At 39.1% G+C, this 67,149-nt stretch overlaps 1 protein-coding gene across 4 annotated transcripts; it reads left to right on the plus strand.

Moving 5' to 3' along the window:
* The first annotated feature begins 8,581 nt into the window (after nt 1-8,581).
* On the plus strand, nt 8,582-58,733 carry EYA4 (EYA transcriptional coactivator and phosphatase 4). 4 transcript variants are annotated; one of them, XM_072857913.1, is made up of 17 exons: nt 8,582-8,702; nt 9,886-9,954; nt 15,262-15,354; nt 21,309-21,375; nt 23,297-23,439; nt 23,577-23,720; nt 24,720-24,799; nt 25,173-25,350; nt 32,787-32,923; nt 34,509-34,592; nt 43,455-43,544; nt 49,823-49,881; nt 49,988-50,148; nt 52,589-52,703; nt 54,484-54,605; nt 56,772-56,872; nt 58,653-58,733. In XM_072857913.1, exons 1-17 carry the CDS (start codon nt 8,582-8,584, stop codon nt 58,731-58,733), a joined length of 1,845 nt encoding a protein of 614 aa, XP_072714014.1. The 4 variants fall into 4 exon arrangements, with proteins under 4 accessions (XP_072714014.1, XP_072714015.1, XP_072714018.1 ...); XM_072857914.1 differs by lacking the exons at nt 9,886-9,954; nt 56,772-56,872 and adding an exon at nt 56,912-57,012 and having other exon boundaries at nt 15,277-15,354; nt 23,294-23,439; XM_072857917.1 differs by lacking the exons at nt 9,886-9,954; nt 56,772-56,872 and adding an exon at nt 56,912-57,012 and having other exon boundaries at nt 15,277-15,354; nt 23,598-23,720.
* Nucleotides 58,734-67,149: the final 8,416 nt, after the last annotated feature.

Genomic DNA, 67,149 nt, shown 5'->3' on the forward strand with positions numbered 1-67,149 from the left:
ACCTCCTGTGTACCTTTACGTATTTTCTGTTCACACCAGGACTAGGAACCGCGTAGTGCAGCCTGCGGGCTGCGTGGCCGAGCGTGTGAAACGTGCCCCTGCCTGAGCCCAAGCTGTGCCGTGGGATCACGGCTGCTCTTGGGGCTGTGCTAGGCATGGGTTTGGTGCGTGCCAGCTGGCACTCAGGCACGCTCTGGTACAGCCCAGGTTCAGGATGGGCCAGCCTCTACGTGGACTAAGAAAATTGAGCTCCTACCATGCTCTCTGCTATTCCATCAGTCACTAGTCCTCACCACTTATTAGTTTAGATGTTCTTTGTTTGGCTCCTGGAGTGGTTTTCTCCAACCAGCTGCCTTTTAATTCGAGAAGACGGGAAATATCTGTTCAGACACCACATTACCTCTTTCCAGATACTTTCTCCAGTGCCTGGAGCATAGACGCTGAGCTAAAATTGTATCACATCAAACCCATGGCTGTCACATTCGGATAGCACAAAGAGATCTCAAAGGCTGGGATCCAGCTGGCCAGAGGTATCACTTTGCGTAGCTTTGGTTTTTCTGTGAGCATCAGTTTATTACATCAGAATATAATAGTTTCCTGTATAAAACCATCATTTGCCTTCGTCAAATCAAACCAATCCCAAACTGCAGGGTGGGGAGGTGGGGAGATGAGGTGGAAGGGGAGCCATACAGAAAAAAAGGCTTCCTGTTATCTACCTTTTCAGTGACAGCCTGCCCGTTTTGCTAGTGTAGACCTGTGTTTTGTAACTGAAGAAATCTCCTGAGCATAGAGAGGGTGAGCTGGAAGTTTATGTTGAGGTAATAATTTAATAAGTTCCCCCCACCCCACCCCTGACTTGTCTTGATTTTTATCTATTCATTTTAATACTTGTTGGCTTTGGACAAATGGACTACACATCCAACAGGAGAATACAGAAATGGTTCCTATAAATTATTCTATGTTTTATCCACAAGTGTGGAAATCCAAATCAATTTTACATTGTCTTTCAATTGTGTCAGGGAAATGACATTCATTCCCAATAAAAGTCAGAAAGCAGTGAGAAAATAACTTAATGTGAATTTGTGGCCAACTGAACTGCACTAGAATAGACAGTTTTCTGTGGTTTTCTGGAAACCACATTAAATGACATTAAACTGAAATAAAATGTCTCAGTCAATCGGAAACGAGGAAAACCGTACAGTTACTGACTTTTAAGCAAATAATAGTTTTCAGCAATTATACAGCACGACAATCCAAGCCTTCTAAATTTATTGCTGTGTTTAGTCATCACCAGAGCAAACCTAACCTTTTCACCTTCATTTTATTCCTCAGGCAGGAAAAGAAAATGTCAGTTTTTCTTTTCCAACAAAAATAAACTTGAATTTGTAAGCAATTATTTTTCACAGTATTTAGTCATACTTTCTCACTAGACCCACAAAGAAGAAAGCCATACATCCCTTTCAGGAAAGCAATATCTGCTTATTACTATAGCAATAGTTGTATGCTAGGTTAACAAAAGCTATGGCCTTTGGTGTTTGCTCATGCGGTGAGAAAAGAGAGAAGCATAGATTTAATGAAGACAAAAAATATCTTGACATCTAGTTGTCAGGAGCACAAAGAATCTCAAGGTGGCACAGGGTCAAAGAGAGAGGGTGACAGCAAAAGTTTAACTGAGGAAGTGGGAAAAGCGGGGCTGGGGAAGAAGCTGAGGTGCTGTTAAAAGAAACATCCTTTTTCTCTAGCTGTGAATGGCAAAAGGAGGCACGCTGCAATGCTGGCCTTTGTCACCGAACCTGCTTGCCCACGTTCTCAGCCAAGCCCTCTGCGCCAAGTGCATCCCGAGCACTGACGCTGGCTGCCTGTCAGACAGCTCCTGTAAAGTAATACTGTCTGCATGAGGGTTTTTTCTCCTGGAATTAGAGCTTGAATAGCCAAGAGAAAGACAATAGGCATGAAAGCAAAACTGAGATACAATCACAACCAGTGCCACTTTATGTCCCAAAGGATCGCCTAAGGAGTCCCGTCCTCTGCAGGATAAGCAGTACTGGTGAGCTCTAAAAAGCTATTAAACAAAAGCGAGCAGTTTTCAGTTTTTCCTCAAATTATTCTTGCTTTGTACTGGAAGGATCCTCTCCACAGTGCAGTTATTGCAATCCCTGGGTAGAGGCTATTTCCCTGTGAGCTTGAACTCATGCACTGGGAAGCTGCATGATGATATTCAGGCTTGTGATTAATCATCCATCTTCATAAGGAGTCTACCGCAGTCCTTGCTGTACAGTTCTACAAAGGTGAACTTCATGATATTGTTACTATTTATCAACTCTGGTATTTATAAACATGGCAGAAATCTCTAATGTTGCAGTTTTTCGTTTCACTAAGGTTTCCTCCCCGTGATACCCTCTATCTGACGTTGGTTGTAGATAGACAGAGCAGAAGTTTTTTTTTTGAATATCAATGTGGCATTAGTTTTGCTTCTTCCTCTTACTTTTTTAATGAAAGTTGACACCCTACTTACAAAACCATGCAAAATAATAGAAATTATGTAGCCAGAATCCACCTTCTCATAAATGGTTGCAAAAAGTTTAGCACTTGTTTTCTAGATGATGGTTAAAAAAAAGGTAATAAAATAAAACTCTGAAGAGCATTTGCTGGTTTTATCCCTATAACATGACATTTTTTACTGCTTCTTAGCACTGTATCAGATCACTTTACAAGTTAAGAAATGAGGCCTCAAGGAGAGCGGAAAGGAGGTCTTGCTAGTGTCCAGCAGTATTATTTGTTTTTAACTCTCTGGCAGGATCCCAGAATTTGCATGATGGAGGGGCATGCTTTTGTGAGATTGTGCCTAGAATAGCAAAAGATTTGCTATTTTGACCATCTATTAAGCTTGAGAAGATACACAGCAGGGGTTGATGAGCCTGGGAAAACAAGAGAGGCAGTCATCTCAATGAAGCAAATTTATCTCATTGGTTTAGCTGTTTCTTCCACCTTTTATAGTGGCAAAAAAATGACAAAGGCTGCCATACACAGCGTAAAAGCACCTGAAAAAGAAAACATTATTAACCTGTATTTTAGGATTAGTGTAATGACTGGAAATGTTACTCATTTGAGGAGTGTTCTTAGGCTGCACGTTGTGTTACACTATTTGTGGAAGTCATTGGTGGAAAGATGTTGGAAAGTTTTTTAATGTGTATTTATACACTTATACACATGCGTGTGTGGCTATTTAGCACCAAAGAATTATTAAAAGTTTGCATGTAGCTGTGGGTTAGTGTACATGTATTTGTATGCGTGTGTGTATTCCCTTGAAACCTGTCCATCATCCACAATCTCTCTCTCTCCACCTTCTTTCTTACTGCCCACTGTGGTCTTTGAGGACTGTTAAAGGGTTGGTGTAACTTCTTTTTAATTGCATTATTTACAGTTTGTGTAGGTGCAAGTAAACATGAAAAATCCCTGGCCTAACTGTGTATGTAACGTATAAAATACAGTTTTCTAAAAAAAAGAAAAAGAAAAAACCTCTATAAATATGGTGTGTCTATTGTTATTGATTGTTTTAAACTTTGTTGCAGATTTTATGTAGATTTTATTGGACTAATGACATTTGTGTATGTGCATCCATTCTAATTTTTTTGTCGGAGTGAAAGGCTTGTATGAGCTAGTTCAGACTGCATACAGAAGAGAGGTGGGTTCAATAGTCATGTCCAGAACATGGCTGAAAGATCTGGCTACAAAAAATTTCTGTGGGAAATGGAAAAAAAACCCACCCCACTTTTCTTCAGAACTGTGTAGTCGCTCAGAGAGCTGAGCTGACAGCAGTAGGAAACAACTTTAGCTGAGTGTGAACAGATCTGTTACCCAACTTTCATATTGCTCTAAAAGTTAATTTGAAATAAAGGGAAATTCCCTGTTTGTTTAATTTCAGAAGCTCCAAGGTAGCTGACATCTTAATTGGACAAGGCTCCAGGTTTCTGTGAGAAAATTTGGGATATGTAAGAACTGGGGTTACAACAAGAGGGATGTAAGAAAAGCAGGGGAAAACTAACCAAAACCACACCCCAGATAATGTGGATTTTTGCCACAGTGAAGTTTAGTAAAGATTCTGCTAAAGAAAATTATGTAGAGAATTTCCTTTTAAAGAATTTTAAAAAGAAAAATCCTTTTAAATACTTGTAAAGAATCTTGTTCTGATTAATTTATAAACTAAATTAAATTACTCAATTGTAAATAGCCTTTAGCTAATCCTTCTTTCAGTTCTCTTTTGTTTGGGATTTGCTGCAAATGCTGCACAGTGAGGAATCAGTATTTGTAAAATGTTCTTTCTAGACTAGGATTTAAAGAATATTTATTCTTCTATAAATCTTCAATGAATGATTTCATATTTTCAAACTTGTTAGTAAAAAAGTTTGAAATAAAGTAAAAGTAGATTATGTAGCAAAAAGTTTACATTTTAAAACATGATCTCTTTAAAGAAGAAAATTATCTGAATATGATCTACTTGTAGAATCCATTAATAATCAATGGAGTTTTGAGTTGTGGAAGGACCCAGCTCTTAGTCCACATTCATAGTAGTTTAATTGGAAATGCAAATAGATAACAGAGTTATAACAACTCAGATTTTCTGGAAATAGATTTTAATTCTGCTGAAGAGAAGCAGCGCACAAATGGATATGTGATCATAATGAGAGAAAAAAAGTACCGGAATTTTAAAAACGCAACCCTAGAAGCAAGGCTTGGACTTTTTACCTTTAAAATAATACAAATGAAAGCTATACAAAAATACAGTGATGCAGTTGTCAAACTGGGCATCCATAATTAGCCATACTTAAACCTTTCTATGCAAGGTTGGGTTATGATGCTGGGCTGTGCGCTCCAGTGGTCTGGGATGCATCACAAGTTCTGTTGGGCTGCCATTGTAAAGACAGGGTGGGGGGGAATTTCTCTCTTTGGATGCTGTTCCATAACCTGTTTCTGAACGTAGGCTGACCTTTGAAAAGATGTCACTCGGAGCCAGGGAACAAAATGTGGAAGGCCCAGGATTCACGCACAGCCATCTTTTTGATACAAACCTGCTTCAATTCGTTGGGGTTGTCCACGTCCAGGTTGGAGTTGAAGCCTATGGGGATCTGGGAGGCTGTTCTGTGCAAATGGGATGTTTTAGAGGCTTTTCCAGTAAGCCTCTAAAACGATCCACTAAGCATGTGCAAATACCAATTTTCAAAGACTTAAAGCGTAGCCAAAGCAGAATAAAAGGCAAATCCATCTTGCCAGTTTTCAGGTTTTTGCTCAGGAGCTTGGAATCACCCTAACGTTCTTCAAACAAACAGTTAAGAGAAAATTAAAACAACTTCTTACCAAGTAATCTGTTTCCTCTCAAAATTTATCATTTGATACAATTTAGCATTTTACTTAATTACTTTGAAAAGTAGTCTGAGACAATGCAAGAGGGGGAAAAGTAAAGCTCAAACAGTTACGTGCCTGGCAGAAAAACAAAAAAATGGAAAATAAAGTTGTACGATGTAGTTTTTTAAGCAGCTTTAACAATAGATTTCATTCTGTCTAAATTGAAACACACTGCATTTACTAGAAAACAGTCTTTAATAAATAACTGCATAAACTTAGAAGTATTAATTGGTCCTTCGGAGATCACTCTTTTTGACTTTTTTTAGTGCAGGAAAACACATACTGAACCTGAACCTGCTTCTGATTAAGTCAGTGAAAGCAGGACTCTGATAAACATTTAGTTTGACAAAATGAATTCAAGATGTTGGAATTATTTCGTCCATTTTTTAAGCATTTTTCCTGAATCCTCCATTCACTGAAACTGTAAGATTCTAGTAGGTCTGTTACATCTTCCTGAGAATTTTTTAGGCTAAAGGTAAACTAAAAGCATCCAGAAAGGTGAACTGAATGACATCTGTTACACAGAAGGTAACGTGCACTTGAATAAATAAATTACATAAGGAGATATTAAAATAATCCCCTTACTTGTTCACACAGGATAGAGCACCCAGGATAAGTATAATGTATACACATGGTTTTGTGAAACTTTTTATTGGTTTGGATATCCTTTTTATCCTTAATAGGCTACCAATAAGTGCAAGATGTCTTTTACTCATGCAGAGAAAATGTCTATTTGTAAACGTACTACTTTTAAAATAGTATTAGTTCATTAACTTGCCATGTCTGTGGCCTGGGATGCCATTTGCTATAGAAAACAAATATAAGGTGAATAAAATACTTTTCTGCACAAAAGGTTTCATACTGGTATGGAAGAAAAACTATTCCTTTTATGAAGTCCGATTGTTTATATTCTTTGCCAAGCAAATGAAAATCAGTGGTCTTGGTTTTCTGATTAAGAAAATCTGATTCATTTGAGTGTGAAAAGTGCTTAAGATGGATACTTCTTAAATAAACTAGCTAGGTAAAGCAATGATTTTGCTTATGAAATATTGCTGAAGCATTTGCCTCTGTGGTGATGATATATGCCTGTCTGAAAAGAAATTATTGTAATTTTCATGCTAAACAAGAAAAAAAGCACGCGTGAACTTTCGAAGCCAGAACTGCCTATTAGGTATCTCTGGGCTGATCATACTGGAACAGGAAATCATGACACTTAAACTGCTAAGTGAACACGTGGAGAGTATTACACTGTATATGCAATGAAACACACATTGTTTATTTTGTGTAGCATTCTCCTGCTCCCTTAAATACATACAAGATGGAAACTCACAGACTTTTTTTAACCTTTAGCTGCTATCCTTGTACAGAAACTACTAAACAAGAACCGACGAACTAGTAAACTACTTGAGTTCATTTTATTTAATCTAACACTGATCACATTTCCAGTAGACAATAAATATAATGCACTGCTGACAGATGTGTAGAAGTGTATATACAATTAGATGAAGAAATCCGGGTCAAGGCAGTTCAAATCTCGGTTTATGCCTTTGCATTTCCTTGAATGTGGCTATAAAATTCTTACCTGCTGATGCATGGCCTCCTGCAATATCAGTTTTCCCCTGCTCATCCAGACCGCTGCTGGGGAGGCTGCCCTGCCGGTGGAGTACTGGTGCATCTCAGGCTTGATTCGAGCATTTACTGGAGTAAATGAGATTCTTTGCGTCATGTGCCTTTGGGTAAGGCCTTGGTGCATTTTCCCAGTTGAGATGTAGTATTTCCTACATTTCCTGGAAGATATTTAAGACAGGAGAGCTCTAAATCTGTGTCTTGGTTTAAATGAATGCAATGAGAGGCAAGCTAAAGCATCCGGGAGATAACGGAATTAGGAGCACAAAATGGGAGACAATTTCATTCGGTGGGGTTTTTTTCTTTTCCTTATCTTGGAGAAAAAAAATAGATTCAGACAGCAGACCCATATTTGATGGAAAGATGGTGGGGTTTTGTTTGGGGTTTTTTTTTCCCCAGAGGAGGATGTGTGGAGCACAGAAGATAGACAATTTCAAAGTGAAACTTGCAATAAACGCTGAAGATGCTGGGTGTTGCCTTAACAATTTGCCACTGCTCTTCCTGCCCAGAATATCAATATACAGGAGTGGTTATTCTTACTGAGCTATCCCAACTGTTCATCTTTTTCCTAGCCATTTCAGTCTTCTACAATGCAATTGGGCTTTTATGCTATGTAAGACAATCTTTCTGTTGGCCTTTGTAGTATACATATGGTAAATGGTTCTCCGGTCACAGACAGGCCGGCAACTTTGCTTATACATAGCAAAAATGCTTCTTTGGGGAAAAAATCTGTGTAATGAATTTGTAAATGAAGCAAGGAAAAGGCGAGCACACACTGCAAATTGGATTGCAATTACCGGTCTGACAAGAAATGCTCCTTGTCTGCTTTGTCTGAGAAAGGCAGATCTGTTGTCACTGAATGAAAGCCATCCACAGTCCCCCAGTATAACTGTGACGCTGAAATCCATTGCGGTCTAAATCCACTTGAAATTTTACAAGTTTCCTAGAAATTACTCCGAAGAAAAAAAAAATCAAGTGAGCTAGTAAGAATATATGCCTTTCTAAGAGTGAAGAATCTTCCAGATGCACGTGAAAGTTCTGTTCGTTCACCCGTATGGTCTATTGCTGTCATTTAGTGTGGATGCAGTGACCGCTGGTGGTTGGAATACAGATAATGGGAGGCAGAAGTTCCTATTCTGACTTTTTGTGTAATGACTGACTTTTCACTTATTTTCTCTGTTTTCTTCTAAGAAATACCTATATATGTGCATTTATCCATTTGTCTCTCCATCTGTCCATCCATATATATGCACTCCCTCATGCACATCTTTTACAAGCTCTTTGAGCAGTTTCATAAGCCTGTGTCATTTACTTCGTAATACCTAAGGAAAAAGTTAAAAATACTGGCCTTGTTGCTGTACACATCAAATTATTAGCTACTTTCTTAGGTTTGGTAAAAAGCAAAGAAGACCTTAAAGGAACCTGTATTGATTTGATAATTTGGCTGCATTACAAACTCTCCATGTAAAAAAAGTTGTTATAGAAAAAGCAGATTATTATAGACAGTATCACAATGCATTTTAATACTGTCACCTTCTTCTTTAATAGGTCTATGGAAATGCAAGATCTAGCCAGTCCTCATAACCTTGTTGGAAGTAGTGATGCGCCGGGTAGTTCCAAACTGGATAAACCTAATCTCAGTAGCACATCAGTTACAACAAATGGAACAGGAGGTAAGTGTAAGACACTGCTGGCACATAGAAAGTTTTGGCTAGTTTTTAGTCATACGCATTTTTTAACATAATTTCAAGGATGAACATAAACCCATTTATAAACCCAGCAAGAATTATGAAAAAATGGCAGTCATACCAGTGTAGATCTACTAATTCCAACAGCACTTTTTTGATTTGCACCAACTGAAGTAAGAGGCAGAATGGTGCAAAGATGAAACAAGGAAAATCTTGGAATGGTTGATTTGAACAAAGTGTTAAAGGTTTGGTTATACCTGTTGGTAACTTGCAATCGATTGCATTTTCTGCGTCATACTTCATTGCTCAGTTATAATTTACTCTTATACCCTGAGCTACACACATTTAGGTTAATTTAAAATCTCTGTCAAAAGAAGTGCATCAAAATTAGGCTTAGGTTATTTTATACATGATGAACATGCTAATTCCATTTCTTGGCAGGTAATGAAAGTTTGTCATAATGAGATTTTTAGATTTTCCTCAGAAGTAACTGGTTATTACTGCTGTATCTATTACTGTAGGGACAGCACTACCATGCAGGTACAACACAGATGTTCCAATGCTTTCAGATAATAGATTCTGCCATGGCTGAATTGGAGCTGTAGGAGGCAGGGTCCCCCATTTTGAGATGGAGTCCTGTTCCCATTAGTGTCCATGAGAGTGACATCATGGCTACGAGTCAAGCTAGAGTTTCAGCCCTCTTTTTTGGAGTTTATATGTTGCTGTCTATTTTAACAGTTGGCACCAAGAAAATTTTTTTAGTTTGTTCTTTCTGGCCACAATGTAAAGCATTTTATTCACTTATCCCTATTTAAAAAAAAAATCTGTCAATGTCAATAAAAAGTGTATGTGCATGTGAGGGTAACAGAGCTCTGCAGAGAAGGGCTCAACTATTAAGGTTCAACCTATTTATATTTTTAAATAGAACCCTTATTCTGGCATAAAGAGAAGGGAAAACTTCAAGCATACCATTAAAGAACACTAATAACTAGATGCCTCTATATTATACTTGCATAAATAAGCCAGTTAAAATAATACTCATAAAAACAATACAGTGCAGTTTAAAGACTTGGCTCAAAGTGCAAAAACACTTACTTGCCTTGAAGATTATTCACGTACTATGAACAGACATTGGGACAATGAACCGTTATACCATTCCTGTTCTCAGGAGACAACATGACTGTGTTAAATACTGCAGACTGGTTGCTGAGTTGCAGTACTCCCTCTTCTGCAACAAGTATGAGAGACCCTGGTACAGTGCATGTGTGTGGTGGTGTGTCTCCGTAACTGCTGTGTAACATCTCTCTTGGTTTGCTCTGTTCTTTTGTTATGCGGTTTGAACATTTTCATGGGGTTTCCCCCCCTCTTTTTCCCCCATCCCTTCTCAGAGGCCTTTCCTACAGCCAGAAAGCTGGTAGGAAGTTGCAATAAATAGTTATCTTCCCATACTTTGAAAGCCATTTGATGAGCAAGGAGAGTTTAACCCCCTTAAAATTAGCTCAACTGTTGACATGCTCTGAGAGACTGGGAGAGCCCCATGGTGATCAACATTGCTGGGAACTGCCAGTAGTCAGCATTGCTGAAAGTCAGACCAATGGATTTTCCACAGAATGCCCATTTGTTTTTCTTTTATTTTTAGGTACAACATTGCATGATTACCTGAGCACAAATCAAGGTTGACATTATTGTTACTACTCCTACTACTACTTTCAGTATTAATTAAAGCTTATGTCTAGTGTGCTACTGCATGTAACTTTCCACATTACAAACATTTGGCCAAATTTTCCAAGCCGTTGTTTTCATTTATGAGTTTCTTCTCATGTATTATTAATTGTTATGAGTTATAATGATAAATAATAATTATATATGTGACTGTTGCAGTACATACGGGATTAATCGTAGGTGTAAACATGCATCACCATGACTCTCTACAAGCCATTACACGGGTGCTTAAGCTGTGCAGGTTTGGACTAAAGAAGAAAGATCTCAAAAAGTTTCCTTTTAAAAAAATCCTCAGAGTTAGCTTGCCATTTGTAAGCAACATATCCAGAGAGAATTTACCCCCAGAAAAGTTCAGACTTGAGCACAAAAGATCGTTTGCACTAGAATACCTGATTCCATGTGAATGCTCCTGCTCAGTTACAAGAACCTAAGTTTAAGGAAAGACTGAGCTAACTTAAGTCTGTCACCTCAGTTAACTGTTCAGCATGTTCAGATAAATGTGGAAGGTAGTAATTTAAGTACTAATTATCAGTAGTGAGGAAATGTACTGTGAAAGTCCTTGCATTACTTGCATTGAATCTGATTTTCCATAGGCAGTAGAACGTTTAGATCTGTGCTTCTAGTTGTGTATATTCCTAGGAAAACCCTTAAGGCTTGCTAAAAGAAAGAGGAAAATCGTTCCTGTGACAAGCTGCGTGGTTTATTGTTTTACATGAGCTTTTAGTCAGACTTGTTTGCTCTAATAGCTATTGCACTTGCTTGTCCTGCTTCATGCGTAGTAGTAGTATCTGTTGCCCTTAAAACTCTGTGTTCATTTTCTCAGGTTCTTTAGGAAAAAAAAGAGGTTGGCAGAGTAGTAGTCACGTTGGTCTGCTAAGTCCTTTCATCAGGTGAAGAACTTACGTTGTAGAAGCTGTTGCCTGTTGGGAGCTGTATTCTGAGTTTGTCTTAGAATAATTAAGTTTGGAAGGGATCCCTGGAGGTCAGCTGGGCCAACCCCTGCTCAGAGCAGGGCCAACTTTGCTGTTAGATCATGTTGCTCAAGGAATCGTCTAGTCGAGTGTTGAATATCTCCAAGGTGGAGGTGCCACAGCCTCTCTGGGCTCCTGTCCCAGGGCCTGACTATTCTCACGGCGAAGAATTTTTCTCTTACATCTAATCGGATTTTTCCCTTGCTGCACCTTGTGTCTGTTGCCTCCTGTCATTTCACAGGGCACCATTAGAGAAGAGTGTACCTTTGTTCTTTGTCATCTTTGCACCTTCCCATTAGATAGCTGCAGGCAGCAATTAGCTCTCCCCTCAGCCTTCTCTTCCTAGGACAGAACAAGCCCAGCTTCTTCTCTCTGTCCTTGTACATGGTATACCTCAGCCCCTGACTATCGTGGTAGCTCTACTCTGCTAGCATGTGCAGTCTTTGGCTGTTAGCAACACTCAAATGTATTTCCAGCTTGAGATTGCTTTTCGTTTTATTTTATGCTTTTATTATTTGATTATTACTCCTTCAATATGTAAAAGAAATTAAAACTAATCCAAACTTTAAAAAATAGAATATTGACTGTATAGTCATTAAAGTATTCATCCAAAATGCTTGTTCAAACTTAGTCTTTGCATTATGTCTAGAGCGGTTGCCATAGTAGTATCAGAACCACACTTTATCTCACATGCGGGAAACATAGGGATGATTCTGTGCTTTTAATTGGTGTCAGCTTTTATTTCGATTTCAGCTTTAAATGTTCCTGGGTTTTTGATCTGATGTTAGAATTTCTTTTTTTTTTTTTTTAGTTAGCTTTGTGCTTTTTCCCCTCTTGGTTTAATGAAATGCAACATAAAGAAAGAAAGGTAATAGTCCAAATGTCTAGCTGTCTAGCTACACTGAGGAAAGACCTTGATGAATTCCTTACTGTGATAAAATCTGAATGTGACAAAGTAGAACTGTTTAAAATCAAGCACATATAAAAATACTTTATATGTGTATTTTTCAACAAAGCACAGTGCCAATATGATGATTTTCCTCAAGTTAAGTACATGAGAGAGTTTCTTTTGTTTTAGATCCTTTTCTGCTTGACAGGGAGAGAAAAAGATGGTGACTATTGGTGCTGATTGAAGTGCACTGCAGCTGGCATTATCCAGAACTAGATACAACTCTAAAGTAAACATTTCAGTTCATTACTGAAGTTTTTGTTAAATAAAACAGTTAGGCACATAACTTTCTGGATGCAATACTGAGCATAGGTTTGTAGCTCAGTATGGGCAATAGTGGAATACCTTCTTGAATAGAAACAGATAACGGTGCTAAAAAGTAGTTTTTTTCATGTAGGTAAATGTCCATACCCTGCAGAGAAGAGAGACATGCATCTTATAAAGTAAAATATGACCAAAGATCTTCAGAGGGGAAAATACAAATCTTTCCATCTTAGTATGATTTTTTCATTCTCCTACTGAAGTACATGCAGACATCTGTATATAGTAATCAGAAAACAAATTAATTTAGTTACTTTTCATGCCTCAGGCAACAATATGTGTTCCACATGACTGAGAGGCCTGAGGTTCAGTGGAGGCAATTGTTTTGTGACAAATGACCCTTAAGCTTTTTCTTGATGTATATTCTATTGAGCTGATGAAAATAAAATCACATCTTTCTCATCTAAATAGAGAAATGGGAATGATTGATTACTCTTATGAATGAATTTGTTCATTTTGTGTAATTTTTGTCACAGCTTTTTTTTTTAAATCAGAAGATAATAGCCTGAAAAATGACAAGGAGTGCACAGCAGCTTGAAAAAATGTGGCTAAAATTCTTCACTGATGATTTCATATTGAATTAATATCCTGCTGCTTGCAGGGAGAATGTATGGGTGTGGCAGTTTTATTAAAGACAAACAATAATGAAAGGAGTCTACATTTAAAAGACACACATTCAAATATTTTTTAATCTCGCACAGTAAATGTAAAGATACAACTGTATAGCTTGTGTAAGAAAGTGCTGCTTGGTTTCCGTAGCACTGGGGCACCGGCGACACGGCAGGGCACTCTCCCTGTCACAGAGACCAATACATCCCGATTTCTCAAATGTTCCCTACTTGACGGGTGTCCCTTTGAATTCAGCATAGGTCACTTGTGCAATTGTAGACATCTGCAGCATCCCATGTGACTTACTGGAGCGAGATCCCTTGAGCGGTGTGACTGGAAGTCGGGTGTGATATCGTAGGAGAGGTGACTCACGCAGGGCCCGTCACAGGCGGCTGTATTGATAGCTGTGCAGTTCCCCGTGAGCTCCTCGTTGTGCTCACAGGCACAGGGAGGAATAGCAGAATGGGTCTATAGGTGGTGTTTTCCCGTGAGAAAACCAAACCCTTTATTTAGCTCATCCACTACCTTTTCATCTACAGACGGTAAGGGGGATGGCGAACTCGAGGGTAGCTCAGGCTGTATTTGGACTGAATCTCCCTCTGGAAGTACTTCTCTTTCTCAACTGGACATGAAGGGAGATTAGTATGCACCTAATTTACATGCTTAAGTTAGGTGACTTGAATCTGAGCCATAGTTTGTAAATACATTGCCAGCTCCGAACACGAAACTGCCCCCCTCCCCTTACTATTGCCAGTGAAGTCAAACGTGGATGCAGTGATGTTGACAGAGGAGAGCTTTGGTCAGCTTAGCTGATGTCCCTCAGAGGTGTCAGGTAACTAGCTGGCAGAAAATGCCTTTGCTTGGCATATGTTAGACCTGCTGGGGGGGTTCTGCCAGCCCGGCTGTCACAGCAAAGGCTTCTCCACAAATCCCAGACTGCGTCCTTGGAATTTCCATACCTGGCGTATGACCACGGCAGTGGCCCATGCAGGTCCTCATTGCCATTTTGCTCTGCGCCCCCAGGCAGCGACCGGTCCTGTGGTATCTATAAGCAAGTTGCTGATAGATGTGTGATAAATGCTCACACAGACCCCTAACTGACCTTCGCAAAGCAATTGTGATAATATTTTGATGGTTCCCACGTTTGCCAGTCAAACATCTAATAAAAGCTGCGGTGCATTCTGTACCACTGTGCCTTAGCACATCAATTAGAAGGGTGGTTCCCAAACTCCATTACGAAAGTCCATGCCAGATGGTCTGTTCAGGTAACATACTAAACTATAAAATCTAGATTGCCTCTGTGGTGCTTTCAGTTATAGCTCGGATGGTAGGAGTGCATCATAATCCGTAAGAAATAATTTGAGTTCAGAGTGGACCCAAATGTTTGGTAACCTCTGAGTTAGAAGCTGATTTGGTGTGGCTGTCATTTGTGTCCTACTCCAGTTCTTTTGCTTTTTGTCTTTTAAATTTCTCTCTTCATTTATGGCAAATTGCTTGTTGGTGACCTAGCTCAAAAAGCCCCCCACAGACTCTGTAAAAGGGGAAGGGGAAAGGCAGAATGCTGGCACTGTGAAAGTAATTTGCTTCTATACGAGCATGAAACCATATTATTATTATTATTGTTTCACCTGTCAGGCAAAACTCTTTGTTATGTGCTACATCCCTTGACAGCTAATGTTTCCTTCCTCTCTGTTACTCTTAGGGAATTGTTAGAATCAATTTGATTTATGTTGAAATCTCCCCAGAAGATATTCCAGTTGCTAAAACCTGTAGATAGACAAATGCACAGATAAAAAGCTATGTAGATGCATGGCCATTCCAGATGGAGCAAGTGCAGAGTGTCTCAATACGGTGGTAGAGGGCAGGTCGAAGCTATTGCACCGCATGCTTGTTCTAGCTGGACTACCGCTGGCGAGGCTGGCGTGAAGACTCCCAGAAGTCAAATCTCATGTCTACTTATTCTTCTATGTAGTGTCTCTTCTTGCAGTCAAAACAGAGCCCATGAACAGCAGTGAAACAACAACAACAACTGGAGATGGATCGCTTGACACTTTTACTGGGTCAGGTAAAGCCATAATAAGATCACGTATTGTTAGATGCACATTAATATAGCATTTAATAACCTTCACTAATGAACATTTCACTGCATGGAAGCAATCTTTAAACAACTACAATAAAGTAACATTTTAATACCAAATAATAATAATAATAATAATAATAATAATAATAATAATAATAATGACAGCATTTTCATTTTTGTAAATGAAAATCTAGAGTTTTCATGAGCTATGATCTTAAGGAAGCTTTAATGATGCCTAAGGCGATTACTGTATGCAAAAATCTTATAGTAATAATGTTATTATTGTACTGTAGATTTTTCTCAGAGTTAGTCTGGTACAATCTTAGGAAGAAAAAAAATGGGTTGTATTTGTAACAGCCATTCTGATTTGTAAAATTTAAAATCTTAAGGGCTATATTTCAGTGCTAATATTTTTATTCCTATCAGCAGTGTGTTAGTTTAAACACTGACCAGATTGCCATAAGCTACTTTCTTTCCATGAAAATAGAGTCTATATTTTACTTTAAATAATCATAAGCTTCAGTTACTTCTTCCTAAAAAATTCAAACAAACAGCAATTTTTAAGTAGATTCCTATAAATTATTAAAAGGTGATGACCTATGGAAATGTACATATAATCTGCCTTCTAATCATTAAGCTGAATCCTGCTGATAATAATATTAACAAGGAGAGGGGGGAGAATAAATTTTGCATCTGAAAATACCACTTCAGTGATGGCCTGACTGAAATGTCACTGAAGCCAGGAATCACCACTCCAGACTGATACTGCTGTTACTTTGGTAGACTTAGGTAGTCAAGCCCTATTTAAAGTATTTTGGAAATCACAATGTTTCTGTGTAATGGAAATATTTTAAAAATTGAGTTTATGTTTCTGGAATTGTTTTTTAGGCATCAGTAAATGCAGATATACTCTGAAGTATTTATAACAAATTCAGTGCCTGAAGAAAAGGTCTTTTGTGAGATGTAAAGCAAGCGTCTACTATTTCTGATTAGAAAAAATGAAAACATTGTCCTCATTATGATTATACTGAAAGGAACCCCATCAACATAAAGTCTTACAAGTTCCATAAAAAAATTAATAGTCTTGGCTAAAAAATAGCGTTTCTTTTTCACTCTGTTGTTACTCTATCCTAAAATTGTATTAGTAATGATTACAGATTATACAATGTCCAACCATCTATATGGCTGTGTCATTGTTGGTGAAATTTTATCAGGTTCTGCCATGTATTTAAGACATCTGAGTTGGATTCCATGTGTAAAACATGGCTAAGACAACATTTTCATGGAGGGGTGCCAAAAATTGCAGCCTCCAGTTCAGGCATAGATAGCTAAGTAACAGCTTGATTTCCCTAGGTGCCACTCACCCGTTAGCTTCCATTGACTTCAAAAGAAGTGTTGAGATCTCTACACTTTGGAGATTTGGAAACAATCGGTGCCTCCAAAAAAAGGCAGGAATTTGACCCTTACACAATAATTTTTGTCTGTTAGCCACCTGCATACTCAAAAGAAATATGAACCTGATTCTCAGTTTAGGCCACAAACTCAAGTATTAAATGAGTATGGTCATTCACAGTGGGAAATCAATAGTCTGCCTGTCTGGGCGATGTGCAGTCTTCATCGCCAGAGCGAGACGCAGAGCTGCCTTGGTAAGGCACTGAGCCTTTCATAAAGAGTAAATCCATTACTTTCACGCTTGCCTTTTACTGGTACTTGCAAATTGGACAATTTGGTTGGCTCAGTTTTGGGGAAGAAGTGCTAAAGAACAATAAAAACTCCCTGAAAAAGTATGTCTCTTTCTTTTTAACCTAACTGGTTATTTGGGAAGTTTAATGGGTTGCCAAAGACAATAAATACTGACTAGTAGAAAGATGTCATTTCAGACAAACCAGCTGCAATTGAAAATAATGCATAACAAAGCCCAACACTGAACAGTTTGTTTTTTTCCTAATAACCAGTGACATACGTGTGTTATTCCCAACTGTGACAAGGTGATAATGCTAGTACTTTCCTGCAGCTTTCAGAGCACCTGTGGGCTCATTTCGTGAGGATGCCTAGGCATATAGGCCACTAGCAGGGATATCACCTACTCTTGTCTTATACAAGCGTAGGTCAGAAGGACTCGAGCATCCTTTGTTGAGTAGGGAAGGATTTAGGTATGTTATTAAGTATTTTATGAAATGAGACATGGTTGAAAAGAGAAATCCTTGTGCTGAGACCCATTTGAGAGTCTGCCATGCAGAAATCCTCTCCTTCAAATATTCTACCCATTAAAATTGATTTCCATGCTCCAAGGGCAATCAAAACCTTGACGTGTCCTGGAGCCGAACAGAAGGCTGAACGAGCCCTGTGGGGTGTAAAGTAGCCAGCTCTGTCCCTACTGACCAGCTGTAACACAGAAAGTGATGGTCAAACAGACTGCGCGAGGTATAGGGCAGGAGAGACAGATTAGGCTTCACAGGTAACTGTGATGAAGCCCGATTTTTGATTGAAAAGTTGAAAACCAAAGCACATAGATCTCTTGAATTTAGAGTGGCGGTTGCCACAGTGGCCTTGCCCAGGCCATTGGGCAAGCTCCTGCTCAGGGCTGCAGCTCACGTGTTGCAGCTCACGCTCAGGGCTCCGGTTCCTCCATCCTGCAGAGCTGCCCCTGGGAGAAACCGTGCCTCTTAGCAAGGTGGAGAGTCACGTTGCGCACCCCTCTTCCTCCTCCTTTTTCTTCAAAGAATGACAGTTGGTAATTAATATCGGTGCACTCAATTTGGAGCTTTCTGGTCCTGCAGCAGACTCCCATTGGGGTGGGTATTCACAGGATGTGGAGAGCTGAACAGCCTTGAACTGAGCATTTTCATACTCTGAATTTGCTGCAGCTGCTGTCCTGTGAGTGCATGCATTCTTGTGTTTATATTGCTTACAATACTGGATTAATTTGAGAACTGTTTATCATTTCAATGGAGCGGCGAGAGAGGCATTTGATGTTCTCATCATCCTTTTTACTTAGTATTTATTACACACAAAAAGGATAGAGAATAAAATTTCTGAAGGCTGTAAAGGCGAAGTTAGGAAGCGCCACTGCTGTATAGCCTATGTTTGGTCCCCTTGTGTGTAGACATTGTGATTTTTTATTTAAATGAGATCCTTTTAACCTAACCTCTTTGCACAGAATTTTCCAGATGCGTAACGAAAAAATACAAAATTCCAGCCTGTGTTAATATACTGAACCCAACACATGCTATCAGAACAGTTTATAGTCATTTAAATTCTCCACAGCCACCTTGGCCAGTTGAGCTAACAGGGTAACTAGTAAGAGCTGGCTGTCAGCTTCTTGTCCCCTCTGTGAATCAGTGTTAGTGGGGACTGGAATACACCCTCAGCGCTGTAGTGGGACTTGAGAAATCAAGGGTCTTATACCTGCCCTGAAGAGCATTCTTCTAGTAAATTCAAGTAGTGAAGTCTTAGAAATATTTGCGTTTTTCAGAGAAAAAACAGTTTTGATTTTGTGTTTAATATAAGCAACGTAAAACAGTGTTTAGCCCTATTCATATAAATGGCTATATAACGTGGCACAGTTATAAAAACCGTAACAGCCTACCTCCACATCTCCTCCATTGCCAACAGCCCTCAGAAGTAGGGTTAGGAGGCTATCCAGCGGTGACAGTTGTTTTGATAACCCTGAGAATTACCAGTCTGATCTATGAGATGCAGGCATAGTCCACAGGCTCTGCTCAGTTATAATGTTCTCTTATGGTCGGTCTTACACCCTGTGTTTCTCAAACATCTCACAGTTTAAAATGTAGTGCACAAATCAGTGGGACAAGCTACCAGAGAAAGAGTGAAAGGAACAGACTTTTTAGTTTGAAAGGTACACAATTTACTTTGGGGGCACTTGCCGCCTTTTCCCTCTCTTCCCTGAAACCAGGAGTATCATCAGGGAAATTGAAAAAAAAAAAGGAAATTTAAAACCAGACACATTCCAAAAGTATTTTATTTTCTTGTCTGAATTTATAAAATAAGGTATATGCAGAAAGAATAAAAAAGCAGGCAGGACAGTTTTTGCTGAAAAACATTAGGTTTTGATAGTTCAAGTGATTTAAATGAACAGTCATTCATTTTTTGTAGTTTACATCAGGTGTGGTGGAATGGTAAATGTACTTTAACTAAACTGATTAATCAAGTGAGCTGTCATCCAGCAAATGATCAGACAAAAAGTGGAGCAGTACAGGCAAAAAAGGTCCGATAAGCCGATAATGGATCACAAAAGTTCCTTGCCCTGAGAATCACCAAGGTCACTCTGTTAGCTATTGCTTGTCGTTAGAAAGGTCATAGGGATACAACAGGGAAGACTAATTACTCTTCAAGTCTTAAATAACTGGAGCATCCTTTAGAGTTCTGTGGACTGATTGTGTTGATCAGTCCATAGACTGATCTATGGACTATGGATCAGTCTATAGCTGTCAGTTGGTCTAACTCTGGGAATAGGTGCATGCACACCTAGTGGATCACTCTGTGGACTGAGCTTAAACCACGGAAAGGCATTCTCAAAAAAAATAGAATATCCATGCAAAATTAAATTCAGCAGACTTCCATCACAGGCAAACCCTCAATATCTTTTCAATCAGCAACTCTTTTATGAAATCTGGTGGCACATGTTCCAAAAATTATTATCTAGTTGTTCTTAATTTTCAAGCCATACTCCACTGCACATTTTAAAAAGAAGCTAATTGTTTTTCTCCTACTGTATTTTCCTTTTAAATCCTACATGTTCTAAATGCATTTAAAATAGCTTTAAAAATACTAAGTTCTGCATATGTTCAAAGCAGTAGATCTCAAAGACGTTAATTAAGCCTGGATGTAGAAATACATCATGTTTCATAAAATAGTTAGGAACCTAAACCTATTTGTCACTTATATAATTCTGAAAGTTCATTTCTACTACCATTACGAACAACTCAGGAAGAGGGTACACTTTGAAGTACAACTATGATTGATTATACTAAAGAAATTCCAGTGCTTCATTGTGTACTACTTTAATCTTTTGAAAAGTGAATGAACAGCAGATGGCCTAATAAAGACACTCTGTATGTTTGCCCGGTATGGATTTGCTCTGAAGGGATTGGTTCAACACTTTAGAGTACATATATTTGGAATACATCTGTCTTAGTCAAGACAGATGGCTAAAGGAAAGAGAAACTTCCAAACACTTGGAATTAATCCAGCGTGAGCACCGCTTCTGAATGAAATTTTAATGGGATATGACCATTGTTCTGTTAGCTTTCTTGGAAGAATGCAGCTGTGGATAGTATAGACATACACATTTTGATGGCTACTGGACAGGACTGTTTATGCTTACTTTTGAAATAAAAATATTGTTGTTAGTGGCTATGTTCTAGTTGGCCTGTTGATAAGGAATGGTGTTTGTTTTCTAGTAGTCAATCCAGTATATTCCATCACCTAAGCTGACGAAAATTAACCACGCCCATATAAAATGTATTTTTCCTACCCAGTATTAAAATTAAACTTGTTAATGTGAGACTTTAAAAGTATGTGTATGTTATTTCAATCCCATGCAATGCCATATGTTAAATCACAAGATTCTTTTTAACTACTGATTTTAATACAACTTGCAAATTTGAAAGATCTATGGTGTGTGGATCAGATTATGTATGAAATTGCCTCTGCAATACATTCAGAAACATGTCAGTCAAGCTGAAAAAGCATGACATACCCATACCAACCAGAGACTTCTGTACAATGATGAATGATTTGGGAGTTTTTTAATTTTTATATTAAGATGTTGCAGTTCAGGTGACATCTACTTTGTTGCAAAGCTGTCCATTTCAATAAGCGCCTATGCTAATGTTGCTGCATTAGTATTCAGATGGTTTGGCTGTATTGGTCTCATGATGTTTCTAACTGCTCTACTCTTGTTTTCTGTTTTGCAGTAATAACAAGTAGTGGCTACAGCCCAAGATCAGCGCACCAGTACTCTCCGCAGATATATCCCTCCAAGTTAGTGTCTGCACCTCTTCTAGTCTTTTATAGGGAATTGACCTTGGCTGTAGGCAGTTCTGTGGTTTGTTGCAAACAAGTGTTCATCAGCAAAAGAAACAGAGAGAAAGGAAAATACTTAAGCCTCAGTACTGATTCCATTATAGTTCTCTCTCCAACTTTTTTTTCCTCACATGACTGCGGAGTAAGATCCTACTCTGCAGTACGGCATTAACTGCACAAGAAATACCTTTGAATATCTGCACACACAGAAGGAAAAAATCGGACTCTTACGTTCTCAGACATCAGCATCTTAACAGTGCTGGCAATGTATACAGACATATTTTGAAGAAGACAATTTATATTTAGAAATCACAATTGCATGTGCAAGATGTGTACTGGGGGGTAAGCCTGTCACAGACCCTCCCAGTGCCAGCATTGCCAAACGCTTCCAAACATTCCACAGTCATGAACCACCCTTTCCTCCTCCTTCTCCGGTATCATAAGATTTAAAAATCAAATAAATTGGATTAGCTTTTAATCTCATTTTTTTCACTTTTAAGCCAATGGCTGTTGTTAGGAATAGAAAATTTCTTTCACCTTTTTTTGAGGAAAACAGACTCTTGGGCAATCACATGAATCCAGGAGTGGGAACTTTAGGAAAAAGCACCGAAGATGTTATATGAAACTGCTGCAGTTGGCAGGCTATTAGTTTGCTTGTCCTACGATCAGTCTTGTGCACAAGGGTGCTTGATTCCAGTATGCCATCCATTTGTTTCCGTGTATTTGCCACAACTACCTATGTGACTTTGATACACAGAAAACATTGAAACTGTAGGTGCTTAGGCTTTTTCAAGTTTCTTTAACAAATTTGCATTCATATCATGATAGTCAATATTTATTGATACAGAAAGTAGATGCCTGAACTAAGAACAGTCCACCTTATTCCACTTAAAACAGGTTTTGGCAAACTGTATCTGATACTTTTGGCCAAATACATTACAAGGTTTAATAGAATTTTTAATCTACTGTAATAATGTATTGGCATCTAAATTAATGAGTAATCCTTTTCTGATAGTAACTGCTGCCAACTGTACTGAACTAATTAGGAAGAAAAAATAAAAAAAAATTAGAATCTGAAATTTAGTCATGGCTTTTAATGGTCAGGTTTCAGTTAGTGTAATTCTGCAGAGTGTGTTTATTCAACCCTTGGTCCATAAAGTCTTATTTGACTTACAAAACAATCCAAGACAAATGTTTCTCTGTATGTTTTTGCAACTCTGGAGGGCAAAAATTTTAAACTTGATTTTATTCAATCTCTCTATAAACCCCCAGTATTTATAAATAAAAGACCATTTTTATTTCCATTCTATTTTCCTAGCCCATATTTTCCGAATGTTTAAAGCCCATCTGGTTACCAAAGTATTGCCGTCAATATTTTTCATGCTGCTCTCAATGGGCACAATCCATCTCCCATTGAAGCCAGAGGCTAGATGTCTGTTGAAGCAGGACCGTACACAGAGGACATAATGTAGTAGCTTTAATGTTCACCTCTATATTTCCTTTATTCTTCTCGTCCAATTTTCCCTCCACTGGATTAAAAAAGCGTGAGGGCTTTTCTGATTTAAGCAGGCTGATCTCGGCTCAAAGGGGACAAATCCATATAAAGCTGTATAGCGGTGGCACAGTCCACCTGGAGCTGGACACAGTAGCTTGAGAATTAAATTGTAGTGATGGGACAGCACACTGTGCCCTGGGGAATGTGAGCCAGAGTGGTTTTCATCTTATTTCAGTGGGTGATGGAATAAATCCCAGAAGAGGAACAGCTGGCAGAATAATGAACTGCCTTTGGACATCTTTAAACCTTTTTCTTTACTTTATTGCTTGAATCAACATACAAAGTATTTGTTGCCACAGTAATGCTATTTTTCCTAATATTTAGGCCCTATCCACACATTCTTTCTACACCAGCAGCTCAAACAATGTCTGCCTATGCCGGACAAACCCAGTATTCAGGAATGCAGCAACCAGCGGTCTATACAGCCTACTCACAGACAGGACAGCCGTACAGCTTACCCACTTACGGTATTTGACCTCTTATTACTTCACCTTACATAGACGTAAGAGCAATGCCGACGTGAATGTTTTTTGCTTTCTTTTTTATTTTCCCAACTGTAAGAAAATATTTTAAAGAATCAGTTGAAAATTAATTTCTTATACAGATTTGGGTGTAATGTTGCCAGGCATCAAGACGGAAAGTGGGCTCTCGCAGACCCAATCACCACTGCAGAGCGGGTGCCTCAGTTACAGCCCAGGGTTTTCCACCCCGCAGCCAGGCCAAACACCCTACTCTTATCAGATGCCAGGTGAGTAGCCACCACCGTCAGGGCTCATCCCATCTCACTGCTGCCGACGGCCCCCTCTTCCCTCATATTTATGATGTATTTCCCATTCATTTTTGTGAACTCTGGCAAGTACGCTTGTCAATGACAGCTAATTTTACCTCTAAAATTTAAAGCTAAGTATTTTTTTCCGGTACTGGTATGCCTATATGTATTCATTTTGGTTATCTGTTGATTTAGATCTGGTCATGCAATGCAGTCCCTATCTGCACCTTTATTTTTTCATGGGGTGAAATCACATGGCAGGACTGGAAGCATTTGTTGTATTTATTAGCACACACAAATCACTTTTCCTTGTTCCCATGTGTCTGAGTATGACATCATTTGATACTTGTTTCTCTTTGGATTAACATAATTTGTTAGAATTTCTTCTTAATTCATATTTATTCTTTCATTTATTATTCAATTATTAATGCACTTATTACCCTTTGATCATTGATAACCTGCTTTATTTGGGTAATTTTTAAGCTTCTTATACAAGGGTTAATCTTTTAAATGTTACAAATTACAATATGAATCATCTGACATGTTGAAAACAAGGACATGCCTCATTACAGATCGATTAAAACCACATGGATCATTAAAATATTCTTTGGAAAGTTTTTTGTTTCATAAGTGAACATACACTAAAGTGTTAGAACCTAGAAATGAAGGCAAAAGAGAAAAACAATATTTGAGGAGAGGTGAGACACTGGAATAAATTGAAAAATGCTTTCTCGATCGGTGTGATGACTTACTGCGAATACCTTCCTTGCATGGTGTGAAGAGGAGTGTATGCCTGTGTGTGTGGAAGTAGCAGTTGATTTCTTTTAAAGTTTCATTACAACGTTTTATTGTTTAAATAGAAAATAAAAGTTGTTTGTTCTTCTGATTCATCTATATCTTAACATGGAATATTGTATTTAGAATTTTATTTTGATTCACAAGCAAGTTCTCACAGTTAATTGCATTTTTTAATTTTAGGTTCTAGTTTTACACCATCGTCCACTATTTATGCAAACAATTCTGTTTCAAATTCTACAAACTTCAGTAGTTCACAACAGGTATGAATATTAACATTTTTGTTTGTCAATTACAAAGGATTTATGTAACTCAAATGATAGTATGTTATTTTAATTTAGATCTGTTATGTTGAATCAGACTCACTGTGGTTCAATGCTATTTTCTGTGGAAAGCGATCAAAATCCCAGTGGAAGCCTAGCTGCATCTTTTAGCACTTAAATACTTCAGCAACCTCCCTGTAGTCTTTTAGTAAATATCCTTAAATTTAAAAATGTTAAATATCCTTAAATTAAAAAAAATCTAAACCCTCAAAACTCTTGCAAAAGTCATATGATTGCACACTTAGAAATACTTAATGGAAAAATCACTCGTTACTCCACTTAATTAAGTACTCTGCTGCATTTGCTGTTTTAGGATTATCCATCATACACAGCTTTTGGCCAAAATCAATATGCACAGTATTACTCAGCATCAACATATGGTGCATATATGACCTCAAACAACACGGCTGACGGCACTTCATCGTCAACCTACCAGTTACAGGACTCTCTCCCTGGCCTGACTAGTCAACCAGGTACAGATCTACATTCAGGTGAAAACAATTTTTGTGTTTTATTCTGTACTTGTATAAAGACAAGATTTCCATATCCACCTTGTTTGAATATTGACATTTTAATCTCATGCCTTTCAGAAAACTTTATCATGCAAACCAGCCAAAATATGTGCTTTTTTTTTGTTTAGTTAGGAAACCTGTCTAGTTCGTTTGTTAGTTAAATAAAGCTCTTTGCAGACTGAGATGGTCGTTAGTGGAAGGAGCAGGCCCGAAAGAAGTTACAACAGTCTGGTAGGGATCTGTTAGCACTGAAAATGATACATGACCAAACCTTTAGTGAATTTTGAAATAAAAAGTCAATGAGCTCTCCTATTACGGACAGTGGAACATTCCTGTATCCACCTACATATTCTGAAGTATTATGTAAAGAATTTAAAACCAGATACTCTTGTTCATTTCATTATGCCCCAATCATGCTAGCAAGACTACATGGGCTTTATTCCAATGTATACAAGCCGTGCTTGCTAATTCACAAGTTTAGGTAACTAAGAATAGAGCAATCGGTTATTAGCACAAATCTCTCTCAAAAAATAGCATTGCAGTAGCTGAAGTTGCAGAAGGAAAGTTCTCAGGAGACGTGAGGAGCCTCCCTTTGCCTGCCCAACTCTGCCCCCTTCTGCACACCCACCACAGCACAGGGGCTTGTCAGGCAGTTGTGTTCCCGGGGCTCCTCTGCTGGGTAATGGCAGCTCTTCATTTTTTCTCATTATCGTTATAACCCAGTTCACAGTCATTTACCTGCTCCGTTCTGTGTGTTCTGCAAACAAACACAAATGTTAATATGGATTTCTTTTATGGTTTTTTTCATGCTAGATTTCTCCATTCCTGAAAATCTCACCAATTTATTTTCCCTTATTTAATGTAAATGGGACTAAAGTAAAGAAAAGTTAAAATAATGTATTTGAAATCATTCATTGTATAGTGCAGAGCTAAGAAGATCTTGGTGGGCTAGTTTAGGAATTCACAGCCACAGTCAGACAAGTGTGGTATCCTTCCTGGGTGAACAGAGCCTGCTTTTTCATGCTCACTTTCCTGTACTGGTTCTATTATATAGGAAGTTCTTAAAGATCTAGCTCAGTAATCTGTCATATATTCATAACCTAAGTAGCCTACTAAGGCTGTGTGTAGCATCTATGGGAGAGGTTATCAGTTGCCAGCTGCCTGGCTCAGCACTCTTAGAGCAGTCTCTTCCAGGGACACTGGCTTCACTCGTGCAGCATGGGTAGCGTCTGCCTTACCCACAGACTGTGAGCATTTCTAAAAAGACTAACAAACTGGGGTTTGGATTAGGCTCTGAATAGGGGGGAAATGTGCTTTAATCACAAAATCAACTCATTGCATAAATCTTCCTCATTCTCATCCTAACAACTGCACCATCCCACTGAAAAGTACAGTAGAAAAACTAATGTATTATAATAGTGAATTTGTACAAGGGAAGGGTAATACTGTGTAGAAAAGTATAAACAAGGCCTCATACTTCATATAAGCTGCTTAAATTTACTAAAAACGTTGGAATTTTAATTGCATGAGTTGAAATTTTTCCTAGCCAGCTGTTTTCCTCAGGCTGTTTTTTAAAGTGTGTGTCTGTGTGTGCATGCGTGTGTTTGTGGTACGGAATGGAATGGATATGGGGAGATACACATTCCCTTGGTTTTTGATGAAAGTGTAAATGTTATTCAGTAGTCTCAGAATGCAAATTTAGGGAAAAAAAGCTAAGAGGTAACTTGAAATCAAGTGAAATTTCAACAGTTGCAGGACATCCATAACAGACACAAATCATATGTAAAGTATTTTTTAAAAAGCGTGAAGAGTACTCACAAGTGATGTTTTGATAACTGCATGTCCTGTGTACTTTTCCTTGCTCCTTTGTTATTCCTCCATATTCTTATTTGTGAAAATCAGACAGTGTTTCCCATATTGTCTCTCCTTTGTGTATCTGTGTTTCCTAGAAATGCTGTATAAATTCACCATGTATTACAAACTCCCTTAGTATTGAATAGCGTTGGCAAAGAAAAGGAATCTTACATAGCTTGAACAGGTTGAAAAAATATTGAAGGCTTCACATCTATGAAACAGTAAGGATTTTTCTTGTTTGTGGATTCTTTAAGCGTATGAACTTGTTTTCTTGTTAAGTAGGTTGTGCATCTGAACTTACAAATCTGCCCACACACTCCTTATTTCTGTGAAGTGTTGCACTGATCATGCGATCCTCTGCTGAGAGTGAAACACCCACTTTGCAAATACATGACATGCCTGTGCCCTTCTGTGTCACTGTAAAAATAAATTTCCATCAGCGAGGTGCAGCGTCTTGGAGATCACTTCAGATACAGTCGAGCATGCTGCAGAGCTTCAGCACTCACCGTGTTCACTTGCTGTCTAACAGGCCTTTATTGCTCGGTCCTTAAGATTTACTCCAACTAAAACCTAAGATTAAATACAGCAAGGCACTTCACTCTTCTGCCATCTCTGCTAGCTATTAATTCAAATAACTGATCAAAGCCTCTAGTACTCTCCACGCATACAGGATTTCTTGTTTTCGTAATAAAGGCCCATCAGATCAAAAGTTAATATCAGTTACAATTTTATTTATTGACCAAGTAAAGAAAATGAGATGAAAATTGAAAGAGACTTTACTCTTTCTGCTACTCATAACAAGCAATAACACATTACAAGCCAGGAAAAAAAAAAGCTTGAAATGTTGAAGCCATCTTCTGGCTGCTCTATCTGGTAAGAATATGTAACAAAAGTCAATCCATAAGGAGAGTATGAAGGGGCTCAGAAGTTCATCCATCCCACATCTGTGTAAGGCTCAGCTCCTTAACCTTCCCATGGAGTTCTGTTCTGAGCTTGTATTGTGCCTGCCCTATATTAAGATTTTTCAAAATGCACTTGTTACCACAGAGTATCTGTGAGACAAATAGGTATCTCCAAGGGCACTTCATCTCATATTGGGATAAGTCAGATGAATCCTGAGATGAGGTCTCAGGAGATGAGTACATTTGAGTACATTTGATGAGTACATGAGGACATTTAATCTAGGGCAGATAAAATTCTAGCAGAGGAAATAGGCCTGGGTAAAAGCTTCATGTTTAGGCACCTCATTTTCATATGTCCAGAGTTAGGCGAGGTGAATCACTTGTAGGATATTAGCTCCAGTTTGGTTACTGGGATGCAGCAGAGCTTGGTCTCTCTCAGTTTGGTACCCACAATGAAGTCACCCTTTGCAGCTTCTCCAGGAGATGGCATTAGGTCTATATGCAGACTGTGCCCACACCTCTTTTCTCCTGCTTAAGTGGTACAACTGTGTTTTCACAGGGAGGAGGGGTTGTTCACATCAGTCTAGAGGTGGGAAACAATGTTCTGGATATGAAAGCCCACCTCCATTTGTAACAGTGGTGCTGTGACTAACTCCCTGTCCTCTAACCGCAGCTGCTGCCAGGTCTCCATGGCATGGAAGGCTTCATGCTGGACATGAACCAGTGTATGAGCACGTGTATGAACATCTGTGATGAAGTGGTCCTTCCATGTTCTGGTTTTAACATTTTCCTCTTGCTTTATTGGATCGCTGATGCTGCTTATAGTTCCAGTGGAAGGAGGCTATGAAGTATATTTATTAGGCATGTGCTGAATATTGGAAAATCTAAAAAATTTCAAACATTGCAATAAAATTTCTGTCTAATATGAGCTGCAGTAGGAACTCTTCATGAGGGTAATGTTTTCGGTACTCTTTGGTACTAGAATTTCTCACATTCTTTTATGTTACATGGCTGAATTTTTAATAAGTTTTCCTTTTATCATCATTGACCTCATTTCTAAAGCAAATGGAGGATAAGAAAATGCAGTTGCTCCTTTAGCCTGCTGTGGGTAAAAAGCAAATCAAGCAATTAAGCCTACAGTTGTTCAAAAAACCATGCACTACTGACTTCTGCGGTTCTAAAATAGATGCATACCTTGCATTCAAGTAAGAGACAGCTGCTCATTCTGATTTAGAGATTAGCATAATGAAATAAAGTTGGCTTTAAATATCTAGAACTTACAAGGTACAGTGATTAGTTACAGTACTGATTAATGGATAATTATGCAATCATGTACAGTGTTGGCCCAAGCAGAAGCCTGGGGCAACTGGTAATGGCTAATGCTAAATGAAAATTGAAGTTATTTACTTCAGTTGTTGGATACTTTCAAAGAAGATTTAGAACAGGGCTTTTTTTTATATTTCATTTTTGGTAGATTAGAGTAAACACACTCATTGAGAACAGATGCTTTAATACATTACTGTAGAAATGAGTCTTGATTTTGTTGTAAAATGTTGAAATGTTATAAATATGAAGACTTTTGTGTAAGAATGTAAACATTCATCTTCACTTATTTAATTTTTGCCTTTTCATTTCTGGGGTTTGGTTTTGGGACATTTTTTCCACTCCGTCAGAAAAATCTAGGAAATTATATTTTTTTCGTACAGAACTCTCGCACACTCTTTTGAACTTCTTTTGAAGCCAGTGTAGGTTTTGCTGCATGAGGATTCTGGTTATGAAGCATCTTTTTGTACATTTGCACATTTACCAAAGTATAGTTTGCCTTTCTTCTTACGGGGAAAGAACTAAGATAATGTGACCTTATTGATCACTCCACTGCCTGCAGTGTCCTTACTGACATCAACACCATGCTGGGAATAGAAATGATTAGTCAACAAGAACTCTCTCTCTCCGTTCTGTAGGAACATGTGAAAACACCATGGGAACCTTATTCATTAGATATTATTATTGCTGCTTAATTTTCCTGTCATTTATTGGCAAATAAGAGTTTTAGCTGAAAGAGAAACTACTATAGAATGCATATGATCCTTATCCAAATCAGGACAGCCCCATCTAAAATGGTATCTGGAATAAATTCTCAAATTTTGGTTTTGAAAATCTCTTCTTAGCTGCTGCCTTAAAGTTTGTCTCTGTTCTGCACAAGCAGAGAAGCATGTTGGCTTTGCAACCTTGAAGCAGTCATCACCTAGTTTGAGAAAAAAGTAGTAGTATCTTCTTCCAGGCGATAGCAGAATAATTTGAGTACTTTCCCAGGATGTGAGAGAGACAGATTTTATTTCCTCCTGTTTCATGGGGGATTCATCACCTTCCACTTGGTGGTACAGGGATGTGGATTCTGGGCCATGAAAATATGTCTCTATACTTCATATATATCAATCATTCAGTCAAACACACAAGTGTACCCCGGAGAAGACAGTGGAACCTAGATATGTCCTTCTCCAGGTAAATGTCCTAACCAATACACTCGGGAACTAACTTTCTTCTTATTCTTCCCTTTCCTTGAATCTTGAATTCTTTCCTCGCAATGTCTAGAGCTCCCATTCAGGAACGTGACATTATGGGCTTAAATCTTATTCTTCCAAGAAATACAACAGTATTTTTTCCAGTCAAGATATATAAATATATCTCCCAGTGTATTTATTTTAATAATCTTCTGTATGTGGTTCACTGTAAGGTATAAATAGATGATGGAAGAGATTAAGAATTTAACTATTGTGTTACATTATGCACAGACTCTTAATTGAGACTGTGGTCTATTTTTTCTTCTTAGAGCCTGCTAGACCAGAACTGTTTTTTTCTTTGTTGTGGAAGGAGAATGAGGTGAATGACTCAGGGAAGATCACAGAAACATTCAATCATTCATGTTGGAAGGGACCTCTGTGGGTCTTTTGGTCCAACCTGCTCATGGATGAGCCAACTTAGATCATGTCGCTCAGGGCTGTGTCCAATGGAGTTTTGAGTATCTCCAAGGATGGAGAATGCACAGCCTCTCTGGGCACCTGTCCCAGGGCCTGACCACTCTCACAGTGAAGGATTTTTTCCTTGTATCTAACAGGAATATCCCTTGCTGTGATTTCTGTCTGTTGCATCTTGGCCTTTCTCTGCATACCTCTGTGAAGAGTCACTCAGACTTTCCTCCTGCGTGCTCAGCCCCTTAACTGTCTTGGTGGCCCTCACTGGGACTAACTCCAGTTTGTCAATATCTCCCTTCTGCTTGGGGACCCAAAGCTAGACATTTTTCCAGACATGGTCTTGCAAGTTCAGAACGGAGCAGAAAAATCACTCTGCTTGATCTGCTGGCCACTTAGTGATGCTCTTTAGTAAAAATGAAAAATGTTCAGATTCCAGCTCAAAATCAGATGCATCATAGGTGATTCTTAGGAAATATTTGTACTAAGTGTTAATTTATTCTGTAGATGTGCCATCATGAGCACTTTTAATAAATATTACCAAAGTAGGCCAGAAACACACAATTACATGCAACACAAGGACTCCCTTGACTCAAACTCTGTAGTAGATGTCAGATCAAAGCTGTACCCTTTCCTTCTTTAATGGGTAAAAATCAAATCGTTAATAGGATAGATGATGAAGGAGGATTTATGTCATTTAGCACTTGGGAACCTAGCCAAGCTGCATTTATTGCTAGCAGTTTTAAAGGGGCACTGAAGATACTGTGTTATGAAGAAAAGGATATTTTCCATTTACTGAGCTGGGGCATAAAAGGACTTTGTAAAGGGAAGTTCCATGCCATCCTTCCTGGAGATACCTTCTTCAGTCTATCTGTCTTAGCTACTGGTTTGTGATGACCTCTAATGCCCTTTGTCACCAGCAGAGGCAAAATAGATTAAATGAGTAAGTCAGGGACAGGCCTGAGTGTTAAGAGCAACTATGCCATGCCAGATTGAAGGTCCTTCCAGCACATCTCCTCTCTGATAGCCGACAATAGCTGATACTTAGAGAAGGATGATCAGAATACAACAAGTACGACTTCACCCTCTTTCTGGTAGTAAGTGGAATATTGCATTTAATATTATGACTTTCCTCTGCCAGTTTATGGGCAGAGGTAAGGTGAAAAAACAATGAACTCTACTAAAGAGCAGGTGACATGGGAGGAGGAGATGAAGCAGGAAGCTGACTGGCTGTTCTGGTGCATGGACGAGTGCCAAAGGGTGTTCTGGTAGAAGTAACACAGGACTTGGAAATAAGTCCAGCTGAACTCCAAACATGGGAAATGAACTACTTTAACTAAAAGGCACTTCATGTTTTGAGAAATCATTAGTGTGAGTTCTAAAATACATCTTCCTTGGATGTATCAGTATTTTGCATGGGCTCGTGTATTTGTATATAAGTCTGCACATACATGTGTCATTTTAATCTTTCTCTTATTCTGCTAAGGTTTATAATGTTTCCTTGGTAAAATCAAAAGTGTGTGTGGCATCTGCAGATTCCATCTACATAAGACAAACCATGTTATTACTTATAAAACTTTTTTAGGTGCATCTTGTGGTTGAGTTTGCATAGACACGTCTCGCTTTGAGAAAAAAAATTTATTGTTTAAAAATCCAGCACTAATTTTGCCATGAATGGTTGACTTTACAGGGGAGTTTGACACAGTGCAGAGCCCCTCCACGCCAATCAAAGATCTTGATGAGAGAACATGTAGGAGTTCTGGGTCAAAGTCTCGGGGTAGAGGGCGGAAGAATAATCCATCACCCCCTCCGGACAGTGACTTGGAGGTATGCCTGCGGTAATTGATGAATGGTAATGTGGAGGTTTCTTCTGATGAAAAGTAAATTCGGAAAACTACAGCTGTAGAAATAGCTTAAAGCATTTTAGAAAGCATCGTGGACTCGGTCTAGCTGAATACATAGCTAGCTAGCTGAATACTAGCTGAATACAACAGATATTAGTTGCTGTTTTAACATACATGTACAACGAGACATTACTGTTCTGTATGACAAAGTTAGGCAGAAAAGTAAATGTGATTCAGCCTTGCGCTTTTTAGCTCTAGGATTGCATGTCTTTCTCATGCAATAGAACCACAAAATTGTGAGACTTCTGTATTCAAAATTGTCACCTTTTCTTTTAGTTTTTTGAATAGGAAATCTCAAATATATTGCTCAGCTTAATTACATGCATTTATGAATGCAGTGTAAGTATGCAGGATGATCTGGGCATAGCCTTTCAAATACATAGGCACAGGTTTGTCCTTGTGCTTCTAAGTAACGTCAGGGGATTTCAATGAGGCAGCTTACATCAGTGAAGTTATGGCTGTACTTAAGTATGTGCAAGATCAGTGCCTTAGTGAAGAAATATATCTGCCTAATATATGGGGTGACGATTTAAAACACAAGTGACCTCTTAGCAACAGAGTAGTTATAGTCTTATTACTCCTGTGTTAGCAGTGTGCTGCCTTACAGTGACAGGAGGAGGAGGAGGAAGCGGAGTGCCTGTGTGCGTGTGAAACACTCCAGCTCTGGCATCAGGGGAGCGTGCTGCCGGCCGCTGCCGTGTGTCCCCTGCTGCCACCAGACCGGCAGCCCTGGCCAGCCCCACTGCTGTGCCTTCACTGACCAGCCCCGGGTACAGCAGAAGAGGAGACCGTTGCTGGGACTTGGCTGGCCGCACGGCTGCTCCTGGGGTGGCAGGGGGGCTGGAGCCCTAGGCACCAAATGTAAATGCCGTTGCTTTTATAGAGAAACTTACACATTTTTTGCTTTTCAAAGGATTTAACTTTTCCAGTGAAAATAATAACTTGTTACATTTCAGTTTTCCTGTTTCTTCTATAGTTTACCAGTGAAAATGAACCCCTTATCAATATAAGGAGTTTCTTTCCTTTTTTTTTTTTTTTTGAGTTAGAATAATCCGTTTTATCTTACAATATTATTTAAATTCTGTATGACATTATATGTGGCATATAGCACTTTTACCCGAGCCTTAATTTTAGCTATGGAGGAGAAATAAAGAAGAACCTTGAATCAGTAAGACTTGCAGAGAAGTATCTGAGAGTACTGTTTATCCTGAAGTCAAGTTAACAATTGTGTTTGACTGCCATCACGTTTCTGAAATCTGTGTTATGCAGCTGTTTTGAAAAGCCTTTTAGGGGACAAATAAGAAATGGTTGAAGAGTTCAAAAGTTACTCTCCTTCTGACTTTTTACCATACCTGATACACTGTTCTTGCTGATTTTCAGAGAAAACCTGCTTGGTTAAGTGATTAGTTAAACTTTAGGACTGAGTTGACTTTTAGCCCCCCAGGTGGGATGGTGGTGGGACTTTGATGTTATGTGTTTAATAATACTGTCCCCACTTCTTTTTTCAGCGTGTATTTGTTTGGGATTTGGATGAAACAATCATAGTTTTTCATTCGCTGCTCACAGGATCCTATGCACAGAAGTATGGCAAGGTATGTGAGCCATGAATTTTGTGTCGATTCACTGTATCAGAGCGATCTGGCCTGCACATGTACGTGTTTTTCACCTTCCGTGTTCATCATGGCTTGGGTGAAGGTAGAGGGAAAATATACAGTAAACCCCATTTTCAGAGGGTTACTGTGAAAAAGTCAAGGACGGAAATGAGACATAGACCCTAAGCACTATATATGAGGCAGGGCTGAAGCAGATGCTGCAAATGAGGGAAGAGTTTATAGAGGAACAAGGATGAGTTCCTGAGATACATTGGAGGAGACACTGCAGGGAGATAATAGAGGTAATGGGCAAATGGAAATAACTGACTGTCTGGATGCGTAGAGGAAGAAATAAGAAATAAACTGGAGCGATGGGTGAATTTATGGGGAAATTGATGAATCAGAATGAGCAAGTAAGAGACAGACCTGCTTCAATGCCAGCTGCAGATGTTATTCTTTGACTCCCCATCTTTTCCGTTGAATCTTTGGTTCCCTTGGCTGGCTCTGGGGTGAGTAATGCTGGGGAGTGAATCCCTTTCCCAAGCAGACAGTTGTACTCATCCTCTCCCCTCCGATGAGATCCAAAAGCAGTTCAGGTCACAGAGCAGCAAGCAGGAGAGCAGGAGGAAGAGCGAGGGAGGCAGAGAGAGGCAGTCGCAGCCTGCGGGAGCGGGAGCTCCCCTGCTGAGTCAGCAGCGAGCCCCGCTGGGCTGGTGGTGGGAGCCCAGGGAGTGGTGCTTGGGCAGGGGGAGAAGGGACTGGTGGGAAGACCAGTGCGTAGCAGCAGGAGCAGACTGCTGGGAGGGGTAGAGCTAAAGGCCTCGGTAAAGCAAAAAATTGGGGCAAATCTATGGAAGGGAAGAAAATGGACAGGGAGAATATTGGTATGTACATATGTGGATGTAGGTTTTCTAGGTGTTGTGCCATTCAAGTGTAATTAACAAAAAGGTATTTCTTTTTAAGAACATAACCATGTCCATGCTATGTCAGACAAAGGACTTGTTTAGCAGAAGTTTCCTGCCTCTTTATTCCAGCCAGAATCAGATGCTCAAGAAAAGGATGTGAGAAACAGTACATTAGAGAAATGCTTTCCACTCACACCTCCTCAGCCAGTGGGTTAGAAATGCGCAAAGCTAGATCTGTGAATTATAACCATGGATGGGCCAGTCCTCTGTGTTTTGAGACAGCTGTTTGTGGTTATTAAAAGAGAAAGCTAATAGGAAAACTCACAGGCCCAGACAAAAATCTGAATTTTTGGAATGCTAAGATAAGGGCAGTTATTCATGTCGTGTAAAAAACAGCCTTGCTTGTTTTGCAGCTTCACAGTGCCAAATCAGTGCGCTTTTCAGTACTCCGTCAAAAACTCCTCTTCTGCTGTTTTTCAAACACTGTAACAACAGTGACTGTCAGAACCATTTCTAACTTAGAGTTATCAAAACAAGAGAGAGACCTAGCTGAACACGAACATTTATATCACTTTTGAGTGTAGCCCATAGCCTGCCACAGAACTTGCTGAATTGCCCCAGTGAGGTAGTCGTTCCTTTCATCCTTTTTTGATTGTGCCCTTAGGATGTTCACATCTCATTCACCATCTCACATAATAGATGAGTAAAGTCTAAGTCAACTTTAATACAAAGTTTTAAAAATCAGAGCACATTTTGTAGCTCACAAACATCTGAGAATAACTTTGAAAACTGTCTTAGAGACAGCAACAGAAATGTAATTCCTCGTGGTTTCTCACTTTGTTATGAGTAGGGATATTTGAAAAAATCCCAGTACTACTGTTCTTTAAGAGCACATCTGCTGCTATAATTGGCTCTTCATACAGAGTCCTAGAAACAGTAATGGCATATTAACAACCAGTAGTACTGACAGCATTGGCTTGTATAAACTAAGAGTATCTCAAGGGCAAGTGAAATTAATGTAGTTATACTGCTGAGATGAGCATCAGTAAACAAATGTCATGAACAACGATGAAGCAAAAGGAGAGGAATTCTTAAGTAAAATCCTTTTTCTTTTGTACTGATAGGTGGCATCCATACAAGTAGGGAAATGTGTTCCTTTCCAGAGACTGTAAAATAAAAGTAGTAGACTTTTTCTTCCTGCAGTGACTACCTTTGCCATGAGGCTAGAGCAGTAGGAAAGGGAATACAGGAAGAGCTTATCATGAGTAGGCTTTAACTTTTGCATGTCATTAAAGTGTTGCCTGAACTTAAGATGGGATGTGTCTGAGCCTAAGTGCCTAAGAGGTTAGACATGGGAGAAGGGAAAGATAGCACAGCTGGACCTCAGTCAGTCTCTGGAGCATGACCTGTTTAGCAGATGTGGCCCTTATCTTTTCTGCATGTGATTTCCATCTGTAAACAAGGTCTTAATCCAGACTGGAGTCTGGATTGTTAGGAGAATTGGGTTGCTATGAGAGTAAATAGTCCGTGAATCGTGAGGTTCTCAGTGGAAGTCTTGCGAGCACATAGGTCTTTCAAAAGTGTTGAGAGAGCTGTTTATCCTGGAAAGGTGCTATAAAATTGTTACTTCACAATGAAGAAAATTTCAGGGTAGTGTAAAATAATGGTGATACTAAATTATTCAATTGTGGTGATTTGCTATCTGATATTGAAAAATAAAGGCGTGTAATGTTACACAGATGCTCAGCTGTGCATACTGTGGTCTTCCATATGTATTTCGTGAGCCCATTTTGTATAACATAATCAGGTTACTCCCAAAACAGAAACAAGAAAAAATTTAACAGGAAAAGCAGAGTTTTCACCTTCCCCCATATTTAAATATTCTAAATGAGATTAGTGAGTCTTTAATGTGAACATTGCTTTAAGGGAAGGCATCTTCTTATGCCAAGTGTGCTCACTTTGTACTTTCAAGGGGTGAGATACTGTGTTTAGAGCTAGTGCAAATATACAGACAGGCAAGGATATTCACCTTCAGTTCTTTCCCAACTACTCCTTGACGTGTAAACTTTCATCCTCCTTTTCCACTAGCTCTTTACCCTATTTCTTGCAGTAACCGGGCAAAACCAAAACGTTCAGAAATGAGTCTCTTAACCTCTCTGCTCTGCTGCAATTCAGGCTGTGCAGGAAATGCAGTGAGGGGAGGTGCAGCATGTGGAGGTGGCCGTCACACTGTTATGGCCAGGTGGAGGGACCAATGTATACGTGCAGGAGCACTTGAGAGCTGCAGTGGTACCAGGAGACAAACAGTCTCTCTTTCAAAAGATTTCTACAGTTTAACAAGCAGTTGAAGTTGAAGAGAAAAGGAAAAGGCAAACCAAGCATCCTCGAGGAGAGATAGGCAATGGGGGCATTCATTGGCAGAGGTTATGTGGGAAGGCCTGGATCCAGTAGTCAAGTTTCAGGTCATGTATTTGTCAAGAGAACATCAGATTTCTGACTTACGCCTGAGGATTTCTGAAGTTGAGAATGGATGCTGTCCTCAGTGCATACTTGTCCAGCACTCCGCATGGTGTGATATTAAATTGATTTCGGAATTATATAGGGCTGTTATAATAAAGATGTTAAAAACAAAACTAGTGATAAAGTGAAAGATTTAGCTTATTGGATGCAGCTGTAAGCGTCTCATTTGAAACGCAGGGCACATTGCGGCTTCTTATCTAGGCACTAGTAGATTATAGCTGTAAACTCCACTGAAGTGGGAGAGATTTGGCCAGAGGCTGGTCAATGCATCACTTTGATATTTAAAATATAAAACTTATCCAAAGGAATATTCTATAGCTTGCTGTTTTCTACCTGTGGGTGTTTCTGTCTGACTTTTGGGGTAATGGTTACTTTATTGGGCTGGTCAGAGCTAACATAAAAAGATAATAAAAACTACACCACACCTCTGTTAGGTTTCAGGGAAACCATGCTGCTTCCCAGCAGTAAGAGTACCTCCCATTGTTCAGCTCGTTTGCTCATCTGCTTTGTACTTCATAAAACTAGTACATTTCTATTTTTAATTATTTACTGCAGTAGTAAATTATGAACAGTGGCATTTGAGCTCTTATATTGTGACTTGCCTGGCTGATGATGGTTTTTGCAGCTGAACACCAGTTGGCAGATACAGTTTTCTACAATGCTGAGCTCTTAAGTGAGGATTTGTTGACGTGACAGGACATGTGTTAGGAGATGTCATCATCTGTTAAAGTTTATGAGGTACATTCTTATTCCCTGTGAACAGTGTATATTCTTTGTTCCATTACATTCCAGTTATTCTTGCTGATTTAAGGCTGATTAAGCTGGAGTTTTGTCTACCTCCGAGCATTTATATTTCATTCATTTCCCCCAGGTCAACCCAGAGGGCAAGGATGCCCAGACAAATGCTGTGACTCAAGGTGCAACTGGTTAAAAAAGAGTGAAAGTCCCTTGTGACCTTAGAAGGGGGAGAATGTGATTTCCAAGTGCAAAAATCAAAACAAATCCGCACTTGATGATCACATTTGGACATTGTTGATAGCATTGCCAATGACAGAAAGTTGTCGAGGAGGCCACATTAACCTTGTACACTTCTCTGGAAAGGGCTCAGAAGCTTTTTATTGCTCACTCTCTGCTTGTCCAGTCATTAAACAGAAAAACTTTGTCACCATTAACACCCATGATGACATTCCCAAATTCACTCATAAATATGTTGTCCGCCTGTACTAGTAGTGTATCTCTCATGACCTCCAGTTGTCCTCTCCATTCGCTCCCTCATTGTCTGAGACCTCTGAGTCCATTTTTCTACAGCCTTCTAGAGAGCGTGGAACAGAAACTCCCTATGGAGTACGTGAGTTTTCCTTCATCAGCCACCAGATATAGTTATTAAAAAGAGATGTATTCTCTTCCTCCATTGCCACCCACATGAAGCTCTCCTGGGAACAAGTGTCCCCTATGAGAAAGTGAGAGCTGAACTTAAATCTGAGATTCCTACATAATGTAGGGAAGCATCTTTAAGCTAAAAATACTGGTACTTAAGCATTTCCGCTTTTTCCAGAGGTTGATTTTGTTGTAAGTCTGTTCAGGACAGCCACCCATTGAAAACCTATTTTTACAATATTATTCATATATTTTGCTTGTTTTCTTGCTTATTTTTAAGGCTTCATGCATACAAATTCCTGTCACAATGAATCTACCTGACAGACTATCTATCTATTTGTTTTCTGAGGTTTTATAAAAAAGAGTTTGGTGAGTTTGTATTATTTTTCCATGAAATGAAATTATTTTGAACATCTTGTGCTGAAACCTGACCTTCCAAGACAATATTAAATAGTTTTCTTCCACTAATGGACACTGAGCTTTTGGGGCTTTATTCCAGTCACTTTCCTCTTGGTCAAAACGTTTAAGTATTGGTCCTCCCAGGGTATTTTTACCTAGTTTCCCAGGAGGCATTCCAGTGGATGGACCAGTCTAGTACAGAAGTCCACAGACAGACAGTCTGGCTCCAGCTTAGTGCCTTCATACTAACGTAACTAAAGTCATTTGTATTTTGGTATACAGAAATGCTGTAGCTGGTCTTGACTCTTTTGCACACTAATGATATCTGGCTACAATCATGCCTCTGAGGGCTGAAGAGTTGTGCTTCTTTATTCTGCAAATTATCTGGGGAAAACTTCCAGATTTTTTTTTACTATTATTGTTTCCTCTTCTGTGTATGCTTGTGCAGAGTAGCACAAAATACCATTTTGGCAGAAGTTCAGTCTGCCTTTTATTCAGTTTCTCAATTTGCTGTGCTCAAATCTGTATCAGCTGCACGTTTCTTGCTTTCTTTTCAACACTCAGTTCTTTGTGCCACTTGAGTCAGTCTGCAACTTCTGCTTCGAGTTGAAAGACAGCAAAACAATGATTGGGATGTTCCTCCACATTGTGCAAACATTATAAAACCACAAGACCATGACAAATCTGCTTTCTCTGTCTATTTTTGTATGTGAAGGAATGAAGTTAACATGGCAAGAGCTGGAACATGATGTTTAATTCTTGTTAAACAGTTGCAGTGCAAGTTTTGGCCAATTTATTAAAGGAAGAATTGTTCATGTCTTGAGAATTCGATTCCAGTGACTCTTCTTAGCAGAAGTTGTTACGGGGAGATCCCAGACTGATTTCATGCTAAGCTGAAATGTATTCTCTTTGCTTTATTTTATTTTACATATAGTACCTAGCAATATCCTACATATGCCTTTGTCAAAACAGGAACATAGGAAATCTCATTTTAACAGTAATAAAGTCAGGCATAGTTGGTTACAAAAATACTACTAATAAGAAAATCATAAAAGCTTTGTCACATTTACGTCTTTCAACTATACTAGGCAAGGCAGGAAATTGTGATACATAGTTGGTAGTTTCTATAAAAATAAATTGGATTATAATGGAATATGTTATAGCAAATTTCCGCATTTAAGTCTGCTTCTACCCAGGAAGGGGAAAAAAGAGGCTGAGAATCAAAAGTCTGAGATTCCAGTCTTGGAAGCACTCCAGTGAATAACTTAACTCACATAAATAATAATGAGTTACCACCTGTGCATAAAGTTATGCACATGCTTTAGTGTTCGTAGGATTGAGGTAAAGAAGCATATTGCAAATACTCTTTATTATATTGTATCTAGGAAGAAAAATTTATAATTTACTGTGCACAGAAAAAAACGCTAGAGAAAGGAGAGAGAGAAACACATGTTTATATGTGATGACATTTTGATAAAAGCATTATGGCTTGATGAGGAATCTCATGAGTCCAGAGTATTTTGATGATTTGTGTTCTAAGTATCTTACGTGAGTTTTTGCAAATCTGTTAACGTGTTCCTTAATCATCCCCTTAGAAAACTGACCTTCGCACTTGCTGCTGCCTTCAGCCACGTGACTTTCAGATCCAGTTAACATGACTGCAGAAGGTGTAGGGGATGAAATTATGTTACTAAGCACTGCATTTGGTTTTTACTTCTGAAAGGTAGTCTAGACCAGGTCAAGGGTCAACATAAAAATATTTCCTTTCACTGCCAGAAAATTGGGTCTAACTTTGGGTCATTACAATTTCTTGTACACCATTCTCCCCTTCAAGTCTGACTTTTTCATAAGCAAGGGTCAAAATATGTCTATGTTTCAGATTTTACCATTAGTTTTTAAGTGCTTGAGGGCAGAAGCCGTCTTTTATTCTGTCGTTGCGAAGCCCTGGAGTAGTGGACGTCTGATCCTGATTGGGATGCCTTTGATCCTAATACTAACAAATGTTCATGTGAGGTTTTGTGTGATTTTGTTGCCAGATGCTGGTAAACTTTTAGACTTTTAATCTCAAGGTATTTAAGAAAGGATTTCTGAAAACTTGCTAGTGTCAATCAGAATTTAAATGATGAAATACAGATTTTTTTTCTTATTTTAATGAGAAGAGGATCACATCTATTTTAAAAGTCCATTGCAGTACGTTAAGCATAAAAAAAGTTAACTGAACCCCACAAGCTCAGGCAGATGATTAACGCAATGATAAAACTAGTTACCAGGTGTCACCTAAGCATCAGGAACTGTCCGTGTGCATTCTTATTCTAAAACAAATGTAAAGTAATGCAAATTGGCTTAACGTCTTTCCTAGCAAGCCTAGCAAAGTTAAATTATATCTCACATTTACTGTACACTAAGTGCTCTCAGGCACACTGTTATTGCAGATCAGTAGATTTGTTGTATGTTGCTGGAGTGATTTGATAGTGTGAAAGCTGACCTACGAACAGATGCAACATTTTGAATGAATCTCATCCAGGGACAGGAATCCTGTATTTCATCAGAAATGAAGGGATGATCTGTAGCAAACAAACAAACTTCCCATTCCTGTGGACAACCTAAAGAATTGTGCCATAGATTGTAGGCATGCTGAAGAACACTTAGAAGAACACTTACAAGCACTTTGTTGAATGAATACCTGCAATAAAATCATAAAGGAGAGCCTGGAAATTCATCAGTGAGTGCTTGCATGGAAGAAGGGTAAATATTGAGACGGAGAAGGACCAAGCGCAGGGTTTGAGGATCCATACTGGAGCAGCAGAAAGTGTGGGAAATAAGTGATATAGACGTAAGCATAGGCAAGGCAGTGATGATTTATCCAAAGTGAAATTCAATTTGGGGAAGTGGGCATAGGTTCGGACTACCTTTTGTATTTTTATAAAGCAGAGACATTAGAAATTGAAAAGGCCTTTTAAATCACACCTTCCTATCACAGTGTAGGATAATTGCTTACAAAATAATCATTTGGTAGAGATGACTACCTTTCCTAGGTCAGTTTAGCATGACCTTGGTGAGGACTTCTGTATGCCCAAAAGTGGGGAAGAAAAGACAAGAGATCAGAGGAATTGTGCAGTGGACTGGGTGTCACATGGAGTAATTTCATTCCTACCTCTGCTGCTGACTCAGTGCATGGGGTCAGAAAAATTAGTTACTGCTCCATGACTCAGCTTTTTTCTGCCCACAAATTGACAAGCAAGATACTTATATATTTTTATAAAAGGCTCAGGGATGAAAAATGTTGTGTATTCTTATTATAAGAAATATTGGGTTTCTTACATATATCTTTTGTGAGAAGTTCCTTCTCTGTTAACAGCCTTCTTTATGCAGGTTTACATATGGCCACCAGGTTTTCCCCTGTCAGTTTAGCCAGGTTATAAATGCCTGGACTTTCAAAAAACTTGATGTTTCAACATCCCCAGCTCCCCAAATGGTCTCACACAGGTTCAGCAGTCTCTTCTTGTAGCACTGTATTAAAATAGCTTAATACTGAAAGGATTTTAGAGAAATTTCTTGCAGTGTTAATTTTTCAAAACACTTTGTATACAGCAGTTTTTAAAGTAATTCTGATATAACTTAAAGGTATTTAAGTAGTTAACCTTGCTTTCTGTTTTTTAAGGATCCGCCAATGGCAGTGACCCTTGGACTGCGAATGGAAGAAATGATTTTTAATCTTGCTGACACACACTTATTTTTTAATGATTTAGAGGTAAGAATCAAAGGAACATAAACACCGTTGCGCCTGGGTTTTTAACATAGTGGTTTTGCTATGCATTAATGTTCGTTGTGTGTGATATTTTCTGCCTATCTAGACTTTGGGTTTGTCATACTCTAATCAGAGAGAGTTTAGCCAGGTGGCAGTGACTTCTTGTGGCACCAGAGTCCTTCCGTGAAACTGGGTGAGAGAGGGAATCTGCAAACTACCCTTTCCTCTCTTTGTCCTATGGCCCTCTTTTCAGTTTCCACAGATTTAGAGCTGTCTGCAGTCATTTCCAGGAGGGGGACATATGTACCTCCCATTCTTTCTCTTGAAGTTCTCTACATTGGCTTTCAAGGGGTGCCATCATCTGACCGCAAGAGACTCTGTTCTTCTCTTCCCATACCTGAGTAGCCTTTCAGCCACAGGCCCCCCCTTTCTTGCTCAAAGGTAGAATATTCTTCATTTACCTCAAAGACTGCAGCATCAGAGAGCTGGGACTATGATAGATGTACTCATGAGTGATGTCTCTTCCCGAGGTAACCAGGTGACCACGTTTTGTCACGATGTACCCAGGGTGCGCAATTTGGCATCTGGTGAGAAAAGGGAGAGACCTCTTCCTAGGGAGTGACCGCTGTGGACCACTCACCTGTCAGAAGCACACAGATGGGCGGCTGCAGGGACAGTGCTCTGGGAAGCAGGCCCATCAGCGGGGCTTCACAGACTTTTCGTTTCACTCCGGGAGTCTGGATTTGTTAACACGAAAAGTGACAGTCTAACAACCATGTGTGTCAAGAGACAGGGGGTGAAAAACAGTTCTCAAATTAAACTATGGACTTTTCAGACCTTCCCCTGGTCTAACTCAGTTGTTTTCTTACACGGAGTGGATCCCAGAGTTCCATCCATAGACAGATATTTTGCCACTAATGGCAGTTGGAAGACTTTGAGGTTTTATTTAAAATGCCAGAGAAAGGTCTCTGGTGAGTGAACAGAAAAAATGAGGGTAAGTGAGACTTTTCCATTCACTGGGACGTTGAGTTTTCTAGTGTGCACTTCTTTTGTTCCTTCGTTGGCTGTAGGCAATAAGAAAAGCAGAAGGTACCAGGCTGCAATTGTCTTTGTCGTCCCTTGCAGACCTCATTTATTCTTAGCTCTTTTTAGGTCAAGAAACTGGGATCTACTTCACCCTATACCTGGGCTGCACTTCCTCCTTCCAGCAGCAGAAACATAAGAAAGTAAAGCCCTGGACATGCTTTCACCAGTCGGTGTTTTATTGCAGTCCTAGTGAGCCCTCACTTGACAATGCAAGTGTATTCGGTGGATGTTCTTCTGGTGCCCAGTACCAGGGATAGACTCCAAAGCCATTTTTCAAAGCATTGCTTAAATTTCTTTTTAGGCGACCTTTGCCCCTGCGTGTTCAGAATTCATGTGTTTACAGATTTCAATGAACTTTAAGCCATTCGGTAGCATATGTCCAGAGTTCTTCAATCTTGTGCTGAGTTCAAGTGGAAGAGTTCAGCAAAATGGAGCTTTGCCCCCTTTCCATACTTCTTTATTCTTGCTTATGGCCATTGAAGCTTCATTCCTTCCTCTTGTTATTTATTTTCTTTGTAGATCTCAGGTTCAGCTGTCATAGGTGGATCATCACATTTTGTATATTCTTCATAGGGTGGTTTTAATATCCTGTCCAAAAATTCATAGTCTAGCTCATTCCAGAGCTTGAACAGTATTCAAACAGTTTTCAGTTTTAGATAAATCAAAAAATACTACTTGGGGACTTTCTTGGAGAATCTCATAACTCAGTCAATTTGATTTGATTAAAACCAATTTCTATATGCAATTAAGTATTTTCTAGCCCAGAATTCAGCTTTGTTTCAAAACCAGGTCTCTTATAAGATTACCAAAATTCCAAACTTCTTGTTCTGAAATGAGCTGTATGCACACAGTCTGGCATATGCAAGAAGACCAACAATTTTCTGTCTTCTTAGCAAATAAGATATAATTGCATGGCATCCTGTGCCAAAGTACATAGAGGCATCTTTTAATATGCAGATGAATAGATCTGTCTGTTTAAATGTGTTTGCAGAGTACATGGCCATTACTGAATATTACAGTGCATCTGCATGATGAATGTGTAATGAATCCTGAGAATTCCGCAATTCTGACTTGGGGTCTCTCTCTCATCTCTCCCCCTCTCCATCCCTCTCTCTGTCTTCCTCTCTCCATCCTCCCCCAGGAGAGGGGAGGTGAGTGCTGAGCTGTTGATGGTCATGGCCATGAAGACACAAGACCTTCAGTTCTTACTGGAGGAAGTGAGATGATAGGCCTTTATTCACTAGACAGATTACTTATCCTTTCATCATCTCACTTTTTTAATGCTGAGCCATCAGGTCCCATACCTTCTGCCTTGCTTTCATCTTCATCCCACAATAGACCTCGTGGCTCCAGACATGATAGCCGTAATGTACTAATGAGCCTATATTCCTGTAATATTGACTCCAGTCGCTACATCCTCTAAGCTCTCTTTTTTCCCTGTCTTGGTTGCAAACACCGCATACCAGGGTCTAGTAATAATAACCAAGTTATTGAAAGTTATCACATACAAAAATAAAGTTTTCCTTCCTCTATGCAAATCTGTCTCACTACAATGACTGCTGATGCAGAAATTCCGATCTGCTGAGACATTCCCCGCTGACCCTGTAACCCATGTTCTAATCAGCCAAGCTGCACTTTTATTTCAGGCTAGGCTGTTCTCCAGCTATTTCATTCTCAGTGTATAAATTTTAGTTAGCTTGAGAAGTATCGCTTGGGAGGGCAGTTGGTGTTTTGCCATGAAAATAGGAGTCTGGTGCTCTAGAAAGTTCATGTGCCTAAACAACGCTTAGAGACGGGACTCAGTTCTGTAATAATATCCAGACTAATGCATTCTGTTCTCAGCCAGGTAAGGAATAAAATGAAGTTTTTCTCCCTATCTCAGTATTAATTTTAAGACAGCTTTTAGAAATGTTGGTAGGGCATACTATACACGCAAAAACCCCAATTTCTACAAACTGCAAGCAGGAATTTGGACATGAGTCTTCCAACTCCATTATCCCCCTCCACTCTCAGGATGATGAAGAAAAAACAGTATTTATTTCAAACAAACAGAATTACCTTTCCATTTTTATGATAATCCTACCGTATTTTAAGTAAGATTTTGTGATCTTTTTTTTCTCATTAGAAGTGGAAATGAGAAATAAAAAATAGGATTTAGGTAAGTCTCAGAATTTGGGAGCAGGTCAAACTAGTTTTAACAGAGACTGAAGCATATACATAAAAAGGGGTGTTATGTATAGCCTGAGAAAGCATAGTGCCGAATATCCCCTCAGTAACAACATTTTAGTGTTCAGTGTGGCGAGTCAGTGTTTTTACTGGATAATGAAATTACTGTCCATTCCAGAAGGATAATTTTTATGGATGATTTGTTGATTCTGTACTCTCAAATTTTCAGGCTTTAAAAATTGCTGCAAAGAATTGACTGCACTCAGATATAATTTAAATTAGTATTGCTTCAAGCAAAAGCCAGTTATTGTACCTAGATTCCTTTCCAGTACTCTCAGTAATAGGAAATATATTTTATCTTTCTTAGTTTTGACCTTGCACTGACAGTCAGCCACTGTGACTTGAGTGTAGCCAGTACTGTAGCTTATGTGAAAAGTATTTTACCTTAACATTTAAAGTGACGGACAGCTTGCTTGCTTTCCTTCCTCCCTGCAACTGTTTGGTCTCTTTGACAAGCAAACTCAGATCTAGTGTTGTGCCACCAGTTTCCTGTTTCTTTTGAGAAAAGTATAGAACTACCTCAGATCTGCTCAAATCATCTGCCTTTTCTTTTTTCTGGAAAGTTTTCTCACATCATGTAAGTGAATTTGTAAAATGTAAACATTTTAGTTGAAGTAGATAAGTAAACGAGAAAACAAAGTAAAACAAAGCAAGGAGTGGTGGGCACATGAGTTTATTGCTGATCAGCAAATGTGTATTGCCAGTATGGTGAGGAGGTGAGCCATAGATCTGAGAGGAGAAGAGGAAGGAGGAAAAGGAGAAGGCTGGAGAGTGTTGTTGGGTTTGACCCTCTTATGTGGCTGGAAACTTAAGAATCTTCTTGCAGGGACAAGGGGCAAGTAATCAGAAAACTGCATGTTCCCCTCATCTGTTCCTGGAGTCAATGAACAAACTGTGAGATAAAAAAATAAAAGTAAACAGCTGAGCCTTTGCCACCCACTCATATTTAATTTAATAAGGAAATTGTCAGCAGAACAGCTATCTGGAATTTTCAAGGCTGGAACAATGTAGCTGAAAGGCTTAACAAAACCCAAACAGCAGCAGACACTCCTTCTTATCCATCAGGGCTTCTGTGTGCCCTCCATTTAATCAATACACCTTCAAATCCACAGGACTGATTTTTAAACTTTTAAAATTATCTTACGCTTTGACCAATTCCAGGGAAATCTGTGAAGGTGATTAAGAAGCCAGATATTGCTCAGATATTGCAAAATATAGAGTTAGAACTTGTCCCAGTGGGGCTTTTTGTCTGATTTTTGAGTTCCTGTCCTACACTGGGTGGAGTATAGTTGCATTTTTTTTCTGGAGTGTAAATATTAAATAAGGATAAAGAAATTAATCTTCTATTTCAGCTGCCACTTCCCCTTTTCTTTCTCTTTTCATCTACTATTTACATCCAACAGCAGCTTCTTTAAAATATTCTACAGCTCCAGATAATCTCCTCAGACAGAACCAAAAAATTTTATTTCTCCAGTGGGGAGAAGAATGCTTCATTTCTGTTCCTTGAACGCAGCTCTTTCATGCCTGTCTTAATGGATTAAGCCAGATGAGCAGAGTTTGGCCACTCCTTCTTTTAGTCTTGACACAAAATTTTAAATGATGATTCCTTGCATGATGCAATGACATTATGTATTTGAAAATGAAATTATATGTATTTATTTTATACAAAAAATTGCTAATTTATTTTTTTTAACAACTTACTTCATGTGGGTAAAAGTCTGTTAAGTTTTCATTCAGTACAAAGCAAACAAAATAGAAAGAAGAAATGGTAATTCCCCAAATTCACTCTCTAGGAACTTGTGGCATACACATTTGGAAATCACTCCCCTGTTCAGATGATCCTTTATCTGGACAACTTAGCCCTGGTACAAGGCTGAGACTGGAAACTTAGAACTGTGTACTCCTGTGTGTCACAGAGAGTCTGAATTAAGTGCTGCTTGTCAGCAACTTTATTTGAAGTAGATGACTCAGATGACTCTCTATTTGAGGCACAGAGCTGTGCATTTTGAAAGCTCAGCTTCATTTTGTCTTAGTGATGAGATTAAATTATCTGAAAACATTAGTTGGGGAGTAATTTTTAAATACGTCCTTGAACTTTTTCATAAATTCTATTAGGATTATGTTAACAACAATTATTTTAAATATTAAAAAATTACTTAGATACAGGAAAGTAAACTCTCCGGACACTGAACTTCAGGTGTGTCTTTGGGCTAAGGTGTTAATTCTAGCAACTACAGAAAACAGTAATACGATGCCTGTTCATATTTATTGTTGCATGGTGGCTTGAGTTATTTATTTGTGCTTCCCCCACATTTTCCTATCTTTCTGCTGTAGCCACTGTGCAGAAAAGGATATTTGATAGCTATCCAATTATAAAACCAGCTTGGAGAGGAGTTCAGTTTTCCAGTGTACCTCAGTTCCCTGGAGTTACTTCCATCCCTGCCGAAACCAGGAAATAATGAAATTCGCCAGCACTGCTTGATTATCTGTGATTTTCCAGCCAAAGGCATTTGGATAAATCAAGAAAAGAATCTGATAAGCATCCAGACTCCCAGAGACTTAACAGAAATTACATGCCTGTGGAGGTTCATCATCATTAGCTTTTAGGAAGTGGGAAAATAAGGTTTAGGTGATTTTGGAATATTGGTATGCTAGAGAGACTATAAATGAGACTTGTAATTGTTCGGTTTTTTTCAATTAAAATAATTTTAATCTAAAATCACACTAAAATTACATATCGCTTTTCTAAAGGCCTATTTTAACTAATAATTTATACAGTCTAGAAGGAGTTGAAGGTTGTATTATTTTAAAGGAGTTGATGGTAATAGGAAGCTGTATGTGTACGTACGCTGCCATCTTCTGGTGCACTTAGTGGCCTGCACCGATCATTTCTTCAACATCCCTACTAAGCATATGTAGAGCATACTCTCTTGTAAGATAATTTATCATTTCATTTTTTTTTTCAACAGGAGTGTGATCAAGTTCATATAGATGATGTTTCTTCTGATGATAACGGACAAGACCTAAGGTAAGATATAGCATTTGTTTCTTTTTTTTTTCTTCAAAGATTAAATAAATTGAGCATTTACAGGAATACATTGTATTTATTTTTACTGTATTTTGGGTGTTTGCAGTACCTACAGTTTTGCAACTGATGGCTTCCATGCAGCTGCAAGTAGTGCAAACCTTTGTCTGCCAACAGGTGTAAGAGGAGGGGTTGACTGGATGAGGAAGCTGGCTTTCCGTTACAGAAGAGTAAAAGAGTTGTATAATACTTACAAGAACAACATAGGAGGTGAGTTTAATTGTCAAAACCAATTTAGAATGCTGATCAGGTTAAACTGCATGGCGATGAACTCCTGCCAAGGGAATGTGCCTTGGAAGCCACAGACCGAATGGAAAGTGATGTGGCTGGACCTTGGGCTATTGAAAGCTACTGACTGTAACGGCAGAGCCAACGTTGTGCTGTTGTGCAGGAGAACCAGAGATGGGGAAACCGAGCAGGCTTCCGTTTAGCTTCCGCAGAGCCCGTTTTTCTCCTTCAGACCCAGCTCGGCTGTACCTGCCTTACTGATTGGTTGAGCCACTTATTCTACCTGAAATACGCTGTTATGCTAGGAAAGAGGTTGTATAGTTCCCACAGCACAAATTGGTTGTGGCTGGCCTATTTCATCCTACATTTTCATGATCTAGTTGGTAACAACACACCGTCTGCTAAATTCTCTGCTGGGTACTTGCTAGTCTATTTTCACCAGTGGATGCAAGAAAACTCTAGCACTGCCATACCACTAGCTCCTTTTGTTGACTCTGTAGCTTGTACTGTTAATTGTGTTGCAAGAAATCCGAGTCTTATTTGGGCTGAGAGCTTTCCTGCTACTGTTTTCATTCACGGACTCACTCATGTCCGTGCCAGCAGGCTTGTAGGAGATCGAGCAGCAGAACTGAAAGAATCTGCCCTGGAGAGTCCTGTGTGACTTGCAGAGGCAGACAGCCCTCTTCTGAGGAGGGGAATATGGCAACTGACTCCCTCAAGAAGAGCCTGCAAGAACAGGGAATACTTACAAGTCTTCAAGCATTGCTACAGCCACAGTTGAGGATAAGATGAGGACAACCCAGCCAGGAAGGAGTCCAAGTGAACACTCTGCCATTCTATAACACGTGCTTTTTCAACTCATCTGAAATTTATTTCAAAGGAACCTGAAATTCAAAGTAAAGCTCACCTTCAGCAAAACCAGACAGTTCGGTGTTCACTTCCTGCAGTTTCTCAAAAATGGGCAACAGTACTACTAATATCGACAGTGAATTAGTCGTTACCTTAATCATTTTCTAAACTATGCAAACCTGAAATGCGTATTTTCTCTTAGAAGCTCAGAGTCTTTACTTGCTGCAGAATGAAGCAATAGGAGCAAAGGGTGATAGTAAATGATTGGCTTTCACTTGCACTGCCTTACCCTTCATTGGTGTCATGAATGGAGTTTTTATGTATTAGGAATACTTGAAACAGTATTATCCAAACGTTTACTGGGTTTTCTCCTATCTCCTAAGGCACCTAAGATTCTAAAGCTGTTGCATTTCCTAAAACCTTTAATGTTAATAAGAGCTTAAGTCCAAGAGCACAGCATAGGGAAACACACTAAGAGGAACAATCATTGCAAAGGCAGAGTGCAGATATGTGGTGCATTGTATTAAGGTTTTTATTCTCTCCCACAAATCCTGCTTCTGAAATATATTCCATCCGTAGTGGACAAGTTCCTTCATTCACCCTCTACTTCTTAGCTTTTTTAATAATCTTTTTATCACATATGTATCTATTTATTTCAAAATAGCTGTTAGAAGGCAACAGAAGGCTAGATCAAACTAGGTATTTTTAGTTTGTTTCATTTCAGATTTTTGAAGACAGTCATCACCACTTCTTGGGAACATAGGGTGTGAAAGAGAAGAGGGATACTAAAGGCCATGAAACCTCCTTCCCTGCTCTTCCAGGACCAAATCTAAATTTAAAATAGCTTGGTTCCAAAGAATTCATGTCTCAACATTAAATAAACTGGGTATTTTTTAAAATCTGACCACTCATACTCAAAAGGAGATTTTAAGGTGATTTAAGGACTGAGATATGAAAATATAAGATGTACAGCTATTTCAGGGCTGTAAATGCTATAAAAGAAGCTATAATTACTAACTACAACAGGACATGAAGAGCAAGCCATCAGCAAACAAATGTATTTCCATATGTGTAACCTGAGGTTCACCTATATACAGAGTCATAAGCAGGGCAGTTTTAAACATATGCAGATACTGCAAAGGCAAGTTTATTCTACAGTCTCTTCTTTTGTGAGTGTCTCTGCCTGTGATCCTGATGGCATGGATCTCCTTGTCACTGCCTCTGATAATTAGAGAGTAAGATGTATGTGAGGAGTTGGTTTAAAAAACGTGTCTTTCTGAAGGGTATACTTTGAAACATAGTAAAGTAGGTTGAATATATGAAAAAAAATCAGATGACTAATTATTACTATCTGCAATGCTCTCTGACATTGCTTGATATAGTGGAGTGCAAATAAAAACAGAGCAATTTACTGAGCTTTGAAGACAATAGATTTTTCTTTTTGATGTTTTTTCAAGTTCTAGTAGAATTTAAAATAGAAACAATGACCATAAAATCTATACATTCCAGCTAAAACAGAATTTAATTTGTTGATTGTTTTTTTTTTTTCTTTTCTTGCTTTTTTACATAAAAGGACTCCTGGGTCCCGCTAAAAGAGATGCATGGTTGCAATTAAGAGCAGAGATTGAAGCTCTGACAGACTCCTGGCTAACAAATGCACTTAAATCATTATCAATTATCAGCACAAGGTATGTATTTGAGTCCACTGTAAAAAAGTTTCTAGTTTTGAACTGTAATGGCTATTTTTTGACTTTTTAGGTTACAATAAACTAGTGCCTTTAAAGAACAGAACAGGTCTAATACGACTTTTGAATAGGACATAGGAAAACATCCATGGAAAGTGATTTTATTTTCAGTGATTCCAGCATTTACTAAAGATAGTATGAAGTGTCTTCTAAAATGTGATAAATGTCCCTGTGTACATTGAAAGGGTATTGTAGAATTCTGAGCCAGCCTTTAATGTATTATCTTCTGGGCAGCATCCTCTGAACTCTGTGTCTCTGTTCTGTGCTTCAATGTTTGTGCCTATTCACAATGCTACCTAAATATTGTATAGATCCCAGAACACAAAATCATTTTCCTTCTGTCCTTCCAGACAAATCAGTATGCTTAAGCATATATCTAAGTTTTCAGAAGAGCAAAAATCTGTTTTAACTGAGTTAAAAGTCCAGGTTCCCAGTAATGAGACATGAAATGTATTGTTCCTTTGAAACAATAAAACTACAAACACTGCTGCTGCTTAGTCAGCCATGCAATATGTATCTCATCAGAAATCCTCAAAAATTCTGGTTTTAAACCATAAAAAAGAACAATGTTAAGCCATCTTGCCTTCTGAACATGTCTGGGAAAAGACTCAGTGTCAAGTGGAAAGGACAAACTTGGAAAGATGTGAAAAACTTATTTTAAACATAACAACTTTTGCAATATGTTTATCTCTCAATTGTTGTTTATTTAACAGTGTCTTAAGCACCTCAAGAGAAAAAAAAAAAATAATTGTGTAGCCATTGTGTTTAGCTCTGCATTTCTTTCCGAATTGCTAGTCTTCAAAAAGACATTTGGTAATGAAGGCCAGTTGAGCTTTGGTGGATGAGTCTGGAAAACTTACCAGTTACTCAGAACTGTTAAATAAGTCTTGTCTTCAAAGAACTGTACAGCTATAAATATTCAGAAGCTACCCATGAGGCAGCTAAACATCACTCACATGTTACTGACAGGAAATTGAGATACATAAAGGCAGAAATAGTAGCCTAAGGTCTTGCTTGGAGTTTGTGGAAGAACCAGGAGGAAAAATCACAACTATTTGCTCTCAGCTCTGTGTTCACACCGTGGTCACGCTCATGTTCCAGCCTGACAGTGCCTAAAGTAACCTGGCTCTGTTGTGCAACTGCTAGCACAAGTTCTCCGTTCAAGTTCTCATCCTCACCATTCAATGCTAGTGTATTAACATGATTATTCTTATCTCTCCCTCTTCTAAGAAATATTCTTAGTCTTGAAACATGAAGGAAGTGATGTCATTGTGCAGAAATGTGTATTGGCTCTTTATTTCCCCTCAAGACAGGAGTAACAAATGATGTTTTCGCGTTTTCCTAACTCTTTTATTTGGCTGGTAGCTACTGCCAGTTAATTGCCAGCATGAAAATGATGCTTTCAAAGCAGTTGAATGCCTGTTTTTGGAGGTAGTTGGTGATCTTAAATGTCTATATTTTAGTTGACCCGTCTTCAAGGACCTGTTTTTTATAAACCAGTGTGGAATATTTCCTACAAATCAGGCCTGCATATTTTTTTAAAGGATTTTGCCAAAAGTTTTACGTACATTTTTCTGAAAGTGATGGTGCTGAGCAGCACTGCTGTGTGAGTGAAAGTAAATGTTGAGGAATCCTGAATATGCTCTCCACAGCTGGTTCACCTCATCAGCATTTGGGTAATGGTTTTAAACTATTTAAACTGAAACTATTTCTCTCATTTTAGGAGTAACTGTGTAAACGTGTTGGTAACAACAACCCAGCTTATCCCAGCACTTGCAAAAGTTCTGCTATACAGCTTAGGAGGAGCTTTTCCTATTGAAAATATTTACAGTGCAACCAAAATAGGTAAGAAAATTATTCCTTCGTCCATTCTGACTACACTGCATTACCAATATTTTTTTTGCCAGTAATGGATGGATTCCAAGCCACTTCCCTGACACAGTATTAGTTATAAGATTTAGGCATTGCATATGTTCAGATGTGTTTATGTCAATAAATTCCAATTCAGCTTCTTTTCAATGATGCCTGAAGGAATAAAGGTCTCCATACTGATTAAAAGTCTCAGAAACTCCTAAGTATGGTGCAGAAAACAAAAAATGTGCAGAAAAGACTGAAGAAAAGTGTTTTGTGAGTTCAAATCTAAGCAGAACTTCTGTTAAAATAGTCTCTGCTCTGACCTTCAGCTCAATGTAAGCTAGGCCACCGCTTCGCAAGCTTTTTCTGGAAGCACAGTACATCAGTGATGGTAATGACAACTGTTACCAACAGAAGCTGTGTTGATGGATGCCACAAAGGCACTTCCCTATTCTGTTGATAACTGTGTGCCTCTTGTGTATTACAGTTTGGAAATTTATGAGGTTTGGAAATCGCATCCAAAATTTTCTTGTAAACCAAGAAAAGTTATCATTCCTGTGAAGTGTGACACAGCCTACAATGACTGATAATTTTGGCAGATTTTGTCATTTACCAATTATTAATTCAGGAATGCTTAATTTCTATACCTATGAAACCTTATATAACATGGAGTGTGACACTTCATTGACAAAAGCATTACAATATATTTACTAAATTATTTTCACAAGTGAAAAACCAATGCATATGCTAGCAGTGTCAGGAAAAACTATCCTTTAATTAGCTGTAGCTGTCCCCTAGACAGAAATGCTTCAAATACTTTAAAAACTTAAATCACGGCACAAAGTATCCCAAATACTACATGGTACCGAGCAGCCTCTGGAATGAATGTCATCTGTCATACAGCCTGTACATGTTGGACTCGGTCACTGAGATTGCACTCGGACCAAAGGAAGGAGCATTAAGAAATAGTGCCGACAGCACAGAAGGGGGTGGTGAAGTGAAGCACAGTCTCTGGAGGCTCTGTCGAAGTAATTCTGCACCAAGAATTCCTTCTGGGAACAGTGTGGCCGGTGTTACAACCCTGTCGGGAGCACAGAAAACTCTGTTGGGTACAAGGTCTCTCTACTTTTAATCTCAGTGATCTCTGCACTGTGCTGAGCACAGGACTATAATTGCAGCTGTTGCTTGCACACACTGAAATCTCGTCCTCACTCAGTTAATACACATGATGCTTTTCTTAATCATAAGCCCTTTTTTGTGGGCCAGCTGAAAAAAAGCAAGAGGAGAGGAGTAAGAATCAGAGATCGAGAAATCATGAGCTTGTGAGAAGAGACTGAAAAACCTGGGGCGGGGACAGACATAATAACACACAAGGTAAAAAGCTATTGCAGAAAGGAAAGAAATAATCTTTCTCTATGTTGATGGGAGGTATGACAATAGGTGATGATTTCTTTGCAATGGGGCACGTGTAGGTCGCATGTTAAAGAGAAACTTCCTAATGGAAAGGGTTTATTAAATATGGAGATCGCCTTTGGAAACAGTGAAATCATCACATTAGGACAGTTTTAGGATCGATAGCACAAGCATTTGTTGGTAAAACTGAACCTGCAGTACAACAAGAAGATCAGTAGATGACTTTGCTTGGTCCCTTTCAATCTTGCTTGTGGTTGTTACTGGCTTAGCCTGCTTGCTCCCTCATTTCTCCAAAAGAGCCAAATGTTTCATGGAAGTTCTCCCTGGAACTAATTTTATTTTGCTTGTCGATTGTTCTTTGAACACTTCTTCCATTGCTACATCACTCATTGTTGCAGATACATTAGAAATAAAATTCCTGCTTTCCATGAAAAAATATTACTACAATAATAGGGAAATATTTAAATTCAATTATTCATTCACTGACCTATTCATTTTTGCAGTGCTGCTAATTCCTTTATCTTAGTGGCTTTCCTGTAACTCTAAAGAAAGAGATTTAGTTTACCTGGAACAGCTTAGTGTCACTAAGGGAAATAATTGCTTCTTACTGGTTTTGGCTCTAAATCCCAAGGCTGGGAACTTTTAAAAAGTGGTAGTAACAATGTCTTACCACTGCAATAATCCTTTGTAGGGCTTCACCATAACTCACTTGATAGCTTGAATAAGTAGTGCATTGTTTTTCAGGCAAAGAGAGCTGTTTTGAGCGTATAGTGTCCAGATTTGGCACTAACATAACTTATGTTGTGATTGGAGATGGCCGAGATGAAGAACATGCAGCTAATCAGGTAACTTCACTCTGAACTCTTATCTCATTTATCTTCCAGGAAAAGAAAGTTGCTTTGAACGAATAATGCAAAGGTTTGGCAGAAAAGTAGTATATGTTGTAATTGGGGATGGTGTAGAAGAAGAACAGGCAGCAAAAAAGGTAACCTGTCTCCTGAAATGTTGGTGTGATACATAGCTACTAATGCAAGCCTTTCTGTTTGCATTTCTGTCAGTGTTGCACAATGACAGAATGACAAATAATTTCAGTCCACAGATGCAAGGCAACAAGAGCATGATGAGATCAAAACTTAGAATAAAATGAACCATTTGGATTCTAGCATTTGCTTCACTTCAGTTTGGAAAGAAAAAAATGCAAAATTATTTTAAAAATAAATGAAAAATGATTGCAGCAAAAATGTCTGACTAGCTTCAAGCAAATTAAAGATAAACAGAAGAGATAGAAAGGGCTATGATATGATGGTTGGGTGGTGGTTTCCTTTAAATGGTGAAATCAGGGAGGTTTCAAGAGAAGTGTTACAGAAAATGTGGAAAAACATCTAAAGGACTGTGCAAATTTTTTGCTAACATAGATGAAGATTTGTAGTTTACTGGAGCAAGTATGGTGAATATATAATTTGCTTCAAGAAGGACATATCTGCAAAAGGTAAAAGAACACAACATAGAGATTGTGCAACAAGTCTGTGTTTCTTAAAAAGAACTGTTTCTTTAGAAGTATTCAATTTTCTCACAATAATAATTCAAGTCTAAATTTCACCAGATAAGTTTTCAATGTTCAGAAACAGATCAAATTAGTAATTTGCACCATACTTCCCAGTATAACCTTGGAAGTGTGCAGAAACTGAAAATTTTTACCTGACGACGTCTGCACAGGACAAGAGATGTCAATATCGTCGTGCTAGGAGTAGCAAAATAAAGTGCCCTTTTACTGTTGTAGCCGGAATGGAAAAAAAAATGAAAATAACCAAAATGCTCATTCCAAATGGTTCTTTAATATAGGTACAGTACTGGTGATGGGTCTTTTATACTTTGTGCTAAACAAAGGTGGTTGGATTGTGTACTTTCCAGTTTGGCATGCTTTTTTCTTAACGTTGGCTGTATTGCATGGATAGATGCAGAATTCAGAGAGAGGGATGAATATAGCACATTACAAATAGATCTGAACACAACATGAAAGTATGGGGTTTTTTTCTATTCTGATGAATTGCTGAAGGAGAATAGTGCATATATCTGCATCTCTCCCAGACACTGATGCATTCTGCAATGCAAATTACCTTTTTTAAAACCAGAAATGTGTTACTTTCTTATCCAAAGAGATTTCTTTTTTCCCCCTAGATGGAGAAAAACGTAATTCAACTCTGTTTCAAACTGTTGTGTGTGAAGCCTCTTTTACTGAAAGTCTTATAGCCCTTTAAATAATCATTCAGTATTTTGCGAAGTCTAATAAGTGGAGCAGAAAGGGATTTGCAGAAAGGGATTTCCTGTTAATGCTCCTTCATATGGGTTTGCATGCTAACAATTAGCAAATAGCCCTTACTAAATAACGGGCTCTTTCCGAAGAAACTGTTAAGAAAGACTATCTAATTATTTTAACTTCAGTTGAACTATTGAGCTCAGATCTATTTTGCTCTGATTTTTGTCAGTACTTCACTAGCAAAAATCAGTCCAGAAACACAGTGGTGTAAAATATTGGTGGTAATCTGGCTAGCCTCGTGTGTCATATACCGCCCTGTGTCACAGTGTTCATCTTTCCTGACCTTTTCCCCCCTCTAACAAACACAGCACAACATGCCTTTCTGGAGGATATCCAGTCATTCGGACCTCTTGGCTCTCCATCAAGCACTGGAACTAGAGTATTTGTAACTGTGTTCTAAAGTTGGCGATCCTTTTTTTTTATATATATATATATATTTCAAGTACACTGAATTTTTATGTGTGATTCAATGCCTCTGGCTTTACACATATGAATTGTCTTAAGAAGGGAAGAAATATTTGGAATTAAAAATTCCAAACTGAAGAATTCAGATTGCTGAATGGAGTTGAAACGTTAGTGCTACGTAAAGAAGCTCTATGGTCTTATATATGCAACGTTTTTAAATGAATTAAAACTGTGGAGGTTGCTGGTACACACCAAGTGAGCCCTGACAGGAGTGAACAAAGGACTCAAACTGGCAAAGCACCAACATGCGTTTTCCAGCCGACAAGGTGGTGTTCAACAACATTCCTCAAAATGGGATATATTCTCAGCACTGAGGTTTGAACCAGACTTTAGCCTACCTAACCCAGAAAATCTGAATTGGAATGCACTCAGACTGTATAATGACAATCCTGTCTAGACCTGTAATTTGTGTAAATTATTGATGAAAATAATTTACTGTGACTTTATTAGCAGCTGATTTTGGAAGTGGATGCAATTTTTCTTTCTTTTGGGGGGGCAGGGGAGGGAGAGGGTTATATAATATTGTCTCTTTTATAAGTTTGGCAAACAGAATGTGCATAATGATGTGTTGTGCCTTAAAGAGAAGACTGTGTTCGTGTGTTATAATGTAATTTTGGTTAAAAACTATGTAGATAAACAAAAAAACCTTTGTGATAATTTTTGACATGACCAAATTTGAAATTCAAAGAAATCAAAGAGCAGGGCTGCACCAAAGCATTTAAGTATTTGTTGCAGTAAGAAAAAATAATAAAGGAAAGTTTGTGTTTTTATTTGGATTCTGAATAATTCCACTGATTGTTTGAGGAAAGTTAAGAGTATGTTGGGAGGTCGATACTGGGGACCGCTACCTTGAAAGCTAAAAAAAAGTGTTTAACACCTTCGGCATCATTTCTTGATTCTCCGACAAGAGAACTAAGAGCCATATTCATGAATTACTTAGTCCACTGAAAGCCGTACAGTGAGTGCATCTGCTGTGTAAAAAAGAACAAATTCCCACCCAGCAGACAAAGCGTGCAAGTGGCATTACTGGAAGGTGAACATGTGGAGTTAAGCCCAGATGGAGAACAAAACACACGTTCGTTAGGAATGAAACATTACTAAAGAATCTCTCACCAGTCAGATGCACAAATTATGCTACTTTTAGCATATTCAGGATCAACACAAGCTGCTGAAATTGCTAGCATGATGACATTGGCCATTTCAGGAGCACAGTCCACTTTGGTAAATATAACAGTGTTTTGGTAGCTTTTCCATTCTGTTCCACGTTTATGTGTCTTCTGTTTTGGGTCAACATGATTTTCCTCACCCATTTTTGATTGCACTACAATATGACACAGGAGCAACCCTAAATGTTTTTGAATCAGAAATCTCAATAGCATGTCAGGCATCTGAGGAGAGGATAAGGAGGGGATTTTTATGAAGAAGTATTGAGAAATATATTACCTTAATTTTCATCATTTCTATTAAAAATTAGGGCCCATACAGTGATAATTACCTTGCAAGTTTTGAACATGCTACCTTTCAGCTTTGGAAAGTGAGCAAATATTGCACACAAGGTCCCTCGTGCTCCATGTGCAGCTTCAGCACTCCGAAACAACAGCAAGTGGTTCGTCTCTCATGGCAGAAGATGGAAGCTGCTTTTTGATTTTTAACACTGTATGTGGGGACACCTGAGGTTGCCTGTGCTCTGACTGCGTGAAGAGGTGTGTGCAAGAAAAGATGTTAAATGTGAACTCCAGGATGCCTACACAAGCACAGTAGTCAGCACTGAGGTGAAGATCTTCCCTCTCTGTGCTGTGAACCCACCATATGTCTAGTTACCAGGTAGTAACTTTGTTGATTTAAACTTTGTAGGTTATATGAAAGTTAGTTGGTAGGTGAAAGCCTGGAGCCACTAAAAGTCCAAGGCAAAACTCTATAAATTCATAAAAATGGGATTTCTTTGCTGTGTTGGAATTGGATATATGTCACCACACAACAAACTAATGAAGATTTCTTATCACTGGGCCGTGTGAAGCCATCACACGAGACTTGCCACATATGAAATCATTATATATCAGTTACTCGGGTGATAGATTTGTGTGTCCAACGAGTAAAAATAATGCATACCTTTTTTACATTTACAGTACCTGTCTAGTCAAATTTGGCCTGGAAGTACATTTTTCATAAAAAGCTGTGGTACCAGCTTTTTGTTGTTTTTCAAGTGGGAAAAAAGTGTTTCTACTGGAATAGGAAAAAAGGTGAAACAAAGCCCTTCTCAAGTTCCAGCATCATAACATTGCATGAGAATATCAACATAAAAGCTGTTATAAAACAAAAAATTGGTATGGTGAACTAGCTTCTTTTTCTTTTTCTTTTTTTTTTTTTGGACAAGTCATAGTGTTATTTAAATGCATGAAGCAATATTATTTCTCAAGTTATTTGTTCAGCTTTTCAGTGTTCTTTTCCTAATCAGACATAAGAACAAAAAATAGCCCAGCAACAACCGTCAGTTCTTATAAAGTTTGCAGTGCCTTCATTGGAGTTGTGCTTGAGTTAGTTCTGTGTGGCAGGTATGGCTCAATTAATATACTGGACTTCTAGGGAGGAGATGGAGGCAAAAGGAGGGAAGTTCTACAGAGCATGACAAAGTTCTGATTTTAATTTGGATTCTGTGTGTTACCATAGCAGAAGTTAATTATAAAAATAAATAATCCACAAAAATGTATATCCAAAGAAAATTCAAGGATTTAGCTCAAAATCCTTCACAATGCTAAAATTCTAAAACAAATTTCAGAGCACTAATACTCTCTTGCTAAGCAAAAATTGTTATATATCTTCAAATAAAAGTGTGTAATACATGCCTGCCTTGTGGAGAGAAATTACTCTGATACATTTTCTTGCATGAACAATACAGAGGAGAAAATAACCAAGGCAGAGACATAGTCACGCCGGAATGTTCCAGATGGGCCTAAGTAGATTAAACTGAAGGGTGCTCATTTTGACATTGAGTGCATTTTAATTTGACGGCATATTAATCAGAAACTGCCTTCCCTTCAGCCTCCCCTCAACAACCAAGATTGCGCACAATGTCATGTTTGCAAGTATTTTGGGCAAATGAAGTACAGAAGATAATGCCTGTTGCTGATACTCTAGCAGTTCTCAGTCAGTACGGAACTTGAACGTTCATTAGGCATTTGAATAGTCAGCTTGCAGAATACAAATACGGTGTGATCGCAGTCACAAGGTAGTATCCTAAATAGATATAACTCCGTGCAGTTCAGTGTATCAGTAAAAGAAGACAGGAAAAAATAGAAAGGATGCTTCTTTTTAGATGCCTGTGGAGATTGTGCACAAAGATATAGCTGGCAGCCGGCTCCCAGATCTGTTTTCATTAGAAACCACTGTGAGCAGCAGTGTTTGCATCTAAAGCAGATGCGGAGTATGTTCCAGTGTAAGCACTGACAAGGGAGGTGAGGCCAAATCAAAATCCTGTATGCAAGCACACGTCATCTTGGGGCAGATGAAATCCTGCAGCCAATCGGAATTGCAGAGTTTATGGAGAATAAGGACTTGGCCCACAATAGGAGGACTGGATTTTAGCTGTGAGGTTGTATCCAGATCCAGGGTTTCGGTTCAAAAGTCATCTCTGCTTTACAGGATTGACACCAGGCATATGCTCTAAATGAATATGGTATTTAGTATCTCTGAAGAGGAGCTGAAGTGACACGAGCCAAAATCCCAGCAATAGCAGCATTCTGGAGATATAATTGAAGCCCAGGGTCTCTGTCATGTATTAGCAGGTTATAGTTTATTAGGGCCTACATAATTTAAGAAAATGTAAATGAAAATTAAAAGCTTGTAAAATTATGTACATCTTTACTATTTCTCAATAAATACACTTGGAAATGTCATTTTCTGCACTATACCATGTTGCAAGATGTTTGGTTTGTGGTTGAAACCCAATGTCTCTTACGGGAACTGAGCGTGACCTTGGACTCTTTTTAAGTATGTCCGCACTGCCTTTGTGGTTCATGCCTGGAGCAACACTGTGCCCATGTGGTCTGGTAGAGGCTGGCTCACCTGCGTACTGTTTGCAGGGTGGAGCTGCCAGAGGCAACCTCTCCCCGCTCCTCACCAAGAACACCAGGTGCCTTGCTCCAGATGCAGCCCGAGAGACAGCTACCACCTTTGTTGCAGTGTCCTTGGGGCAAAATACAGAACAAACCAATTTGATGGCCTAGACACATAGTGCATTCATTTAAATTCCCTTACCAATTCACTTACTAATGTTATGCTATCCTTATGGACATAGCCCAGGAGACAGACTGGGCTACTGAAGGGAAGCAGCCATTCCAGTTGAAGCTGAGCCTCATGAAACTTTGTAAATGTCTTTGGGAGCAGTGCTTCATGTCTTAGTGAGGTGCTGACCTTGGTGCGAAGGAAGCAGTCCCCCCACAGTCTGCGTGCACAGGCTTTAAGGCAAAAGTGGGACCGCAGGACTATCGGTGCACATAGACGTGACATTATGATCTTGGGAACAACATGGCAAGTGGCAGAGCCTTGGTAACTAAAGCACTTCAACCACAAGAGACAGCTTGTAAATAGTAGATTTTTTTTTCCAGTAGTTAGATTAAAGTGTGTCAGTTACAAAGATCATAGAATCACAGAAACATTTAGGTTGGAAAAGACCTTTAAGATCATCAAGTCCAACTGTTAACCTAACACTGCCAAGTCCACCACTAAACCACATCCCTAAGCACCACATCTACACATCTTTTAAACACCTCCAGGGATGGTGATTCAACCACTTCCCTCGGCAGCCTGTTCCAATGCTTGACAACCCTTTTGGTCAAGAAATTTTTCCTAATATCCAATCTAAACCTCCCCTGGCACAACTTGAGGCCATTTCCTCTTGTCCTATCACTTGTTACTTGGGAGAAGAGACCGACCCCCACCTCTCTACAACCTCCTTTCAGGTAGTTGTAGAGAGCAAGAAGGTCTCCCCTCAGCCTCCTTTTCTCCAGGCTAAACAACCCCAGTTCCCTCAGCCGCTCTTCATCAGACTTGTGCTCCAGACCCTTCACCAGCTTCGTTGCCCTTCTCTGGACACGCTCCAGCACCTCAATGTCTCTCTTGTAGTGGGGGGCCCAAAACTGAACACAGTATTTGAGGTGGGGCCTCACCAGTGCTGAGTACAGGGGCACGATCACTTCCCTAGTCCTGCTGGCCACACTATTTCTGATACAAGCCAGGATGCTGTTGGCCTTCTTGGCCACCTGGGCACATGGCTGTCAACCAACACTCCCAGGTCCTTTTGCGCTGGCCAGCTTTCCAGCCACTCTTCCCCAAGCCTGTAGCGTTGCATGGGGTTGTTGTGGCCCAAGTGCAGGGCACGGCATTTAGCCTTGTTGAATCTCAACAGATAACTGTTATGTATGTACATTTGCCTTCTACTCCAATTTTAAGAACAAAAAGGAAGATGTATCAAAACCAGAGCAGACAAAATATGAAGAAGGCCCACCTGCTGAGCAGACTGACCCATAGGAAACGGTAGTTCTGACATTGTGTCTCCCAGATGAGTTTGCATGTGACTCTAGAGAAGAGGAACCAATATTGGGTACCATTTCAGGAGAGTGAGATAAAAGGTAGTCGGAAAATTGTTTTCTTCCCCATTAAAACTGTGGGAGATTTCAGAACTTTTCCCTTTTCCCATCAGGATAAAAATTAGATATTGGGGGCTTTTACTTAAAAGCTTTTGTCTGGGTTTTAGCACAGCATTACCTTCATTTCTCATTGCTGAGAAACTCAATGGTATAAATGGCTGTCAATATGTTCTGCACATGATGCTGAACTAAAGTAAAAACATTATACTGAGAGCATTTATGGGTGGAGAAAAAAGTCTTCCTCATTTGGGTGCAAAAATACCTCTTCCTCATTATCCATTACCTATAGTGAATCCCCAAGGAAAACCAAGCAGAAATTCAGAATGGAATTATTTGTTATGTGTCTTGTCCGTTGTTTGCTGATGTATTATTATCTCCAGGCCATGCATGTGTAGGGTTGACTTGTTTGATCCATTTTCTTTTTTCCAAACAAATAATGGATTCAGAAACATTTTGCACATGTTTATAAATTTGGGGGAATTGTTTCAGTTGCCAAAAGCCCAGGCAGTAGGAGGAATGCTGAGGAAGTAAAAAAATCTCAATAGTTTGGTTTTGCATGTTAGTTTCTCTACCAATTTCAAGGCTTGATTTTCCAAGAACTGAATCTCTGACTTGAACACACTAATAAAAAATGAAGAAGGAATTATTTTTTTTCTGGTTGGGACGAAAAGGGAGAAAACACCAGAAAGTTTCACAAATTGATTTTTAAGTGGACAAGCAAAGAAAATCCTTTGTTGCACAAAGCACCATTTCTCAATTTGCCGGATGAATTAGTCATCAAACATCCATCTAAACATGGGTTATTAGAAATGCACATATGCACTTCACTAAACATGAAGCAAGAGAGCAGAGAAGCACGAAGGACAGGATTTAAATGAACTATATCATATGAAGGAGTCAGGCTGAGAATGGAGGTTAATTAGACTTGATTTTTCTGCTGTGCTCTCAGTGTCTGGGAAAATGAAGTGCTGCAGAGGAGTGGCAAATGGAAAGTGATTCATGTTTCCTAGGCTACTATACAACCTACTGTGCCCTTCACCAGGAAGCACACACTTTTTCTACATTAAAAAAAACAACTGGAGCTATTTGGAAAATATTAGAAATTGTTGACTCATTGAAACCAAAATGTGTTTTGGGACTGCACACACCAATGTCGATGAATGGAACATTTCTAGTCCTGTTTAGAGAAAAAGTGAATCAGGAGCCCACTGGATCAGCCAGAAAAAAGTCTGAGCCATTGCAGGAGTCTGGTGACTGTGGCTCTCAGCTGGCATACCAAGCCCCTGTTCTTCGCTTTCAGCTTGTCTGGGTTAGGACCTTGGTTTCTAGCTTTCTGGCTGAGACAGGCATGGCCATAGCTTTTCACCTCCTGACCATCATGCATGCCTCCTGCCCACCTGCCCCATCCCCATCCCACCCCAGCCCCGGCCCCACTTGCAGCCCCTTCGTAGCCAGCTTGCAGAGGAGCACCTCGCCTGCCCCAAGACACCAGGCATGCCTGAGGTCCCATTGAAATGCCCGCATGCCCAAGAGACTCCTCATGCCCTGCACTGCTTCCAGGGCATCAGGATCTGAACGTTTAGCAGAGAACCTAGCAGGCTGTTTGAAAAGTGCCACCCAGGTGTGTAAGAGCCACCCCAGCCATTGGGCAACTGAGCTGTTTGCTTTTAGCAACCCATGAGGGCATGGCAATTCACAGCCTCGTGATGTCTGCCACATGCAGACAGTTAAATAAATTAATTCTCCAGGAAATAGTTAGCTGTTATGGTGAAACCTTAGTAACAATCAGCTGCAGTTGATTTAATCCATGGCTATTGCAACACACTAATGGGCTAAAAAGATGGTTTCATTTATTTATCTGTGTGTATATGTATATTATTTTTCTCCTGGAATAAACAGTTTATTTGGTGGGAATGGGTAGTAGTGAACAGGGACTGAAAGGGATGTGTTCTGAGTGTGGTTTTTAACAACGTATGAATATTCTCTTTCACCTATGCAGAGAGCTATCCCAGTGATGACAAATGCATGCGTATTGCTCTGTGAAACTTACTTCAGTATAAAAGCTGATGCTTCTGGTGGCAGAATCGCTCCTGGTCCTGCGTGGCTCTGTGCCACCTCCTCCAGGAAGTCCTGACCTGTCACCCTGGGACTGTGCTTTGCGTAGGGAAGGTTTTGGACATGACTGGAGGTGCTGGTCAAGCTGCCAGCTTAGTCCCCCCCATACACAACTCATTCCTGCTGGCAAGAAATGAGATAGCACAAATGAAATGGTTTTTTTCTTCCTGTTTTAGCCGCAGGGTGTAGGGGCTGCTTGTGTAGCTCAGTGTATCCCTGCAGTACCTGATCCCACAGCCTTTATTCAGGAGCCCTGTTCAGGGAGGGCAAGGTCGTCACAGCCGTCCCTGCTGCCCTAGCCAGCATGCCCAGGAGCAGCTCTCCTGCCAGAGCAAGGCTGCACGTCTCGGGCTCGGCAGGTTTGGTGCCACAGGAGCCTCTGCCTGTATCTCACCAGCATAGCCCACGAGCAGCCTATAATACTATCTTTACAAGAGTACATCAGCTTCAAATGCTATCTTTCTCCCATCTAAAACTTTTAGGTTTGACTTGGTTTTATGCTACAAGCCATGACTGGAGCATGTGTTACACTTCTGCAGCCCATGCAAAGGGGTATTTACCAGAAACCCTTAATGACATC

Source organism: Ciconia boyciana, chromosome 3, assembly GCF_034638445.1.
Source record: "Ciconia boyciana chromosome 3, ASM3463844v1, whole genome shotgun sequence".
In the NCBI taxonomy this organism is placed as follows: Eukaryota; Metazoa; Chordata; class Aves; order Ciconiiformes; family Ciconiidae; genus Ciconia; species Ciconia boyciana.

Coding starts and splice junctions, on each gene's coding strand:
- EYA4 (XM_072857913.1), top strand. CDS start 8,582: ATGGAAATGCAAGATCTAGCCAGTCCTCATAACCTTGTTGGAAGTAGT. Junction 24,800..25,172: donor ACTTCAGTAGTTCACAACAG/GTATGAATATTA, acceptor TTGCTGTTTTAG/GATTATCCATCATACACAGC. Junction 32,924..34,508: donor CTCCGGACAGTGACTTGGAG/GTATGCCTGCGG, acceptor TTCTTTTTTCAG/CGTGTATTTGTTTGGGATTT.